The 72089-nt window shown below is 45.3% G+C and overlaps 1 protein-coding gene across 1 annotated transcript; it reads left to right on the forward strand.

Annotated features, from left to right (window-relative positions):
• The first annotated feature begins 33233 nt into the window (after positions 1–33233).
• GPR50 (G protein-coupled receptor 50) lies at positions 33234–36865 on the forward strand. The gene is made up of 2 exons (XM_075538497.1): positions 33234–33420; positions 35445–36865. The coding sequence occupies exons 1-2, from the start codon at positions 33234–33236 to the stop codon at positions 36863–36865; spliced, it is 1608 nt and encodes a 535-aa protein (XP_075394612.1).
• The last annotated feature ends 35224 nt before the right edge of the window (positions 36866–72089 follow it).

Below are 72089 nucleotides of genomic sequence, written 5' to 3' on the forward strand. Positions count from 1 at the left end.
GGCAAAGAGGGCATAGGGAAAAAGCTACGGTATACAAATATTCCTGGAGTGAGGACCAGGTAATATGGCAGGGACCAGACCAAATGCAGGGATACACATGGTAGACAACTAAAAAGGAGGTGGGGAAGGGAAAAAAAAAGAAAAGGGTAGCGGGGGCACAGGGCACTAACCCACCCAATGGGGGGGGGGTCTTGTTTGTGTCTCCACAAAGAAAGATGTACCAAACTTCATCTGGATGCTCTAAGATATGAATGCAACGTGCCAGCATGGAGTAGGGAACCAATGGAGAGGTCTGGGGGGCCGGCCCCAACCCCAACTACTGAGTGGACATTTGCCCCTCCCCTCAGAAGAATTTATTTCATAGGATGACACTAAATCTACAGCTACAGAAAAATGACATATCTGATTGGAGGACACGGGAGCAGATGAAGGGCAGGAGGAGAGAGTGGAGCCCATCATGGCCCACCAGGCCAGAATGTCAACGTTCCCAATTAGAACAGCAAGTCGACAGAGAGGACCACATGGCCAGCCCCACTATGAGACATGACGTTCCACACTGACCCATAGGCCTACAGGGGACAACACCAGAGACGCAGTGAGGGAATTGCGCCTGATCAGATCTTCCACACCGAGGCAACACATTATGGGGTGCAACAGAACAGCAAGGGAATGGAGCAGCGAAGTCCCCAGGGAATGCTGAAGGTGCCCTAACAGACTGGACTGGAAAACACTCCTAAAGGCCAATAAACAATCCTTGAATTAACTACAAGCTTTTCTTTCTTGTGTTTTGTTTAATTTTTGTCATTGTTTTGTTGTTGTTCTGTTGTATATTGTTGCTTGGTTGTGCTCTGTCTTGTTTTTATGCATGTTATTACATCCGCAGGTCTGTCTAAATAAGATAGGTTGGATGAACAATTGGAGGAGAAAACAACGGGACCGATAGTTTGGTGGGGAAATGGAGACAGGGAGGTGGGGGGAAAGGTAGTGGTGTTAATAAACCCAGGAACAAAGGAACAACACAGTGCAAATCGGTGTTGAGGAGGGTGTGGGAGGCCTGGTTGAGCATGATCAAGGGTAAGGTAACTAAGAGGAATTGCGGAAACCCTGGTGGGGACTGAGCATGATAGCGAGACAAGAGGGAAGTCAAAGGAAATAGAGGAAAGAGCTGGGAGGCAGAGGGCATTTATAGAGGTCTAGATAAAGACATGTACATATGCAAATATATTTACACATGAGGATGGGGAAATAGGTCTATGTGCATATATTTATCAGGTTAGTATTAAGGTAGCAGAGGGACAGTGGACCTCCACTCAAGTACTCCCTCAATACAAGAACATTGTTTTATTACATTGGCATTCTTTTTTTTTTTACATTTTTTACGGACTCATACAACTCTTATCACAATCCATACGTACATCAATTGTATAAAGCACATCTGTACATTCTTTGCCCTCATAATTTTCAAAGCATTTGCTCTCCATTTAAGCCCTTTGCATCAAGTCCTCTTTTTTCCCCTCCTTCCCCGCTTCCCCCTCCCTCATGAGTCCTTGATAATTTATAAATTATTATTTTGTTATATTTTGCTCTGTCTGGCATCTCCCTTAACCCCCTTTTCTGTTGTCCTTCCCACAGGGAGGAAGTCACATCTAGATCCTTATAATCGGTTCCCTCTTTCCAACCCACTCTCCCTCTACCCTCCCAGTATCCCCCCTCACACCCCTGGTCCTGAAGGTATCATCCACCCTGGATTCCCTGTGCCTCCAGCTCCTATCTGCACCAGTGTACATCCTCTGCTCTCTCCAGACTTGCAAGGTAGAATTCGGATCATGATAGTTGGAGGGGGGGCGCAGGAAGCATTTAGGAACTGGAGTAAAGCTGTATTCTTCATCGGTGCTACATTGCACCCTTACTGATTCATCTCCCCCTCTAGGCCCCTGTGCGAGGGGATCTCCAGTGGCCGACAAATGGGCTTTGGGTCTCCACTCTGCACTTCGCCCTTCATTCACTATGGTAAGATTTTTTTTCTGATGATGCCTTATACCTGATCCCTTTGACACCTCGTGATCACACAGGCTGGTGTGCTTTTTCCATGTGGGCTTTGTTGGTTCTGAGCTAGATGGCCACTTGTTTACCTTCAAGCCTTTAAGACCCCAGACACTATCTCTTTTGATAGCTGGCCCCATCAGCTTTCTTCGCCACATTTGCTTATGCACCCGTTTGTCCTAGGCGATCGTATTATGGAGGTGTGCACTCAATGGTATGATTTTTTTGTTCTTTGATGCTTGATAACTGATCCCTTCAGAACCACGTGATCACACAGGCTGGTGTGCTTCTTTCATGTGGGCTCTGTTGGTTCTGAGCTAGATGGCCGCTTGTTTATCTTCAAGCTTTTAAGACCCCAGACACTATCTCTTTTGATAGAGGGCACCATCAGCTTTCTTCACCATATTTGCTTATTCACCCACTTTGGCTTCCGCGGTTGTGTCGGGAGGGTGAGCATCATAGAATGCTAATTTAATAGAAGAAAGTATTCATGCATTGAGGGAGTGCTTGAGTAGAGGCGCAAGGTCCTTCCGCCACCATAATACTAAACCTATAAATATAGGCACATAGATCTGTTTCCCCATCCTCATAAAATATTTTCATATGTACATGTCTTTGTCTAGACCTCTATAAATGCCCTTTGCCTCCTAGCTCTTTCCTCTATTTCCCTTGACTTTCCTCCTGTCCCACTATCATGCTCCGTCCCCACCTGGGTTACAGCTATATCTCTTAGTTACCTCACCCTTGATCATTCCCTACCAGGCCTGCCACTCCCATCTCAGCACCAATTTAGATCCCTTGTTGTTCCCTTTTCCCTGCATTTGTTAACACTACTTCCTTACCCCCCACCTCCCCCTATTCCATGTCCCCCCGGAACTGTCAGTCCCGTTGTTTTTCCTCCAGATAGTTCATCCAACCTATCTTATTTAGACAGACCTGAAACAAAGCAACAGTATACAATGAAACAACAACAACAAACCACTGACAAAGAACAAAACAAACACATCAAGAAAGAAAAGCTTGTAGTTAGTTCAAGGATCATTTGTTGGCCTTTAGGAGCATTTTTCGGTCCAGTCTGTTGGGGCACCATGCCCTGGGCCCAAAATCCACACTCAGCATTCCCTGGGGACCTTGCCACTCCATTCCCTTGCTGTTCTGCTGCACTCCCCCAGTGCTTTGCCTCGGTGTTGTGGGATCAGTTCTGGCGCAATTCCCACACTGTGATTCCGGTGCTGTCCCCTTGCAGGGCCATGGGTCAGTGAGGGGTGTCATGTCTCATAATGGGGCCAGCCATGTTGTCCTCTCTGTGGACTGGCTGCTCTAATCAGGTACATCATCCTCATGGCCTGGTGGGTCAGGATCTGCTCCACTCTCTCCTCCTCCCCTTTCATCTGCTCCCGTGTGCTCCAATCAGATATGTCCCTCTCCTGGAGCTGCAGAATCAATGTCCTCCTTTGAAACAAATTCTTCTGGGGGTAGGCGCTACATTGGCATTCTATGATGCTCACCTTTCTGACACAACCGCTGAAGACAAAGTGGACGAACAACTAAATGTGGTGAAGAAAGCTGATGGTGCCAGGCTATCAAAAGAGATAGCGTATGGGGTCTTAAATGATTGAAGGTAAACAAGCTGCCATTTGGCTCAGAAGCAATAAAGCCCACATGGAACAAGCACACCACCCTGTGTGACCATGAGGTGCTGAAGGGTTCAGTTACTAGGCACCAAAGAACAAAAAATCATTACATTGCATGCTCATCTCCATGATGTAATCGCTGAAGACAAATGGGTGTATAAGCAAATATGGTGAAGAAACCTGACGGTGCCTGGCTATCAAGAGATATAGTGCCAAGGGTCTTAAAGGCTTAAAGGTAAACAAGCGGTCATCTAGCTCAGAAGTAACAAAGCCCACATGGAAGAAACACACCAGCCTGTGTGATCACAAGGTGTCAAGGGATCGGGTATCAAGCATCATCAGAACAAAAAATCTTACCATCGTGAATGAGCGGGGGAGTGCGGAATGGAGAGGCAACGCTCATTTGTAGGCCACTGGACATCCCCTTACAAAAGGGTCTTGGGGAGAAGACGAGACAGTCAGGGTGCGATGTAGCAATGATGAAAAATACAACTTTCCTTTAGTTCCTAAATGCTTCCTCCCCCCACCCCCCGCTTACCACTGTCATGATCCAAATTCTACCTTGCAAACCTGACTAGACCAGAGGATGTTCTCTGGTACAGATGGGAACTGGAAACACAGGGAATCCAGGGCGGATGATCCCCTCAGGACCAGTGGTGTAAGTGGCGATACTGGGAGGGCATAGGGTGGGTGAGTTGGAAAGGGGTAACCTATTTCAAGGATCTACCTGTAACCTCCTCCCTGGGGGACATACAACAGAAAAAGTAGGGGAAGGTAGACGTGGGACAGAGCAAGATGTGACAAAATAATAATTTATAAATTATCAAGGGTTCCTGAGGGAGAGGGAAGCGGGGGCAGAGGGGAAAAAATGGGAACCTGATGCCAGGAGCTTGGGTGGAGAACGAATGTTTTGAGAATGATGAGGGCAACGAATGTACAAATGTGCTTTACACAATTGATGCATGTATGGATTGTAATAAAAGTTTTATGAGTCCCTAATAGAATGATAAAAAATTATCCAACTTTGTGGAAAAAGAGAAAAATTTAAGAGTAGTAAGAGAAAAAAAAATGGCGGTCACATACTATGGTGCTCAGGTAAGAATATTTTCAGGCCTATCATCAGAAAAAATGAAGAGGAAAAGAGAGTTGAGTAATATCTTCTAAAGGCTTAAAGAAAAAAATGCCTGCCCAAGAATCCAATACCCAGCCCGACTATCAAGATAGATAGTGAGGTAAGAGTCTTCCAGGACAAGCGAAAACTTTAAAAATATGCCATAAGACACCCAACCCTGTGGAAAATCCTTGCAAACTAACTCTGGTCAGAAAACCAACATCCACCAAGCACAATAGGAGACTACCATATAGCCTAACTCCACCCAGACGCCAATGTGCTGATAACAATTACCAAGAAAAGATGGCCTCAGAGTGAAAAGAAGAATGTAGTTTCCTATACAAAGCACACTTATACGAATGGGGATAGAAAAACAACCAACACACAATGAATGAGATGACAGCAATGAATTCACTGATCATGATAATAATTGTGAATGTCAATGGCCTCAATTTATCCATTAAAAGACAAAGCCTAGAAGACTGGCTCAGAAAACGTGACCCATCAATCTGTTGCCTGCAAGACACATCTTAAGCTTGCAGACAAAAATAGACTATGAATAAAAGGCCAGTGAAAATATATCAGGCAAACAGCAATTAAAAAAGGCAGGCATTGCAATCCTAATTTTTAACAAAATTGACCTCAAGGTGCAAACCATAACAAGAGACAAGGAGGGTCACTATATAATACTCAAAGGATCCGTGAACCAGGAATCAGTGAGCATAACAGGAGGAGGGATGCATAGTGATAATCATGGATATAGGGGTTGATATGGGGATGAAGGGGTGGGAAGTGGGTGATTTCAGAAGTGGGAATGAATCTGGGAGGTGGGAGGGAGTATTAGAACTGACTGTGATTGCACAACTCATTTTAAAGGCGATTTGATCATGGGTGAGGGGAATGTACTAAAATTGATATGGTAATGATTGTACAATTCTTCTTGATATGATTGAATGATTAAACTATTGAATTGTATGCTATGGAAGTTAAGTGCCAATAAAAATGCTTTACCTCATTAATCATATTAGATTTGCATATGTTCAGTTGTATACTTAACATCATTTGGTTCATGAAAGTCAAGATAGATAAGTCATGAAAAACAGTAACAGGAATAATGAGTCCCTGAGGGTATGGGAAAGAGAAGGGGGAGGGGGGAAATGGGGAGCTGATACCATTGATGGCTGTATAACCCCCTCTATGGGATTCAACAACAGAATTGTATGTAAATGGATATATTGGATCGAGTAAGATATGGCAAAAAAAATTATACACAGAGAAAAGAATAAAGTTTGAGGTGGTGTGTGTTAGGGGAGGGAGGGGATAAAGGGGCAGCAATTATCAAGGAGTTTAAGAGCGACAAAGGTGTTTTGAAACTGACTATGGTAGCAAATGAAGGGGGAGGAAGAGAGAGTGGAGCACATCCTGTCCCACCAAGCCTTGAGCACTATATCCCTGCTTAGAGCAGCCAATGCACAGAGAGGACCATATGATTGATCCCACTAGGATACACGCCATCCCTCACTGACCCATAGCCCTATGGGGGACAACACTGGAGATACAATGAGGGATTGTGCCCATCTGACCCCACCCACCCAGGCAAAACACTAAGGACTTCCAACATAACAGCAAGGGGGGGCAGAGCAAGGAAGTTCCGAGGGAATACCAAAAATAGACTTTGGGGCTAGGACATGGCACCCCATCCGACTTGACCAGAAAACACTCCTAAAGGTCAACATTGGACCTTGAACTATTTACAGGCTTTTCTTTTTAATCATTGATTTTGTTGTTTTTCTGTTTTCTTTTGTTGCTTTGTATTGCTCTGTCTTGTTTTTGTGCATATTATTATCTCTGCAGGTTTATCTAGAAAACATAGACTGGATAAACAATCTGGAGGAGAAAAAACAGGACCAACCATTCCAGGGGGACATGGGAGAGGGTGAGGCAGGGGAAAGGGAGTGGGTGTTAACAAACCCAGGGAACAACAAGTGATCCAAAATAGATGGTGAGGAAGGTGTGGGAGGTCTGGTAGGGCTTGATCAAGAGCAATGTAACTGAGATGAATTACTGAAACCCAAATGAAGGCTGCACATAATAGTGGGACAAGAGACAATTAAAAGGAAATAGAAGAAAGAACTAGGAGGCAAAGAGCATCTATAGAGGTCTAAGTACAGGCATGTAAATATATTTATATACTGAAATTTATATATGATGGTGGGGAAATAGATCTATGTGCATATATTTATAGGTTTAGTATTAAGGTTGCAGATGGACATTGGGCCTCCACTCAAGTACACCCTCAATGCAAGAACACTTTGTTCTATTAAACTGGCATTCCATGATGTACACCTTCCTGGCACGATCACTTAAGACAAAGCGGGTGCATAAGCAAATGTGGTGAAGAAAGCTGATGGTTCCTGGCTATCAAAAGATAAAGTGTGTGGGGTCTTAAAGGCTTGAAGCAATAAAGCCCACATGGAAGAAGCACACTAGCCTGTGTGACTATGAGGTGTTGATGGGATCAGGTATCAGGCATCAAAGACCAAAAATACATATCATTGTGAATGAGGGGGAGTGTGGAGTGGAGACCCAAAACCCATTTGTAGGCAACTGGGCATCCCCTTATAGAAGGGTCGTGGAAAGGAAGTGAGCCAGCCAGGGTACAGTATAGCAATGATGAAACATACAACTTTCCTCTAGTTCTTTAATGCTTCCTCACCACCACAATCATGATGCCAATTCTACCATACAAATCCGGCTAGACCAGAGGATGTACACTGGTACAGATAAGAACTGGAAACACAGGGAATCCAGGACCAATAAATCCCTCAGGACAAATAATGAGAGTAGTGATACCAGGAGGGTAAGGGGAAGATGAGGCAGAAAGGGGGCATTGATCACAAGGATCTACACATAACTACCTCACTTGGGGGCGGACAACAGAAAAGTGGGTGAAGGGAGACATCAGTCAGTGTAAGACATGACAAAATAATAATAATTCATAAATTATCAAGGCTTCATGAGGGAGGGGTTGGGGAGGGAGGGGGAAAATGAGGAACTGATATCAAGGGGTCAAGTAGAAAGCAAATGTTTTAAGAATGATGATGGCAACAAATGTACAAAAGTGCTTGAGACAATGGATGGATTCATGGATTCTGATGAGAGTTGTATAAACTCTGAATAAAATGATTTTTAAAATGAAGGGGAAAAAATGAAACTGACTGTGGTAGCAATTTTACAAAACTGCTTGATGTGATTGAAATATGGAATATTATATCTGTAAGAGCTTCTAATGAATGATCAAAAATTAAAAATTTGAAAATAAAGAGGTATGCAGAAATGAGAAGAAGAATATCAAAATAGGCACAACTGGAATAAGAGGTAACATTAAGGTAAACAGAGAAAAGATTGGAGTTCTCAGGGATTTCATCTCGCTTGGATCTACAATCAAATCCCACTGAAGTTGCAAGAGATCAAATGGCGCATCATTGGATAAAACTGCTACCCAAGACCTCTTTAAAGTGTTCACAAGCAAGAACATTCCTTGAGGACAAAGGCGGGCCTGACTTCAGACATGGTATTTTCAATCGCCTCTCATACATGTGAAAGTTGTACATTGGCTAAAGGTCAAAGAAGAATTAATGCTAGTGAAGAACATTGAAAATGCCATTGATTGGCCAAAGGAGCAAACAAACAAATTTGTTGTGCAAGAAGTACAACCAGAATTCTACTTAGAGGTAAGGATGCTGAGACCCGTCTCAATTATTATGGCAGGAGAGGCTAGTACCGGGAAATGACATCATGCTTGGTCAAGGAGAGGGGCAGTGAAAATAGGAAGGCCCTCAATGATACGGCTGCAACCATGGGCTCAAGCATAGGAACAGTTGTATGGAGGTTGAAGGACCAGGCAGTGTTCCCCTCTGCTATTCACAGGGTGGCTACAAGTCAGAACCAAGTAGGTGAGGCCTAACAACCATAATTCTAAGACTGTCCACACAAGAGTTCAATGATTAATAAGAGTGGTGATAAAGGGCGGCACAAGGGGACAGGGGCAGGCAGCCACAGTAGCAGGAATTCAGTTTGGGCCAGATCTTTAAGGAATACTCTAAAAAGAAGCCCTCTTCCCTCTTTCACTAACCAGACCATCTCCCCTCCGCTGTCTGCCACAGAGGTCTCAGGTTGTGCTTTGTGATGTCTAAGACTCAGCTGGGCCTGCTCATCCTTCCTCCCTCTCCCTCCCCCTCCCCCACAGAGATGACTGGGTATGCTTTGTGATGTCTCTAGGACCCCAGGCCACCATTGCCTGGGCAGAACTTTGCTGACCAATCAGAACTGAGGGGTGTGGCCCTCATTGTCTGAGGGGTATCTATAGGGGCGTCAGGAGGCCTGGAGTAGACAACTGTGGACAGCTGTGGCACATGATGGCCAGGAGAGCTCAAGTTCTGCGTACACCTAGGGGACAAGAGACCTGTCCGTCCAAAGGAAGAAAGAGGACTCCCAAGTACAGAGGTGGTGGAAAGGTGAGCAGACCCTACCCAAGCTCCCCCTCTCCTTCTACCTTGATCCCTCCCCTCGGACGTCTTCCTTGTCCTTACCAGGCACTACCGAACCCCTCTCCCGCCCCCAGGCCAAACCTCTTCTCACAAAGCGCCCCTTCCCACCCACCCCCAGGATCCCCTTCCACTGAGCCAATGCCCTGTGCTCACTCTGCTGTCTTTCCCGGTGCAGAAGGCAGGGAGGAAGAGATCCCATATAAAGAATGTAAGAAGCAAAGCCCCTCCAAAGGCCTCGGCCCACCCTAGGATGCCTCAGCCATCTGGAGAGCCTCAGCTTTGCCAGAGTCTCCATGACACAGTTGACCTTGTTGGTTCAGGCAAGGGCAAGGAGATACCAGAAGAGGTCAACTCAAGCTAAACCCAGGGGTGCCCATTGCTTCCGAGGAAGAAGTCAACTTTCTGTCTAATGTGAAGACGTCAGAAGCTGACACCAACAGGGTCCCCATGGCTGAGGATTCCAATAAACAACGACTTGTGTGAAGGTGTGTGTGTGTGTGTGTGTGTGTGTGTGTGTGTGTTTTGATGGTGGGGAGGGAGGTGGTGGGGAGGGAGGCAGGGGAGGAGGCAGGGAGGGAGAGAGGAAGGGAAGAGAGTGGTGAGTGAAGAGGGAGGGATGGAGGGAGGGTGTGCAGGCGTTGGGGTGGCAACCTGCAAGTCCTCCGTGATCCAGACTCTGGAGATAAGGACTGGGAGAGGACTCAGCATGGAAGACAAAGGTCAAATACAGCAACCTCAGAAAGTGCACTCTGGGGAGTTCACTGTGACCTCAACAAGTCCAAGGAATTGCTACCGAAAATAACAGTTTTGGAGACTAATATTAGCAGTATTCTGATCATGGTAAGGCATCATAGTCACATGGCAGAGAGGAGCCCTGCAGGCACAGTGGTTGTGTACTCACATGCCAACCACAAGGGGAGCCGTGCAAACCCACTGGCAGCTCCACAGGAGGAAGATGTGGCCGTCTGCTTCCATCAAGGTCCCCAAGAGCCAGATCCATTGCCTTCAAGTCAATTCTGACTCACAGGACATTAGAGGACAGAGTGGCTTTTCTATGATTTTCTGAGGATATAAATTCGTATGGGAGTCACCTGCTGGCTTCTCCCCCAGAGCAGATGGAGGGTTTGAACCACTGACCTTGAGGTGAGAGGCCCAACACGGAACCCCCACGATGTGGCCAGGGTCCCCGCTCTAAAGATTCTAGTCTTGGAAGCTCTCTGGAACAGCGCTCAGTGTCTCTCCACCCTGCAGAGCTGGGGTTCGTTGGACCTGACGTGACAGAAGCAGCTGATTTCAGAACACGGGTTGGTTGTTGTTGTTTTTCCTTTTTTATTGGCATCTAATTTTCTGTTTTTATTGCCATGGAATTAACATCTCATACAATTCAATAGTTCAATCACCTTAAAAACAGTTGTACGATCATCAAGAAAACCAAATTTTTAGCATTTTCTTCTTTCCCCCCAAAGTCAGTTTCCTTTATTAAATGACACCTGAGAAGCAAGGGACCCCAGGCCACCAAGGGGAACAGAGGACACCCAAGTCCAGAAGCGTGATGGAAACCTGAGCTCACCCTACACAAGCCCCTCCTCTCCTTCCTGGCTGATGCCCCTGCCCCAAGACTTCTTCCTCGTCCTTGCCAGGTAAGAACCCCACCTCAGCCCACACTTCTTCTCATAAAGTGCCCCTTGCCACCCACCCAGGAACCCCTTCCCTTAACCTAGTGCCCACCTGTTGTGTTTCCAGGTGCAGAAGACAACCATGGGAGTGAGAAGAAAAGCTCCTCCAAAAACCTCTACCCGCCCAAGAAAGTCCAAGAAATTCAGGGGGCCCATCCTTTGGGGGCATTACCATAGTGTGTTAGTACCGATAGACTAGAGATACATAGAGTAATTGTACATTGAGAAATCATCCCAGCCCAGTCCAGATGAAGTCTGTGAGTCTGATATTAGCTCATATGTCCGATGCCAGACTATAAAGTCGTCTTCAGACTCACATGACACATGCAATGATGCCAACTGCAGGAAGATCACAGGGCAGTGGGTGGAAAGTCTTGTGGATCCAGTGGCTGTGGAAGCATCTCAGCGCTGGCGTGGGTCTCCACCTGGCTCTTCCGGTTCCAGGGCTCTGGCTCCTCCGGTTCCAGGGCTCTGGCTCCATCAGGGTAGCTCCATGTGGCTTGTCAGCTGGGAGACAAGTAGAGAGAGAGTGTGTGTATCTGGCCTCCAGGGAGCTATTTATCTCCATTTTGCCTCCAAATGTGGCCATCAGGCTGTGACCTGATTGACAGGCTAGCCGCTACCCCTTCACAAGTTGGCAGGAGTTTATGTAACTGCCACACATAGGTTTAATAATAAGAAAGTGGAGCTAAGTGAGGCATCATGTGAAAACCAAGATTGCTGGAAGCAGTTCATCGCTTCACATAATGCCCAGCAGCGTCAGAGTAAGGCAGGAACCTCAAAAATCTCTGCCTAATCTCCAGAGGCCTCAAGCTGACACCAACAGGGCCCCCCACTGGTGATGATTCCAATAAACAGCAGCTTGTATAAAGGAGAGCTGTTTGTGTGCTTGCCTTCTCTGATGGTGGGGAGGGAGTCAGAAAGGTGGGGGGGAAGGAAGGGAAGAAGTTGGCTTGTCAGCAGGGAAGGAGGGTTGGGGGCCAGACCAGCAGGTCCGCAGTGTTCCATACTCTGGGCATAAGAACTGAGAAAAGAATGGGTATGGAAGACATGTTTCATCGTCAGCTTCAACACAGGAACGAGGAGGAATGGGGATTGCTGTTTCTGCATGGAGTCTGGGAGGCAGACGGGAGCGGGTGTGGAGCGTTTGGGATACCAGTGCCATTTCTAAAATGGAAAAGGGTTTCCAAGTAATTGTGGCCAGGCCTCAAATTCCTTACAGATCTCTAGGGCCCCCATCCAATGCTGCATTCAACTAAAGGGCCTAGAAGGACCAGGACACATACTCCAGTAGAAGTCATCCCCCAAGGATGAGATGGCGGTGTCTGGAGGCCACAACCACTGGGCAGGACACTTTCCTGATGAGAAAGTTGGAGAACTAGGGGTTCTGGTGCCCTACCAAGGATGAGGCAATGGATGTGGCTGGCTCTCAGGCAGGCAACAGAGGAAGCATTGTCTACACAGAGTTGATACTTGAATAAAACCAAGTAAGAGCTAATGGGGGTTATTAATATCACCTCTGAACTTCTGTATTTTTATATAATTTCAGTGATTGAATATGGGAATGCTTTCCTTCGTATATATATGAAGGAGAGTATTTATACTTACCTTATAAATAGAATACATATGATGGATACATAGAGTAAACAATGTGAATATTTACTGAATATAATAGATACATATAGTATGTTCTCATTCATATATGTATATTTATTTATATACATGAAGGGAATTATTCGTTCATCCCTCCCTCCTACCCTTCCGGCTCCTCCTGCTCCTCCTGCCCAGGTCACCCTTAAATGTTCACAGGGCGAAAGTTCTAAAAGGTGTTGGTGGTTAGTGATGTCTGAAAAGAGATGCACAACCCACTACTGTCCAATCAATTCAAATCATAGTGATCGAGGATCACTGGTGCATAGGATTTCCTGGGGTGTTCATCTTTACCGAAGCCAACTGCCGCCACTTTCCCCTTCCGAGGTTCCAACTGTGGACCAGAAGCAACATCAAAGGGAACTTCAAATTTCCATGACTTTCATTTCTTTTCTCCATGAATGTGTCCCAGTCTCCATATAGATGGAAAACATTCAGAAGAGGATGTGTTTGGTCCTCATCCTGTCATCCATAATGACTTTGAGAAGGGTCGGGTGTGGGAGCTTGAGGTATACTGAGTGTAGACCTCCCTTTTGGCTTTCTAAGTCCAAGTGTTTGCACATTGTATTACACATTCTCTCATTTGTAAAACGTACACACCCACAAGTAAACTTCTCTCTGGTATTCTCTTCATTCAGTCAAGGTTCCCCTGACCTCTGCAATGGTATTTCTTGGTCCACATCCTCCTCTGAATCTGCCTACAACTTCTGGAATCTCTCTGTCAATGTCCTGCTACAACCATTGATGGGTGATCTTCAGCAACATTTTACTTGTTGGAGTATCCCCTTGTGTCTCCTTTCTTTGGAATTGGGTACAAACATGGGCCCTTTCCAGTCATTTGGCCAAGTAGCTGTCTTCCAAAGTCCCTGGCACAGACAACTGAGTACTTCCAGTGCTTCATCAGCTTGTTGAAGTCTTTCAGTCAGTGTCCCATCCATGCCTGGAGCCTTGTTTGTGGCGAAGGCTTTCTGTGCTGCTTGAACTTCTCCCAGAGCACCATTGGTTTTAGCTCATATGCTATCTGCCTCCTGAAGTGGTTGAGTGTCAACTAGTTCTTTTTGGGACAGTGACTTTGTGTATTCTTTCCATATTATTTTGATGCTTCCTTCATCTTTTAATATTTGCACATACAATCTGTCATCATTGCATGCTCATATGTTTTCTCGAGTTCTTTCAGTTTGATATATGCTGACCACGTCCTTCCCTTTTGACTTCCCAACTCTAAATGTGTGGACATTTCCTTATATTTGGCTTTATCTTCTCATTGAAACTTTTGTGCAACCCTTTGACTTCATTTTCTCATTTGCTTTATCTACTCTGGGGTTGAAAGAAGGTTCAGAGTCTCTTCTGACATCCACTTTGATCATTTCTTTCCTATCTTTTTAATGACTTTTTGCTTTCTTCATGAGTGATGTTCTTGATGACCACCCACAGCTCATCAGGTCTTCTGTCTTTAGTGTTCAATGGGTTAAATCTAATCTTGAGATGTTCTCAGATGGGATAGACACTAGGTCATATTTTTTCTCCTGGGGACTTGTTTTATTTTTCTTTAGCTTTAATGTGAACTTACATATGAGCTATTAATGGTCTGGTCCTTTGGTCTGCCTCTGACCTCATTTTAGCTGTTCATAATGAGCTTCTCCATCATGTCTTCCCACAGATGTAGTCGATTTGATTTCTGTGTATTCCATCTGGGGAAGTTCGTGTGTGTAGTTGCCTTTTGTTGTTGTTGTTGAGAAAAGGTATTTGCTTGCTGTGCAAAGGTTGGATTTGCAAAATTCTATCATGTGATCTCTAGCTTTGTTTCTGTCACCAAGCCCATGGCTGTTCCTTCCTCTTTGTTTCCAACTTTTGGATTCCAATCACCAATAATTACCAGTGCATTTTGATCAAGTGCTTGATCAATTTTGCAATGAAATCATTGGTAGAATTCTTCACTTTCTTCACCATTAGTTTTGTATTTGGTGCAAAAATTTAAATAATAGTTGTACTGATTGGTTTTCCTTGAAAATGGATAGATACAATCCTATCACAGGCAGCATTGTACTTCAGGATTGATATTGCAATGTCTTTTTTAGTAAAAAATGCTAAGCCATTAATCTTGATGGTATTGTTGCTGGTTATTAAATCATGTGGTTTTCTGATTCAAAATGGCCAAGCCCAGTCCATTTCAGCTCACCCAGGCCTAAGATATCAATCTTTACGTGTTTCATTTCATTTTTGGTGGCTTCCAATTTTCCTAGATTCACACTTCTTACAAGACTCACATCATCACAGTCGTCTCCAATCTGAGAAAGTAGCTCTTCCTCTGTCACATTTTGAGGGCCCTCTGACCCAAAGGGCCCCATCCTTCAGCACTTGCTCTGATAATGCTCTGCTTTTAGCAATTAGGAAGTTTTCTTCTTTGTTCTACTTTTTAATATTTTCTGACTTCTTTTTGGTTGAGTGTTTTAAAATCTATTTTACTCTATTAATTTTTGTTTCAATCGTTTTCCTCTTTAGGAAATGCAGAATGGGTCAATCTATAGAGGTAGTAACTGGATTGATGGTTCCTTCAGGGTATGGCAAGTGAAGTTGGAGGGGTATTAGGGAGTTAATTATGATAAGTACACAAACTAAGAAAATGTTCTAAAATTGGTTGTAGATTGAACTATTGAATCATAGGACATGTGAACTATTGTGAAAATGGTTAAAATGATATATCTGACAGCAATTATAAACAGGGCTCTTGTTCTCCCGTGTGTGTGTTTTGGTGACATTCCACACTATCAGGAAACTGTGTACATTCTCGCTCTGTCCAGTGTTCCCTTTCCCATCACCAAATAACAACCCCAAAATGTGTCTACTCTCTAGCGTATGCATCCCTCCCACACCTGATCCCCTGAGTGTCCAGCAACCACTAACGGACATTTGTGTCTGTACATTTACATGTTCCCACCATTTCATCAGTGGGATAACTCATTATTGTATGTGTGATTGACTCGGGTTTGTCCATGTGGTGAGATAGTTCAGGAACTCTTCTTTTTCTTTACTGCTGTTTCCAATATTTCTGCAACTCCGTCCTCATTTCTTTCCACCTTCCTCTTTCATAATCAGCCTGTGCCAAGAAAGTGGAGGTTCTTTTCTTGAGTGTCCCTAACTTGTTCAACTTTGCATCACGCACTCAGTGTCATGGAGTTAATGCTGACTTGTAGTGAACCCCAGTGAATTTCCGAGACCGTGGCTGTGACGGTGGCAGTAGAAAACCCAGTCTTTCTCCCGCGGAGCTGATGATGCTTAGGGATCGCTGTCCAAAGCGTTCTCTGAAGGGTTTCCTCTGCTTCCCAAGCTCTCCCACTTCTTCAACGTTGCCAAGACCACTTCGGTCGCTAGAGGGCACTCCCGTACCAGGAATGGTCCGCTTTCTCTCACCCTCAGTCTGTTCTCAATTCCTTGGATTTGTACTCCTCCCCAGGGGTATCAAGTGGACTGCTCTCCATCTCTGCAATTCAAGCATACCAGTTTCAAGGCCAAATCTCTCTCCACCCCCATCACTTTGCTCAGCACGACTCCCCCTGGCTGCCTCTTAGTCCTGATTCTTTCTCTCTTAGACAGTTGCCACTGGGGAAAAGGTCTGGGTTGCCAGGTGGTCAGTCCCTGTTGCAACCGCCTCTAAGGGCCATTATACAGATTCAAAATAAAAGAATTGGATCAGGGAACTGTTCGCTGTACTACAGCGCTTCCTGGGGGAGAAGAAATCCCTGCCCTGTGAGGATCTCAGCCTCTTTGTCTCTATTGAAGGGGACTGGTTATGACAAGCCCCACCTGTTAAGCAGGTGACATGGCACAGAGGGGAATAGTGGTCACTGGCTGCTCTGCGCAGGTCCCTCGGGTGGACTACTCCGGTCTTCCAGGAGGTGGTGCTCAGAATCACACCTCTAAATCTAGCCTGAGCCTGGAGACAGTAAACAGAGTTTTGGGCATTGGATTCTTGGCAGCTAGCAGGGACTCAAGAAACAGTTATTGAATAAGTGAATAGCCCAGGAAATGAATGGATGTCAGATTGAGAAAACTAGGCCTGGTATAACTTGAAAGGAATGCTTATATGTGCATCTCTTTAGTTGCACCCACACATTCAGCGTCCTTTTCAGTATGCCTGAAATGGAATCCTTTGTTTTTTAGAACATGATTTCCTTTTTTGTGTTTTTTTGGTTATTGTGTTAAATATGCATACCAAAAAAACACCCCAACACTTGACACTCCAACAATCATCACCTGTACTGTCGGTAGCATTACCTTCCTCGTGCTGTTCCCCCAAATTTCCACCACCCTTGAAAGCAAGGCTGTGGAGTAGCACAAATCAAAGCATCAGGCCCTGTAGCCAGAAGTGACTACTCCGGGCCCCAGAGTCAGGATGTGTGTCCTGGCGTTCTGGGTGATAGCCTGGGGTTGGAGCAATCCTGTGGGCCTGGCATGGTCAAGGTCCTGGTGAACCTCTTGGCCAAACATTGCGAGCAGTTGGTTCAGTGCAGGGATTTTCCCCTGTCACTGGGGCCGATCTAATGGTTTGAAGTGTGAATACGCAGCCTCACCGGTGAGTCAGGGACTCAGACGCTCTGCTTTGCTTTAACACTTCTTGCTCTCTAGCTAAGGAAATGCGAACATAAATGAACCCTCTGGATATAGGGATGGCTGCCTTTGGGGAACTGAGTGGGAAAGGGGGTGGGGCAAGTAGAGGATTTCAAACACCCCCAAATTATTTCCCGTGGGGCCCCTGCTCTGGTCTTTGTGGAGCAGGCAGGGAAGCACAGTCAAAACTATGAGCCAGTGCTGGTCTCAGAATGATCCCAGCGTGCAGGGAAGCGGCCACTCCTTCCTAGGCATCCCCCACCCCCCAGGCTTATTGGGCTGTTAGCCTCCTCTTTTCAGGGAACAAGAGAAGTCCGTTCCTCTGAGAGAGCTGAGTGGGGGAGGGGAGCCCCCAACCCATCCTGCTTAGGAAACATGGCACCTTGGGACAGGAAGAGCTGGAGAATCAATTATGGGAAATTGTATCCCATGACCGCTGTCAGCCCGGCCAGGAGAGTGCAGGAAAAGGATGGTGTTCACGCATTCAGTCCCAGCTCAGAGGCTCTGCACAGGTGAAGGGAGTTTGCTCTCTGGGTTCTCAGGTGCCGCCTAACAAGGATGTAAAAAACAACCCCCCCCTGTTTTCTCCTTTAATTCACCCAACTTTTTGTGTGCCTTGAAATTCCAAGAGAAAAGTTATTTAGCAATTTACATATGACAAGCAGTTATACACTTTCTACAACAATAAGTTTACCACTAGCTCTAGTATTTGAAAGCAGATGACTCAATGAAGTCAATTAGTATTTGCTTCCTTCTGACGCTGCCATTATCATCATTCTTAAAACTCCCTTCGTGCAAATTCACAGGTGCTGATAATCAATGGATTCGACACCTTTTTTGTGTGCATGTCATTATGCAAACTTTGCTTGGTCTCTCTCTCTCTTTCCTCCTCCTCCTCTTCCTCCCCCCCCTCTCCTCTTTCTCCCTCCTCCTCCCCTTCTCTCTCCTTCCCATCTCTAAGGTGGCGCGCACGCTTAAAACTGTGAACTCTGCCTCGTCCCTTAGGCAGGGATGGGGGTGGCTGTCAATGTCCTCTGATTTTGAGAAATGCAATGTCCTCCTGCATTTTGAGAAATGCAATGTCCTTCACCTTCAGCGTGATTTGAATTCCATACTTGCCAAACGAGCCAAGTGAACTGGGCTTTGGACAAGGGACAGCTCACTGCGGCACACGGGTGGGACGATTACAGTCTTGGGGGGGGGTGGTCCTCACTTTGCCTGGCCCTTTCACTAGAGCCATCCCACCTGTGAACCTTGCTGTGGGGAGGCCTGGACCCTGCATCGTGAGTGGTCACTCTTGCCTCCATGCTGGGGACAGACTGAGATGGGCGGGGGGGGGGGGGGAGCTTGCTGGATTTTCCCTCATGTTGTCAGCCTCCAGCCCAGGGCCTGGGGCAAGAGAGAGGCTCCCGCCATGTGTATGGAGCTGACGATAGAATGGACGCTTTTAGCAGTCATTTCCTCTCTTGGCAACTTGGCTTTCTCATTACGTAAGAAGAACCGGAAATTTTTTGAAGAGAGTGTCTTGATTCTAGGATTGTGTCATCTTTTTGTAAATGTGTTTATTCCTTCTTTTCTTGGTTTCTGCCGTCCTTCTTTTTAATAGCGGGAGAGAGGAATGGCCACTGCCAGTACACAAGTGAACACATAATGCGGACGCTCCAACGGCTGCCTCTGCCTTCCTAACAGCTGCCTCTGCCACTTTACAAAGGTCCTTTTGGTCCATTTTACCAAGGGTCATCTGGTGAGGCATTTTAATGATGACAAATGCCTAATGCGCTTGTTCCTGCTCTGTGTTCCTGCTGCTGGAACAGAGCACTTGAATCATAATAGTCGAGGTGCGCAGGAAGCTCTTCTCTATACGGTGGCCTGTGTCCTTTCTCTGCAAGCCGCTGTGTGTCCAGCTACCCGCCCCCGCTGCAAATGGTAGCATTTGTGCATCTGGGAATAGAATGTGCATCATTAGTTTAATACCAGGGGCAACGGGTCCCCAAAAGACATCTTGCTTCAAAGGTGTGCAGGTAATGTCCACCACAACAATTATGAAGAGGAGGCAAGGGTTCCAGCAGTGCCCGCAGAGCTCGCGCATCCCTACAGGACCACCATTTCTGCTCGTAAATGGCCACGAAACAGACTTATGCTCCAATAAAGGTAGGCATTTCATGAAAGAAAGGAAAAAACACTACTTTACCTACATCACAGCTATACAAAATTTATTGAAAACATCCCAATTACTAGGAACGCTGTTGCGGGGCAGGGCGGGTCAGAGATTCAGACCCAGCGGTCACTCCAACGAAGAAAGACAACGGTGTACGTAAGCAGAAAGATTGACCATCTTTGAGGGGCTAGAAAGGCCCTCCTATGAGTTGGAAGGACTCAAGGGCAGTGGGGAAGGGTGGCGCAGGGGCGGGGTGGGCAGACAATCCCACTCTCACCCTGCGGGCCGGGAGAAAAGGCTAGCACCACTAACGTGCCCTCCTGCCAATACTCTTGGACACAGAGTAGGGGATGAGTGCTGGATCTGCCTTGCTTTAAAGGATTAATCTGCATGCCTGCCAACTCACATCAGTTAAAGAGAAAAGTAAACTGCTCAAGTTTAGAGGTGAAGACTGAGGTGCTGGTCCCAGCTCAAACACTTATCAGCACAGTGACGTTAAGCTACCCAGGGCCTCGGAGAAGAAGGAGTGTCTAATTGCTAGAGATGTCCACTGCGGTGCTACTTGTAAGAGTGAGGAAATGGAAGCAATATAAATAAATAACCTTGTGGGCAGATATGATGGTATAACCCTATGAGAGACTATGACAAGTCCTCCCCCAAAGCAGGGAATCCTTGCTCGGTACCTGTCTCTGTTTCGGAGAGTCCTCTTCTGTTATTATAAGGACATCAAGCATCCCAGAGCAAGGCCCACGGTACCCCAGGAAGATCCCATGTTAACTAACAACATCTACAAAGACCCTATTTTCTACTAGGCCCAAATTCTGAGGTTCTAGGGGCAGGAAGAATGCATACCTTTTTTCGGAGGCAGAAAACTGTTCAACCCAATGCCATCACCTTGTAGCCTTGGGTAAATTCATGAACCTTCTGGAGCCTCAGTTTCCACATCTGTAAAGCAGAAGAGAACACATGACCTGTCTCAGAGGATTACCCATGATGATGAAGCCCTCAGTGTGGGCATTGGCAGACAAGGGGTTCTCAAACCATGGGCTCCCTTCCCTTCCCTTTGGCCTTACTCCATACACGCTGATAGAAATAAAGTGTTATGGTGAGTCTCCTTGCCTGGCTGATGTGAGGGATGGTCTTTGTGGGTATTTTCCCATGAAGATTCACCTGTACCAGAGACACACACTCAAAAAGCGGTCAAGAATTTGCTGTTTGATACCAGGGTCATGTCACCTCTAACCTGTTATACTGTCTCTTGGTTTCTCCTCGCTCATGAGGATCTGCTGAGCTGGGTCAACCTATCTGTTACAAGGGGCTACCAGATTCCCACTTAGGTCAATTTGCCTCTCTGCCTTGTCTCCCTCACTTCGTTGCCCATCTTCCTCCCTTTCCTCCCTGACTCTTCTTTTCATAAATCCTGGACATCTGGCCAGTCTCCCTCTTTTCTAACTTCCTCAAAAGCCACCTGCCACCTGGTCAAATCAAGTGGTGTTTCCTCAGCCCCCACTGCCCTCAGGATCTCTACATCCCCTGCTTCCGTGGGCCTCTCCTTTCGGGGAATGTTCCACCTTCAACTGCTCCCTGAGGAGTTCCAGCAGGACTCCGAGAAAGGACTGTGAGAAAGGAGAGTAACTGGCATGTCCGGAGAAAGTCCAGGCCCGGAAGCAGAGGAGACTAGAGGAAGTTTCAGGACAGGAGGCTGTGTGTTGTCCACAAGAATAACAGCGGTTCCATAGTACAATCAGCCGGCACAGGCCACATTCAGGTTGGAGTTTCCCCCTTAGTACAAGGTGTCAGCCAAGCAGGAGGCAGGTGTGTGTCCACTCTCTGACTTAGGGTGAGTTTGTCATAGCACGTCAGAGTCATAGACACAAGAAGAAATGCCCTTGGCACCAGCCCTGTGGTCCCTCCCCTGGGAGGCCTTAGGGAGGGGCGTGGTTGGAGGAGGGACAGAGCAATGCTCCTTACAATGAACTTGATTTGTTTAAATATGAATTAATTAATCAATAGGGTGAATATATCGGAGGGGTCTAGGGGAGGAGACGAGTCAGTCAAGGTGTGATGTAGCACCGATGAAAAATAGAACTTTCCTCTAGTTGCTAAATGCTCCCCCCCCACCTCCACTATCATGATCTGAATTCTCCCTTGCAAGTCTGGCTAGACCAGAGGATGTACACGGGTACAGATGGGAACTGGAAACACAGGGAATCCAGGGCGGATGATCCCTTCAGGACCAGTGGTGTGAGTGGCGATACTGGAAGGGTAGAGTGGCTTGGAAAGAGGGAACCGATTACAAGGATCTACATGTAACCTTCTCCCTGGGGTATGGACAACAGAAAAGTGGGTGAAGGGAGACATCGGCCAGAGCAAGATATGACAAAATAATAATTTATAAATTATCAAGGGCTCATGAGGGAGAGCGGAGAGAGGAGGGAGGGTAAAAATGAGGAGCTGATGCCAAGGGCTTAAGTGGAGAGCATATGTTTTGAGAATGACGAGGGCAATGAATGTACAGATGTGCTTTACACAATTGATGTATGTATGGACTGTGATAAGAGTTGTATGAGCCCCTAATAAAATGATTATAAAAAGAAATCAAATGAGGAAATAAATATTGCCTTTGGATCATAAAAAAAATCAAATGAAAACAAAAAGATGAATATATCAGTTCTATAGTCACTGGTATGGATTAAATTGTGTGTCCCCACCCCACAAAGGTATGCTGTGTCTCTGTGAATGCGACCTTGTTTAGAACCAGGGTCTTTAAAGATACTATACATTAAAAATGACATGAGGTCAGACTGGAATAATCTGTCTTTTAAAAATCATTTTATTGGGGGCTCATACAACTCTTATCACTATCCATCCATTCATCCATTGTGTCAAGCACATTTGTACATTCGTTGCCCTCATCATTCTAAAACTATTTGCTTTCCACTTAAGCCCCTGGGAGCAGCTCCTCATTTTCCCCCTCCTTCCCCGCTCCCCCCGGAATAGTCTAAGTCTTAATCCAATATGAGCGGTGACTTTACAGAAGGAGCAGAAAAGAGTTAGTCATGTAAAGGAGGCAGAGATTGGGCTGAGGCCTCTGCAACCCAATGATTGCGGGCGAAGGAGCCACCAGACACGATGGAGAGTACAAACAACCAAAAAAGTCTTCCCTGAGGGCTTTCGAAGAACAAAAGCATGATCCTGCCCACATCTTTGGTCTCCTGAACTAGGTGGCAACATCATTGCTGCTGTTTTAAGCCATCTGATCTGTGGTTCTTTGTTACAGCAGCCACAGGGAACTGAGAGAATAGTGCCAGCCACATTGCCAGTCTTCAGTAGCCGCACGTGGTCGCCACAGCGGACGGTGCAGCTGGAGAACATTTCCAACATCCTGAAAGGTCTGTTGCTCAATGCAGGGCTAGAAATATAGTTTAAAAATTTTTAGGGGTCTTCAAACTTTTTAAACAGGGGGCCAGTTCACTGTCCCTCAGACCCGTTGGAGGGCCAGACTATAATTTAAAACAAAAACAAAAACTATGAACAAATTCCTATGCACACTGCACATATCTTATTTTGAAGTAAAAAAAAATGGGGCAAAAACACCCGGAGGGCCAGAAAAATGTCCTCGGCGGGCCACATGTGGCCCATGGGCCGTAGTTTGAGGATGCCTGGTTTAAGTCATCCTGAGGATGCTACAACGATGTCATCTCTCCTTCTGAGAAATACCAGTCACAGTAAGATGCCCAGCTCCCCCATGTCAGTGTAAACGGAACGTTATTTTCCAAAACAAATGTGTCACATAAGAGAATTGAGGTAGTGAAAAAATGCCAACAAGTCGGGGAATTGCAGACACCCAACCACGAAATTAAAAGAATTAGGATAAAATCCACCTTCCTCGCACTGGCTTTCCTTCTACCGTCTAAGTTTCATGGTCATTTGAGTTTGGAACTCATAGACTAGACGACCCGACCAAAGAAAAGAGCTTATAATTCTTATGGAGTCCTGAAGATACAGAACTCATTTGCTGGAGATTGAGTGTGTTCTTTAAATGTTACTGATTTCGCTATTGTGGAGAATAGACACAGCAGCACATACAGCGGCTCAACGGTCTCTACACGTACTTTTTAGTGCACTGCTGACATTCTTCATGTTTTGCAACCATTTTCACTCCTCCTTTACAAGTCACTCTTCTCCCTTTTTGATATAAACCCCTAAGGTTTCTGGGGTTGGATTTTACAGCTGCTCTTCTATCTCACTAGCTTCCAGGAGGGGACAGAGGCTGGGATTCTCTTTCTAGCTCCTCCCCTCCCTTTTAAACATTGCTCCAGGGAAGGTTGCTAAATAGTTCTACCTCACCCACAGTCCCACATAGAATAGGGTCTGGGGACAGAAGCACTGGGTCACGCAATGTCCCCAGCTAACTGCCCGCAGGTCTGCATTCCTCTGGGGACGTTGTCTTCTCCTGAAAGCTACATGGGCTTTTGTTGCCGAGAATCCATGTGCTCCTACTGTTTCCATTCCTGAGAAGGTTTTCAAAAGGAAGAGCTTGTTCAGTAAATAATAAATGAATAAGAGATTGTGACCATTTGGAGCTGGAAGTTCTTTCCGACCTCTTGAACTGAAGTCCAGAGAGTGGAAGTGCTTTGTTCCGACTGGTAGATTCGGAACTATAGATCTGCTCCTGTGAGTCTGAGAGGCGAGTGGGATCCAAGAGAGACTGTTGTCATGTAAGCAGAGAGAAGAGGGAGTTTCAAGGATCCCATATAGTGGGCAGGTCACGAGAGAGGACAACAGGAAAGGCTTCCTTGAATAGAGCCCCTGGGAGATTCTTGTGGGGTGAGCTGTCTTTAAGCGTAGGGGTGGGGGCAGGCAAAATCCAGGTTACATTGGGCTGAAGAATAACCTCTCAAACTCAAACTCGCTGCCATCGAGTCAATGCTGACTCATAGTGCTCCCCCTCCTGGTGGGGTTCCGAGACTGTCCCTGTGGACAGGAGTAGAAAGCCCCGTCTTTCTCCCACGGAGCTGCTAGTGGTTTTGAATAGCCAACTATGTGGACCTCAGTCCAGTGCGTCACCACCACACCACCAGGGCTCTTTGAAGAATAAAAGGGACATCCATTCAAAAATGATGCCTTGAGCATCATTGTTTTTCTTCAAACCCTTTTAAGACCTCACTCAAAATAATAAAGTGGAAAAATATAAGTAAATACTGGCAAATAAAATATGAGATAATGACTGTCTCTAGGAAACAAGGCAAGTGGAAGAGTGGTAGATGATAAAATAAGGTAAACGAACCTGCCTCCTGGGAAAATGAAAGACTAGCTGCTGTTAAGGAGGTGTCAGTTTTGCGAATGTACCTGAAAGATCTTGAAGCTAGAAGATAGGTTGGAGAGACAGAACAGTGTAACTCATCCATCACAGAATGCAGATTGCTTAGCAAGCAGGCATCTATTTCTGTGAAAGAAATGAATAAGGCTAGCCAAAACCTTGATACCAACTCTACCAAGGAGATTATAGGAAAGGTAGAGCAGAGGACAGTCTTACTCGTGAATAGAAATGCAAAGACCTAACGAGAAGAGCAGTGTATAGAATTCAGCACTATATTAAAAAGATGACCAACTCTGGGTGTAGTCACAGAAATAGAAAACCAAAGAGTGCGATTCACCACAGTTAAGAAACTAATGGAAATCGTATATCATGTCAATAAATGTAGATGAAACATTTCATAAAATTCAATATGCACTTATGATTAAAAACTCACATATACACACACAGGTGGCAAACTTAGAGTTGAAAGGAATTTCCTTAAATGGATAGTGGATCTATGTAAGCAAAGTTGCATCTAACATCACTTCTAATGGTGAAAGATGAAAAGATTTTTATTTGAGCTCAAGGTAAAGATGACTGCTCTCATAATTTCTATTTAATATTGTATTTGAAGTCCCAAACAGCATAGTGAGGGAGGAAGAGCAGAGCTCTTCTTATCCGCAATGATATTTGTGAAACAACAAAGAAGCAAAAGATAGAACCAGAATTAGCCAGAGTTTAGCAAGTCTTTGATGACTTACAATAGCATCAAAATGTATGAAAAATCTTGAAATAAAAGTATCAATAAACCTGAAAGATCTCTTATTGAAAGACATTGAACGAAAACAAACAAACCAAAAAAAACCCTTCAAAACAAAAAGCAAAGCAACCCCACTGGCCCAAGTCAATTCCAACAAGCGACCTAAAGAAGTGGAGCACTAGCTTTTTCTGTGCAGGTCAATGGACGGAAAAAGCATTGTACAGATGCCAGTGCTCCCTAAATACATCATTTTTTAAAGATTTATCTTGCAATAAAAATCAACCGCAGATTTTTTTGTGTTGTTTTGTGTTGGTGTTTGTTTGTAGCACTTGGGCTGCTAACCACAAGGCCAGCAGTGAGAAACCACCACCTCCACAAAGGGAGAGAGAGTTACAGTCTCCGCAACTCGTAGGAATAGTTCTACCCTGCCTTCATAGTGTTACTGTGAGTCGGAATTCACTCAATGTGTGTGTATGTGCATGTTTATAATTTGAGAAAATTATTATAGAATGCATATGAGATGATTATAAAATTAAATTAAAAGTAATATGAGAATGCATACATAAAAATGAAAGTGATTCCTACTTCACACTGCACCTAAAAATCAAGCCCAAATAGATGACAGATGTCATTTGAAAGGGAAGGAGAATATCTTTATGGCCTCAGGGTAAGAAAGAATATCTTAGAACAAAGTCCTCAGAACCTTAACTACATTTACCCAAGAGTAGCTGTTGGTTAGCCATCCTGGAAGGAGCAGTCTAATTTTGGAAACAAGTGAACCAGCCCTACATACTCCCATTATCAGTTAGATATTCAAAGACAAACTTCCAAGTTGGTTCCAAGTGGGACACTCATGCGTCCATATGGGAGCCGTGAACCTTGGCTTGCAAGAGGAGGATGGGAGTCAGCCAAGCTGGCCTTTTGGTTAGACTCTTGAGGCCCAGCAGTGTGACCATTCCTCACTGGAGGGGTTTGGTGCAAAGAAAACTGGGTGGAACTAAGAGTGCCTCCAGGACCAGCACGAGGCCTGGGATGAAGCCTAGAATCTGCTAAGTAGGCCCCAGGAAAAGGATTCAACTAGCCAATGGCATCCTACAGCAAACCCACCTATGACACTGAACACAGGTCCTGCTCATTGATCCCTACACACCCCCACCCCACCCCCAAGGATGGGAGTCTATGAGTTAGGCGAAGGCGAGGAAGAATCACTGTTTCTTTATCTGTGAAGTGGATCTAAGAAGGCCCATCTCACTGGGTTGCTTCCAGGAAGAAATGAGAAGGAACCAATGCTCCTTTGGAAGCTCTGAGGGGAGGGGAGGGGAGGGGAGGGGAGGGGAAGGGAGCTCAGCTGTGTCTTCTGGTGCCAGGAGCCCACCTTCTGCAACCTTGCAGAGCTTGATGGGAAGGGAGGAGAAAGGGGATATGGTGATCATGTCAAACTCCTTTCCATTTGAGTTACTTGAGTTTTCCCGAAAAGCCCAAGAATTCCAAGTGAAAGAAAAGTGACAAAAATGTTTTTGTGTGTGTTTCAGGATAATTACTGTGGCATCAGGAGAAGAATCAGATGGTGACATGAACATTGGACAAGTCAAGAAGATTCTAATCAGAAAGTGGCACCTAACTCCTGAAACACCTGTTGAGGAGATGACAGAAACCCCAAGTCTTTGGAGTTCTGGTGCTTCCAGCTAATTGTGAGCAGCACCTCCCCCCACACCACACCCCACCTCCCAGGCTTCTTGAGGTCACCCATCCTGTCAGGTGTCCCTCAGATCAGGCTTGGCAGGATGGGGAGTTCCAGGAGTGTTCTGAATGGGGACTCAGTGGGGGCTGCATATTGCTGGAACACAGTCTCTCACAGCAGCCTGACTCCCTTGGATTTCAGAAAGCTGGGGTTGGCCTTCCCCCAGAAAAGTACCTGTGATAGGAGGTCTTGGGGGACTTTGTTCCACAGCCCCTGGTTTGTCCACTCTCACACAATATGACAATGGTTTCTATGAGTGATGGCCTTGTTAGGATGTCTAGTTGTAGTTCACCATTGTGTCCTTGTCATATCCCAGAAAAGCCCCTCTCCTACTAGGACCTCCCATGCTCCTCTGTAGCCCAGGGCCCTCCCACTTAGCTTGAGCAGGTGAGTTCTGCAAATATTCAGAGGTCTCTCTCTCTCTCTCTTTCTCTCTCACTCCCTCTGCTTCTCTCACTCTGTCTCTGTCTCTTTCTGTCTGTCTCTCTCTGTTTCCTTTTCACTCTGTTTCTCTCTGTGTGTGTTTCTCTCACTCAGTCTCTCTGTCTCTCCCTCTCCCTCTCTCTGTTTCTCTCTATCTCTGTATCTCTGTCTGTCTCTGTTTCTGTCTCTGTTTCTCTCACTCTCTGTCTTTCTGTTTCTCTGTGTGTCTCTCTGTTTCTCGCTCTGCCTCTCTGTCTCTCTCTCTCTGTTTCTCTCTGCCTCTCTCTCTGTTTCTGTATGTGTCTCTCTCTGTTTCTCTCTCTCTCTCTCTCTCTCTCTCTCTCTCTCTCTCTCTCTCTCTCTCTCTCTCTCTCTCTCTTCCTCCCTCCCTCCCTCCCTCCCTCCCTCTCTCTTTCGCTCCCTCTCCGTTTCTCTCTCTGTTTCTCTCTCTCTGTTTCTCTCTCTCTCTGTTTCTCTCTCTCTCTGTTTCTCTCTCTCTCTCTCTCTCTCTCTCTCTCTCTCTCTCTCTCTCTCTCTCTCTCTCTCTCTCTCTCTCTCTCTCTCTCTCTCGTGCGTGGGTACACACGCAGGAGAGGTTATCCTGATCATCCAGGCAGCAAACATCACAGTCTGTAAGAGTAGAGTATGTATGTGATTTGAGTGATTAGCCTAAAGTTCACACGGAAAAGAAAGGGGGGTGGCAAGAATATTCAAGACATTGTGTTTCTCAAAGCTGCTTCCCTGGGCCACTCAACCCCCAGTTTCCAGGGCCACTCAGGAAAGCATCCAGACCCTGGCTTCCAGAGATCCGACTTCTAGGGTGCATACCTAGAACAGCGCACAGCCCCCCAGGTCCTCGGGAGGGCTGTGACAGGCAGGCATGTGAAGAACCAGTACCCTGAGGACCAGGGAGCCAGTTGGGGCTAGTTAGCTCACTGATGTGACCCCTTGTTGTCTGTGTGACTTTGTTAAAATGATGTCACCGCCTCCCGGCCTCAGTTTTGTCACCTGTAAAGTGTGCCTAGCTCATGAGGTTACTGTCAGGCTTCAATGCAACTCGATAAACCAAGCACTCACGTAGTGCTGTGCCTGGCATCTGGAAAATACAGCAGACTCATGCTAGCTATTATCAGCTGCCCTTGAACCAGCCTAGGAGTAATAGGACCAGTCTGAGCCCTGAGGAGACTCATAGCCTACCTTATATTGTAAGGTGGGCTGAAATCAAGCTCCCAGTGCAGCAGAAACGGGGGGGGGGGGGGTTGATGAAAAAAGGGACAGTCTTTAAGTGCATGGTGACTGTGCTTGACTAGATTGGGACGCTAGGAGGAGTGGATATTGTTCATTAAGCTCTAATTAGCAGGTAAATTGTTCAAGAGGAAGAGAGACCAAGTGTTACTTCAGTTAATTAATGTCCTTCTTCTCTCCCTGTAACCCTTTGATTTGAACCACCTAACCTCCAGTCTTGATTGGGACTTAGATCTTGGGAACTCTGGCTGCTCATTATTTTGGTGAGCCCCTGATTGCGCTAAAGGAAATGGATGTAGCCCACTCTCTCTAATGGCTGAGGCACAGGAGAGATAAAGTGGTTTTAGCCATGATGAATTAAGCCCAGAGGATTTAGGGAGGGCAGTCATTATCTTTGTTCATTTAACAAATGTAAATAGCATCTCCCAGCTGGTGAAGAGAATATGACCACATTTAGTCTTCTAGGAAGAAGAACAAGAAGAGGGGGGAAAAAAATCACCGCTCCCGCCTCCAACTGCTGCTGTCTCCTGGAAGCATCAAGCCCGTTTCCTGCCTGCCAGAATCCTGCCTACATCCCTGCTCAGGTCCCTGGAGTTCTGGCCCCTGCCTTGCCCACACTGAATCCTGAGCTCATGAACTTTGACTCTGTCTAGCCTCCAGGTCAACCACCCCTAAGCCGGGATTCTGAGTCAAGTCAAAAAAGTGGATTTTTTTCCAGCTTGTGGAATAGATACCGTCTGCCAGTGAAACACCGTAGGGGGCAAGTCCCCCTGTGAGACTTTTCATATGACACACTTGCAGGTGGTCAGGGAAATGGCTAGGAATTCAAGCCCGCAGTCTCTGTGGTCCCAGGGAGCCCCTACCCAGTGTGTCGCTAGATTGTTAGAAACCTAAGGAAACAGTGACAGCAGCTGGGAGTTGCTGAATGCCTCCTCGGTTTGTACTTGTTCTAAATCCTTACATTTGTGATCTCATTTAACTGTTTCATCAGCACTCTGAGGGCTTCCAGAGACACAGAGAGGCTGGTGACACAAAAGCCAACAAAATCTAACCCTGTTGCTGCTGTGAGTCCTGTGTGTGGGGAGAACAGCTGTCTCCAGAGGTACTTTATGTGACTGACTTTTGGGAAGTAGACCACCAGGCCTTTCTTTTGAGGTACTCCTGGGTGGACTTGAATCTGCAGCCTGTTCCACCCCGTGTAACATTCCCACTGGTTGGTCGCTATCCCGCCACACCCCCACCCACCCCTGCGCCTGCCCTCAGTCTCCTATTGACTTTCCAGAATTCCCTGAAATCCTCTGGGATGGATACTCTCAGGGAATGGCCTGGGTCTCTGCTCTTCGCATTCTCTATCTTAATAGGTTTTAGTCCCCGCCCCCCTACCCCCAACCCCCGCCCCCAATAGAGTGTTTCTCTCCCATCCCGTTATTAGTGTTTCTGAGAGAGTCTTTTAGGAAGAGACTTAATGTAAAGAAGAGTCTTCTCAGCTGACATAAACCATTCCCACTGCAGGCTCTGGACAAGCAAATTCCAAATTCCCCCTCTCCCATTGTCCCAAGGTCCTTGAATTTCTGCACCTGTGGCTTCAAAGAACCCCACTCCCTGGGGAACGGGAGAGTGGGGAGGGAGGGGGAGGGGGAAAAAAGGGAAACCGAGTTGATTCCAGGAACCCAAGTGGAAGGTGAATTTTGAGAATGACGAGTGCAACGAATGTATAAGGGTGCTTTGCTCAATTGATGTATGTAAAGATTGTGATAAGAGTTGTATGAGCCCCAATAAAAAGATTTATTAATTTAAAAAAAGAATTCCACTCCCGCCCCCCACAAGCCAAGATCTGCTTTCCTGGAGTCCGCGGTGGAATCTGTTTTCGGGGTTTGTTTTCTTAATATTGGGGCTTGAATTCCGTCAGACGAATTAATAAAAATTTTAAAATAGAGTAGACGCAGAATCCCTCCCGCCCCTTTGGATGATTAGAATAGTTGGGTCTGCATCGCACATTTAGAAATCCGAAGCTCCAGGAGGTCAGTGACGGAGCAGGGGCAGGAGGTGGGGGGACAACTCCCCCTTCCCTCGGGTCACCTCCTGGGAGCCAGTTGGACCCAAGCTACTAAGGAATCCGACACCCCCCTCGCCTGTGTTCGGTTCCGGAAGCCCAGCGCCCTCTCCCCCTAGGAGCCCAGCACTCCGTAGGCTCTCAGCCCCTGTAACACGCTCCCTCTTTGCAGCTCCTGGCAGGCTAGTTTGCGGAGAGAGTCCAGCCCCTCATGTGACCGGACTACTTGTTTTCTTTGCTTCCTTCAATTGTTAACGAAGTATTGGTAGTTCCCGTGTTTTTCTTCACTCAGAACCGCTCCTGGCTATAATGGAAAGAATTCAAACCCTTGGGCAGGCAGCGCGCACCGCCTTGCGCCGAGCTTCCGAACGCTCCGCGGTGCACCCCGGCTTGTAGCTGCAGGCTCTTTGCCGGGTTCGCAGTGGCACAGGGCTGCCAGCAGAGCTGGCTGGTGGCGCGCGCAACAGGTGCCTTCTGGCTGACTGCCTCCGGGATCGCTGGAGCAGGACGCTTACAGCCTGGCTTCACGGGGTCCCTGGAGGAACAAGGGGAAAGTTTGGGGGCGAGTGGAGAGAGGTAGTTCAGCACCTTTCCTTCTAAAGAGGGGACACGGTCCTCCTCAGCGTGTCTCGGCGGCAGAAAATGGGCGCCAGCTGGAGATCCAGTAGCATTAGCCTGCCTGTTTTAGGTTTCTGAATGGCTTCCAGTGGGAAACAGCCTCCCCCCCCCCCCCCCGCCCAGCCCTAAGCCCCAAGCCCCAGGTTTGTCCCCTGCTGCGGCAGGACTGCAGCTACACACAGAGGATGCAGCTCCCGGCGAAGCCAGTCCGCGTCCCGGGGCACACGTTTCTAAGGGTTTGCACAGATTTTCTGAGTCTTTCGCCAGGAAAGTCGTTAACTTTTAATGGCGGACCAAAAAATCCACTGCTGCGCCTAGGTGACTGAGGACGCGAGGGGCCCCATCATCTCGGATGCCCCTGGCCCTTGCGATCTGGGAGCTTGCACGCACCGCTGAAGACCGTGACGCTTGCTAGCTCGCTCTAGCAGGGAGATCCCTGGTGTGAAGTCTCAGCTCGCTCGGGATGTCCAGGGTTGGGGTTGGGGAGAGGGTGCACCAGGGAGTAGTGGGGGGGGGGGTGTCGCTGGGCTGCCGCCAGCACCTAGGTGTTCCGCCCTCCCAGGCGGCGCCATTCTACAGAGAGCTTGGGGTCCCAGGGAGGGAGCAGCATCACAGACTCTCGCCTGGCTTCAGGCAAAGGATTTTTGGTTTTTACCTGTTTGACACTTTCCCCCAAACAGCACCTGAGCTCTAGAAATGAGAGTGCCACGGAGCCGGGGCAAGGGATAGTCGCCCTAAAGTTGTGGAGCCAACTGCTGCATCACTTCTTCCCAGGGAGCTGACAGGCTCCAGGTTACCAGCGCGGAGCGCTGGGGCTAGCTTGTCTTGGGGAGAGCAAGCCCCAGTAGGAAAGAGCGCACTGCCCGCTGCAGCTGCCAAAGCTCTGGGAGTAAATGAGTTCCCAGCAGGGGACTGGAGTAAGGATCAGTCCCCTGGAAACTGGGAATTTGGGATTGAGAAAGGAGTTGTCCACTGCTCCGTGCGGGGTGGGGGGGGGGGACCGACACAGTGTCCAGCAAGCCATCTGGGATGGGAAGAACCTCTCAGGGGGATTGTAGGGACATGAAGCTGACAGTGGAGGGGCTGTTGGCTACCGCCCTTCTTCTAAGGGTTGTGGCTGGCTTGAGCTGGTGCTGGACCCCCTAGAGGGGCCACACACCTCAGCTATGTGGCAGTCTACAGAGCTTTGCTACAGTTTTGCTTTGGAGGCGGGCTGGAGAAAAAAACTTGGTAGAAATGGGAGCTCTACTGGCGGCGCGGCTGCTGTGTGTGTATGGAGTGGTGCACTTCAGGCTTGTTATGACGCATGGGACCTGGGAAGTAGTGGAGGGGGGAGTGACTGTGGGAGGAAGGACATACAAGGCAGTCGGAAGCAAGACAACAGCTCGATGCGGATTTGTCAGCCAAGAGCTACGTGGGGGAAAGCAGGGGGGTGGTCAGGGACTCTGATTGGTTGGAGGGCGGGGTTTGGGGTGGGGCTAGCTGCCTCTCTAGGCTTTAAAAGCTCATCGGAATGAGTGGGAGGCAGTCATTCCCCCTCTGACTCTCGAAGCAGGAGGCACGCTTTCCCAGAGCTCCTGGTGACCGAGCAGGTGGTTTCCAACCGAAGCGGCTATTGCTTGCCGGCAACGCTGGAGGCAGTAACGGGCTCCGGGGACGCCATGGAACCCACCCTGGCGGTTCCCACCCCATATGGCTGTATTGGCTGCAAACCGCCTCAGCCGGCCTACCCACCGGCTCTGGTCACCTTTATGTTCTCTGTGATGGTCATCGCCATCGTCGTAGATCTGATTGGGAATTCCATGGTCATCTTGGCTGTATCAAAGAGCAAGAAGCTCCGAAATCCTGGTAAGCTACCCTCCCTTCCCCTTCCCTGGTGTGCAGTCACTTTTAACAAGGAGGACGTTCGTTTGGGGGGGGTCCTACATAAAAAACCCATAGGTAATACTCCCACATAGACCACCCCTTCCTCTAAATTCCTTGATAACCTTTGGGGGTTATGGGGGATGTTGTTATGCTGGGATCCCTTTACCTTAAAGGCAGAGAAAGCGCAGAAAATTAGCTTTGAGCGTCCCAAGTCCCCATAGACAAAGCGCCACTTCCCGGAGGTGCGCAGCAGCCCCTGGAGCTGTGCCCTATCGGGTACCTGCTGCGGAGGGAGCCGGCGCCGGCACCGGCACCGCAGTGGACAGCGTAGCCGCTGCCGCGGGGCACAGCGCGCCCAACGGGATCCTGAGCCCCGCCAGACTCCTCACCGGTGGTCGCGCCAAGGCGCGCCGATCGGACTCGGAGAGAGCAGCGCACCAGCAAGCCATCCCGAAAGTTAAGTGGGCTGCGGCGCTTCCTGGAGCTTAGAGCCGGAGCCACCGGTCTTCCCGCGGCGACCCGGGCTGGGGATGGGCGCCACAGCTCCGGTGCGGGCGAGCACTGAGCCTGTCCGCCTGTCCCTGGGCGCCCGGCTGAGAGGAGTGCGCGGCGGCGGCCCCAGCGGAGACCCCGAGGTCCGTAAGCGGGGCGCGGAGGGCGCAGGGACTGCGGGAGAGAAGGCGGTAGCCGCGGAGGAGGAAGGCAAGAAGCGGCTAGGGAATCTCCGGGGCTCTCGCAGTCGCAGTCGGCGGCCGGAGGGCGCGGGGTGCAGACTCCGGGGCGCAGGGCGCCTGAAGGACTGCGGGGACCCCACTTGGAAATTGGGTAAGGGGAGGGAAGGGGATCCAGGGAGCAGCCGGGCTGGCCGGGGGACGCGGGAGTGGCGGCAGCGGCGGCGGCAGCCAAAGTCTCCCTCTGCTAAGGCGGGGAGTCCCCAAAAGGCACAGGTTTCCAAAGGCGCCGCCGCGGCGCGATCCTTTCCGTTAGGTGCTGACCGCTGCCCTGGAGACAGCCTAGCGCTGGGACCTCCGCTGCCGCCGCCACGGGCAAGCGCGCGTTAGGCTTGGCGTTCCTCCTTCTCTTGGCTTCCCTTCTCTAATGGAAATGAAGAGGCTGATGTCCTGGTCCGGACTCTTCTAAAGCTTGGCGCGCGCTCTTGCCCCGTTCTCTTCTCGGAATGGGCGACTTGGAAAGAAAACCGCGAAAGCGCATTTGGGCTGCCAGTGCCTTTGCCGCGCCGGCGGGCGGAGTGGCTCCCTGGTCGCGGGACACAGAGCTCTTTCTCGGCGTGTGAGGGTGCCTGAGTGGTGCTCCTTAACACGGAGGGCTTGCCAATGAAAGCTGGCTGAGCGTCTTGCATGTCGCCTCTTTTCTCTCCCCATTGCGCAGGGCTTTAAAGCGCCCCTGCCGCCGCCCGGCGAAGCAGGGCGCGGGTGGTACAGATCCTCCCCACACCCTACCTTCCCGGTTTGGCACTCGGGGCCCCGGGGAAAGTGGGGACCGGGGGCAGCTGGTCCTTGTGCGGGAGACTGGAGTGTGAAGCAGAAGCTGTTGTGATCCCTCTGGTCTTTCTTTCCCACCCAAAGCACTTTGTTTCTTAGCATTTTTCTTTGGATTCAGACCCCGGGGGACGCCCCCTCCTCCCAACTTTGGACTCTGAGGTTAAGGCGGCTCCTAAATGTGTTTGGCGACTGGCGCCATTAGGGGTGCACAGCAGTAGACAGGAGAGGGGAGAAGGCTGTACTTTTTTTCTCTCCTTTAGGTCCGGTTTCCCCAGTCTGCCTCCTTACATTTCTGTGCGCTTTTCACCTGGGACATACTTGCAAATAAACATAAAACCCCACTGTGTGTCTTGAAAAGCACTGGAGGATTCAGAAGTGTCCGGAATCCAGCAGGTCCCTTCCTGTTTAACTCTCTAGATGCTCCTATTAACCATTTCTTCTTCTTTCTCTCTCTCCCCCTTCTCTTGCCTCTCGCCCCCCCCCCTTCCTACGCATGTTTTTCAGGCAACATCTTCGTGGTCAGCCTCTCTGTGGCCGACATGCTGGTGGCGATCTACCCCTATCCGCTGATGCTGCACGCCATGGCTGTTGGGGGCTGGGACCTGAGCCAGCTCCAGTGTCAGATAATTGGGTTCATGACCCAGCTGAGCGTGGTCGGTTCCATCTTCAACATCATGGCCATCGCCATTAACCGCTACTGCTACATCTGCCACAGCCTCCAGTACGAACGCCTCTTCAGCATTCGTAACACTTGCATCTACCTGGTGGTCACGTGGCTCATGACCATCCTGGCGGTCCTGCCCAGCATGTATGTTGGCACCATAAAGTACGACCCTCGTACCTACACCTGCGTCTTCAGCTACATGGCCAGCCCTGTCTTCGCGGGGACCATCGTCGGCGTCCACTTCGTGCTCCCGCTGCTCATCGTGGGATTCTGCTACATGCGGATCTGGGCCAAAGTGCTGGCAGCCCGGGCAGCGGCCGGGCAGAACCCTGACAACCAGTTGGCTGAGGTGCACAATTTCCTAACTATGTTTGTCATCTTCCTCCTCTTTGCAGTGTGCTGGTGCCCTGTCAACGTGCTCACTGTGCTGGTGGCAGTCAGCCCGAAGGAGGTGGTAGACAAGATCCCCGACTGGCTGTATCTTGCTGCCTACTTCATAGCCAACATCAACAGCTGCCTCAACGCTGTGATCTATGGGCTCCTCAATGAGAATTTCCGAAGAGAATACTGGATCATCTTCCATGCAATTCGGCACCCTGTCCTCTTCCTCTCTGGCCTCATCACTGACATCCGCGAAGCGAGGGAAGCCCGTGCCCTGGCCCATGCCCGTGCCCTTGCCCGAGACCAAGCCCGTGAGCAAGCCCTCCCCTGCCCTGCTGTGGAGGGAGCACCAGTGAGTGTCCGCAATGTCCCACTTCCTGGTGCCGTGGCATCTGGCCAGGCTGACCGTGCCTCTGGCTACCCCAGGCTGGTCTCTAGTCACCCCAAGTCTGCCTTGGGTCACTCCAAGTCCACGCTGGGCCCCAAGTCTGTCACAGGCCATGTCAAGTCAGCCACCGTTTACCCTAAACCTCCCTCTGTCCACTTCAAGGCTGACTCTGTCCACTATAAGCCTGCCCCCAGCCACCCCAAGCCTGTCATTGGCCACCACTTCCCTGCTGGTAGCCACTCTAAGCGTGTCTTTAGCCCTGCCACCAGCCCCTCTAAGCCTATAGTGGTGGCTGAGTACCCTGAGATCACCACCCCCTGCCACCATGACAGCCCTGGCTACCTGGAGTCTGACATCTCTGAGCCTAGCTCCAGCTCCAGCACTGGGTCCCCGGGGCCCGCTGCCAGCCAGCCCAAGCCTGTCCTCGCAGCTGGCCTTCCTGAGATTGTGGTTTTTGATGTAGAAGGTGATTCTGATGAAGTGGCTGTGTGAGACACTGTCTTGTGGGTGGTCAAGCAGAGGCCCACACTAGAGGCTATCTTGCACATAGGGTCCCAAGTGAGCTCTCTTTACTGCCCTCCACCCCCAGACATGCGCAAATGAGGAGTGGGCTCCAGCCACCTTCAGGCATACTTTTCCCTCCATCATGTACTCCACACAAGTGCGGGTGTATGATTGTAGATACTGCCATTCAGCCCACTGCAGCTCCCCTCCAACTTTAGACTACAGCACCCCCTTTTCCCTACACCAGCTCCCCCTCCCTCCACCCCTTTTTGCTTTCTGCTCCCACTCCGCAGGGGTGGGAGCAGTGCATGCGCACTGGTCAAGGTGTGTCGTGAAGGCTTCCCTACAGTGACTATCACTGCACAGCTTCATGGTTCTCAGTGTGTGTGACTCTATATTGTCCTTATAACGGCAGTCAGAAAGGCGGTTGTGATCAAGGGCAAGTACCAGTTTCTTTTCTAAACTTCAGCGACAAAACAGACCCCACATCTGAAGCTTAAAATCTGTAAACTCTTCGTAACATCCAAGTTTAGGCAACAGGAGAGCTGAGGTTGCGCCAAAGGATTTCTCTTCTGTGAAAAATCTCAACACTGGCGCTGATTTTTCTAGTCCAGCATGCGGTCACCCAGCCCGGAAAGACGCAGCCAATCGTCCAGTCCCCTAGTTTCTTCTCCTAAGCGCCCAAGTCAAGGTTGCTGGGATCAATCCCAGGCATATTTTGAATATTCTAATTCCTGACTACTCATTACCTCAGATTTTTAAAAACAACCATACACTGTTTTTACACAATCCGTTTTTATATTTTTGGTTTTCATTGGGAAGGAACGTTGAGGTAACAACTGGCAGACAGGGCACTGCTGTGGAGGCTGTAAAATGAGTGTTTCACCAAATGCCTTTCCCTTTCTGCCTGTCCGGTACCAGCTTGCCACAGAGCGAGCTCCCTTTGAGAAGCAGGGAAGAGTGGGGTGGAGCATGCTTGGCTGAACTGGGGTGTTTGTTGGCCAGTTGTTGCATCAGTACACTTGACATCCCAGGAACTGGTGTTTCTTTTGAAGTCAAAGAAGAAACTGCTGTTTAATAAAAATTACAATTCTTGATTCAAATTGACACTTTAAGCTGAGTTTACTCTCCAAAAGCCTGTAAGGATGAGTAAAAATGGATTATACTGCCTTAATTTTATTCTGTATTTGTGATTGAAATTAAATAAATAAAGTTTTTGTGGCTTTCATGTAGTTTTTATTGAAAAATTGGCTATGCCACCAGGTGACTTGGGGTGATGGGGTATTAGTGCGTGTGGTGCTGGAGAGCCTGGGCTTGGTGTATCAGAAGACTTAGGACCAAGCTACAACCCTGCCTCCTTTACTTGCGGAAGTGTGGGGGAGGGGCAGCGGGGAGGGGCTGCTGACCTCTGTTCTTACTAGTGATCTGCCTGCAAAGGCTTCTGGGTCAGGGGCATCAAAAGTGGGAAGGCACTGGGGCAGGAACCAGCAGGACTAGGGTGGGGTGAGGTGGGGATTTCCTTTTTCAGCTGAGACATGGGTGGCAAGATCCCAGTCTCTGGACAAGACTCCTGACCTCAGACACACATTTGCAAAGATGACCTAGTGACCAGGATGGACTCAAAAACAACCACGGAGTCCTAAACAAACCTACTGCAGGGTTTCAAGTTGGGTCAAAAACGTGCTTTTTTACTCAAGGCACACCAACACACAGCGTTGTGCACTGGTTCCAGCCAGGAGTTGCTAGAGACCCACCAGCCTCACCTGGACCTCTCTTACCAGAGTGGACTGCTCCCCTGTAGGAAATCCTGGCCAAGTTTACCCATAAAGGGGCCCAGAGGTCTGAGAGTTGATGGGAGGAGCTCAGAGAGCTGTGGGTTCTTTATTACACCTCTGCTCCCCCTTTGCTCCATCTCCCCAAGTCTCCGCAAGGCAGTCTCCTTCACCTCTCACGTTGCAGTCTCCTGGTTGCCAGATGCCCTCTCCCAGAGCAGGTACTAAAAAACACTCATCGCATCCATGGGACTCACAGTTGCCCTATAGAACAGAGTAGAACTGCCCCTGAGTGTTTCCGAGAAGGCAACTCTTTAAAGCAAAAAGCACCATTCCCGCCCTGCTCCCCACCGCCACCTCCCCCTGCAGAAAGGCTGGCGATGCCACCAGGGCTCCTTGAGGACAAGCACAGTACCTCCGAATTCAATCTCAGCCTGGAAGCGCTACTCCCCACCCCAAACCCGCCTGCCCCCTCTGGACCCCCCCTCCCCCCCCCAGCCGAGAAACATCTGAGCAGAGATTTGATTTGCCACGCCCACTTGGGGCGACTCTGCTACTGAAGCTCCGCTCAGGCAAAGGCAATGTTTGGGACTTTGCTTCCGTGAGAACCTGCGTGGGCTTAGCCCACGGCTCCACAATTAGGGCAAAAACTATCCAAACAACTTAAAAGTACAGTTCCCCCAGTGTCTGATCTTTTTTCCTCTGTAAACTGCAGTCTACAGCATATGCATGGGGAAAAGGAATGCAAAGATCACGGCATCTCCCCAGGAACTCTGAAGCCCCCTCCCACCGTCAAGTGACATCCTGGTAATTCCTTTATATGCCTATGTTGACAGCTGTCCCATTGCCCCCCTCCTCCCACTGACAGAGACTCCCATGGTTAACAGAGTGAAACCACTCCACAGGATTTTCTGGGCTGGAATCTTTAGGGGGGCAGGCACGGATATCGGGTGGCAGCAGTGGTTAAAGTCATTCCTGCTTACAGAAAGGTCAGCCATTTGAATCTACCAGCCACAGAGTAAGAGAAAAGTGGCAATATGTCTCTGTAAAGGTTGAATCCTTCAGAAACTCCATGGGGGCAATGCTACCCTGTCCTACAGGATCCTTGGGAGTCAGAGTCCACTAGACAGCAGTTGTGTGTGTGTGTGTGTTTATGTTTTAATGTTCATGGATGCAGACCACCAGTTCTTCCTTTCCAAGAGCAAAGGGGTTCAAAACCACAAACCTTTCAGTTAACAAACAGCGTGTGTCACCAAAGCAGTCACTGTGACCACAAAATAGGTCCCCCCAGCTCTTCAGAAGACTCTTCTTGGGCCCTTCTAGTCCACATTTCATTCCAAGTCCAAGGTAGCTCTATCCATCTTCCACTATCCATCAATCCTGCCTGTTCTAGAATTTCCCGTCAATGGAAGCATGCCGCAGCTATCCTTTAGTGTCTGGCTTGTTTTACTCAATATTATGTCTCTGAGATTCATCTATGTTTTCATATCTATTAGTACTGGGCTGTTTTGCATTTTTATATTTCTGCAGGAATATAGTACAATTTGTGGATTGATTTTTTATGGTACTCAGCATGTTAATAAACACACGTGTGCGTGTATTTTAGCAAAAATTTCTCTCAGTCTGTGATTTGCCTTTTCACTCTTTTAATTCTATCTTTTGATGAGCAAAAATTCTTAATATTATGAAGTCCAATTTATCCATATTTTCCTTTATAAGTGTATGCATATGTGTTAATCTTTTATTGTGAATCAGGTAAAGGCTTACAGAAAAGGTCATAGTGTTACATCCAACAATTCATACACATTTGCTTTCAACTTGTCTATTGTAACCCCCTCACTTGTTCTACTTCCTCCTTGTGTTTCCCATTTCTGTTTCTAACCCTCTGTTCCTGAGTAAATGCTACACTTTTAATCTTCAATGGCTAATTATTCTAATATGGGTGAATTCCATTCCAGAACTGAAGGAGGACGAAGGGGATTCTAGTGGTGTCTTAGAACAGCTAAAAACAGACAAAGAACAGACAATGGAGAAGGAATGGAGCCATTGAAAACCTTAGGCTTAGCTTTGAAATATTGTCAAATACTGAAGGCCCCATGAATGGAAACAGGACATTCTCAGATGTAGTTTCAGGGGATGGGCCCATCAGGCAGTATGACTGAGTGGAGTTGACCAATGCCACTTGTGTCTGGCAAAGGCTGTGGGAGTGGGGCCCTCAGGATCTTTGTTAGCTGATGGAGAATGATGCAAGGTAAGGAGCATCAGCTGCAAACATCTGCTAATGAATGGAACTTTGAATGTGCAAAGTATGAACCTAGGAAAATTGGAAGTGGTAAAAAATGAAATAGAATTCATTGAAGATTGATAACCTAGGCATTAGTGAGCTGAAATAGACTGGTATTGGCAATTTTGAATCAGAAAAACTTATAATTTATTATGCCAGGAATAACACAATCAAGAGGAATGACATGACATTCATCATTCATTATCAAAAAGGACATAGAAATTTCCTTCAATTGTGAAGTATGATGATGTCCGTGATAGGATACGATCTATCCACCTTCAAGGAAATCCAATCAATGCAACTGAAATTCAGATGCTTACACCAACCACAAAAGCTGGTGCTGAAGAAATTGAAGAATTCTACCAAGGATATTACTCAGAAATTGATCAAACATGCAATCAAAATGCACTGATAATTATTGGTGATTGGAATGCAAAAGTTGGAAACAGGAGGAAGGAACAGTAGTGAGAAAATACGGACATGGTGATAGAAACAAAGCTGGAGCTTGTATAAAACAAAAATAATCATTTAATCTTAGCAAATACTCTTTCCCAAGAAAACAAAAGGAAACTATACACAGGGACTTCTCCAGATGGAATACACAGAAATCAAATTGACCACATTTGTGGGAAGAGATCAGGGAGATTCGAAATATCAGCAGCTAAAATTAGGCCAGGGGATGACTGTGTAATATAGCATCAATTGCTCATATGTAACTTCAGGATAAAGCTGAGGAAAATTAAAACAAGTCAACCCGAGCCAAAATATGACCACTAGTCTATCCCACCTGAATTTTGAGAACATCTCAAGAGCAGATTTGATGTATTGAACATTAATGACAGAAGACCTGATGAGCTATGGAAAGACATCAAGAGCACCATTCATGAGGAAAGCCAAAGGTCATTGAAAGGAGAGGAAAGAAAGAAAACTTCAAAGTGTATGTCAGAAGAGACTCTAAAACTTGCTCTGAATGGTGGAATAGATAAAGGAAATGGAAGAAATGGTGAAGTCAAAGAGCTGAACAGAAAATTTCAAAGGGCAGCTCAAGAAGACAAAGGCAAATATTATAATGAGTGTGTAAAGACCTAGAATTAAAAATCCAAAAGGGAAGAACATTCCCAGCATATCTTAAAATCAAGGAAAAATTCAAGACTTGAATTGTAATTTGTAAGGATTCCATAGGCAAAATATTGAATGATACAGGATGCATCAAGATGGAAAGAATACGCAGAGTCACTGGACCAAAAAGAACTAGTTGACGTTCCTCCATTTCAGGAGCAAGAACCAATATTGCAAAAGAAAGTTGTTCAAGCTGCACTGAAAAAATTAGTCAAAAACAAGGCTCCAGGAATAGCGAGAGTGCCAATTGAAATGTTTCAATGAACTAACGAAAGCACTCACTCCTCCATACCAGGAATTGTGAAAGACAACTGATTCAAAGAGGTCTATTTTGTATCTGTGTTAGTCTGAGTTGACTAGAGAAACAAATCATGAAGCTGGAGGGTGGATGCTTGTTTGACCTCTGCCTCATGGTAGTTTTTCTTCTTTGGCGAGCCAGAGGGCAGATACGGCCATGCAGTTTAATGGGGTGTTTTCTGGAAAGAATATGGGAAGTTAAAGTTTTGATCATTTTCTTTGGTTATTGTATTTAGTTATTCCTGTTTGAATTGGTGAAAATGAATGCGATTAATGTATATTTTGAGCTCAGGAGGTGAAATCTCCATTTGAATTTCTCAGAAACCATGCTGTTTAGTGAAAATGGCTGACAAAGGTCAAAATGGCTGACAGAAAGCATGGCCCTGGCTTGAAGCAGTCAGAGGCCTAGGACAATGTTTTGTATCGATGGTATAGTTTCCATAAGGATAAAGATAATTTAGGTAAGGATAGAATTTGACTGTTTTAGGAATTGGGTTTAGGATTTGGTTCTCCTTTGCTTATACTAATTTCTTCTGCTTATTGTTATTAATATAATGAATGACAAAAATTATTATTGGGAAGCATGAAAATAGCTTGTAAGTCCACGTGTCTTCAGGAATTAAAATTGGATTGTTAAATGGGCTTAGGACAAGCCTGCAAAGAAGGCTCTGAAAAGATAAGCCCCATCCAGTGTTGTAAGTGCTCAGGACAATCCAAGGTGAACAGACTTGCTTAGGGAGCTCTTGACAGATTGAAGAAAAAACCAGAACTTTGGCTTTTTGAATTTTGAACTAGTGGTTTGTACCTGAAGCTGGAAGAAATTTGGAGCCCTGAAGAAACTCCTCTTTAGGGCTGAACCTTAAAGGGAGTCTGTGGGCAGGCTGAGATGCTTGTTAGGTGACCACCTGGATCCACTTGTTGAGTGGAAGTGGGAGAAATGCAGCAATAAAGAAATTAGTTGAGTCTGGACACTGACACCCATGGACCTGGTTCATAGGGACTGGAGGAGAAGACGAGAGCAGGTTGACTGGTCTGAAGTTCATTACCTACCACAAGGTGGCTAGGGTTGTTGAGAATTTGTGACAGTGCCCATGGTCTAAAGGCAAGATGACCAATGAGCACCCTGGTGAGGCTAAGTGAGGCAGCCCACATTGAGGTGACCAGAACCTGATCAGACAGAGAGAAGATTTTTGAGCCTGTGAACTGGTGCATATTGTTGCTGAATTTATGGATGGCCTATCCTGATTTGACTTTACTTATAGATGCGGACTTCACAAGATTCCAACTGGAATGAAGATTCTTCACATCAAAGAATATGATTGTCTCTTCAGAGCACTTGGTTAATGTACATGGGCTGTATAGCAATTGGTTACCAAAATGGGGTGGATAAAGGCATGAAGTGGCTGGCTTACAAACTTTCATAGGTGGGGGAATATATTCATAGGCTTATGGTATAGGTGTTTGCTTAAAGCGCAATTGTTAGGCATAGAATATTGTGTTGTTCACTTATAGAATATTATGTTTAAATGAGGTTTTGGCACACATTGAATTGCATGCCTTTTAGTTGTATCCTGTTAGGTACAGATATGATTTTATTATTTTGTTTAAAAATTATATATAACTAAAGTGTTGTGTAAGTGTGTTAAAGACAAGTGGTGGTCTGTGGTAGTTACATAATCTGGTGTCAACTTGCGAAGTGGGTGGGGTTTAGCCTGTAAATCAGGTTGCAGCTTGACCTCATTTGGAGGCACCACAGAGTTAAATAGCTCACTGCAAGCCAGATACACACAGACTCTCTGCTTTGTCTTATTGCTGACAAGCCACATGGAGCTACACTAATGCAACCAGAGCCCTAGAACTGGAGGAACCATGTGGAGACCCACACCAGCGCTGACATATTTCCACCAGCATTGAATCCACAAGACTTTCCACTGACTGGCCTGTGATCTTCCTGCATTCAGCATCATTGCATGGCTATGTGAGTCAAAAGCAGAATTTACAGACTAGTTATTGGCATATGGGGTAATATTGAATTTATGGACTTGATCTGGACTGGACTGGGATGTTTTCTTAATCTACAATTGCTATTTGATATAAAGTTCTCTCTTACACATATATGAGTGCCTATGAATTTGTTTCTCTAGTCAATCCGGACTAATACATTATAATGAATGTTGTGGTACCTTGGGAGTGTAGTAATGAATGGCGCCTCCAACTTTGTTTCTCTAGTACTCAACTCTTGGTACTATAATGTGTTAGTCCATAGCGACCCCATGTACAATAGAGAGAAACATTGCCCGGCCCTGCAACATACTCACAATTGTTCCTATGCTTGAGCCCACTGGTGAAGCCAGAGTGTCATATAATCCAGTTTCTCTGATAATTTGCTCCACATTCAATCTGTATGTGGAGCAAATACTTAGAGAAACTGGGTTATATGAATAAGAACGTGCCATCAGTATTGGAGGAAGGCTTATTAACAACTTGAAATATGCAGATGCCACAACCTTGCTTGCTGAACTCAGGCAGGATTTGAAGTACTTGATGCAGATCAAGTGTGGCAGCCATCAGTATGGATTATAACTCAATGCAAAGAAGACCCAAATCCTCAAATCCTCACAATTGCACCAATAAATAACATAATGATAAATGGAGAAATGATTCAAGCTGTCAAGGATTTTGTCTTGCTGGCATCCACAATCAATGGTAATGAAAGCAGTAGTCAAAAGTTTTAAAGACACATTACATTGGGTAAATCTGTTGCCCAAAGCCTATTTAGAGGGTTGAAAAGCAAGGGAGTTACTTTGAGGCCTAAGATGTGGCTGACTCAAGCCATGGCATTTTCCATTGCCTCATATGCATATGAAAGTTGAAAACTGAAGCAAAGATGCGCGTGAACTAGAGAGCTGCTGAAGAATATTGAAAATACCATGGACTGCCAAAAGAATAACCAAACTATATTGGGAAAAGTGTGGCCACAATGCTTCTTAGATCATTTCTCAGTCTTTTGGCTAAGATCATCTGAATGCTTCTTGGAGGTGGAAACGGGGAGACTCTGCCTCACGTGTTTGGGGCACGCGGTCAGGAGAGATGGGTCCCTGGAAAAGGACATCATATTTGGTAAAGCAGGAGGACAGTGGGAAAGGGGAAGACCTGCAACAAGACGGATGGACACAGTGCTGCGGCGTCCACGGGCGTGCACAGAAGGACCACAGGACCGGGCGGTGCTTGCTTCTGTTGTGCATCCCTGATGGGGTCGCTGTGAGTCAGAAGCTGCCCCACAGCGACACCAGTGCCCACTCCATCAGAGCAGGCTCCCCCCTCCCCCCCGTGAAGTGGGGCAAGCACTGCCCCGCCCAGTGGCCGCTGAGGGAGGGCGCCCCCTGGTGGGAACCGGAAGTAACACCCAGACTTCCGGGCGGCCAGTCAGCTTCCCTCAGCCTGTGAGGCAGTTCCGAAGGCAGCAGCCACAGGTGTCCTCGCTCCCTCAGGCGTCAGTCAGGGTTAGCGGTGGGGGGGCGGACCCCCTAATCTCTGAACAGAAAGCGACCCCAGTGACTCTGAGAAGACTCCGTAATGGCTCCCGGATAGCGGTGGCCTCTCCTTTCATCCACAGGCCTGAGGGGGCCGGGCCGGGTGATGGTCTGAAGGGGGGTGTGTGTGACCGGAAGGACCAGAGGGGAGGGGCCAGGCTTTTCTAGGGGTGAAGGGTGACTTGCGCTCTGTGTCCCTTTATGGGGGGACACAGGAGGGGCAGGTAGGCGTGTGGAGGGGCAGCCATCGTATCCCCAGCCCCCCTGTGGGACGGTGACTTTTGTCAGACAGGGAGGGCGCGGGGCGGCTACTCAGGAGGGCAGATGTAGAGTAAGTTACCGCCTGTCCTTGGGTGTCGTCACCTTCCTTGATGTAATGTTCATAGCCCAAATCTGGTCCTTGTTACACCTCTGCAGGTGTCCCAGCTTCAAAGGGACCCGCCCGAGCTTCTGGGGAAGATGAAGAGAAGAGAGCAGCCCACAGCGCTGTCCCTGCAGCCTGAGGAGGGCCAGCCGCAGGATGAGAGACCTTCGTCGTCGTCGTTGTTGTCGTCGTTGTTGTCGTCATGGTCATCGTCATCTGCAGCGGCATCCTCTCAGGGAATTGACGCCCTCCTGATGCCCCCTGGGAACCGTCAGCTGGCCATCACGATGACCCCCAGGAGCCAGTCTGGCTTGACTCCTGTGGCCACTCCACAGGTCGTCAGGGCTCCTGTGGCCACTCCAGCAAGGGCCCATGTGGTCAGGCGGATGAACCCCCAGGCTGCAGCCCCCCAGGGGAACCTGGGTCCCGGGCCTGCCCTGCACATCAGGGCCCCTGCCTCCTACCCACTGTTCATCCACCCAGGGTCTTCCCTTGAGGGGCCTCCCCCACCTGGGCCCTCCCCGACCCCGGTGGGTTTCCTTGGGCCGTTGGTGGCCCTGTCAGCTATGCCTCCCACTGTCCTCCTCCCTGGGGTTGGCCTGCTGCCATACTGGTCCTTCGGGGTCCCCATGCCCACCATGCCTGCCGCTTCCATGCTGGTGTTTCATCATGCGCCCATGACATGTGGCTGCTGCTACAGCGACACCTACTTCCCAGGCATTCCACCACCTATGTTCATGGCCTTGGGGTGCCCTGTCCTCAGGGGCCACGGCAGCTGAGTCCATTCTTTCCTGGAAGATGTTGTAGTTCAATAAAAGCACAGAAGGACGAGCCACTATCTGAGTGATGTTCCTTGTTCATGTCACTCGTCTGTCTTTGACTTGAATAGTCCTCTGAGGTTTTCAGTGCTTGTGCGGCAGCAGGAACCTCACAACCCCACCACGGCCCTACCCACGCTGACACTGGTCCCTCGGATGAGCTCATGTAGCTTATGGGTCTGAGGAGCCCCCAGAGTGTGCTCACACACTCACCGAAAGAGCTCTCTGGGCCCCCCTTAGATAGCTGAAGGTGCTGGAATCGGTGTGAGCTAAGACACCGCCCACTTTGTTCCCCAGGCCCATTCCAGGTGCTGTAGCTAATTCGGGGAACACTCTCTTCATTGGAGGGAGGAGGACAGGGCACTCTCAAGTGATGACAGGCCTGACATAAGCCTTCCTGTCCCACTCAGGGACACAGGTGTGGTGGCAGGTGGCTTTGTGGGAGGGCTGCAGGTTTTCTGTGGGGAGGGGTCCTCAGGGTCTCCTCCCAAGCTTGACTTTTGCCTTTCATACAAGTTGCTGGATGTTAGAGACTTTTCTTCTTCTCTCTGAGCCATCAAGGAAAAGGATGGGCAGCTCCACTCCAGAGACACTTTCTGGACCAGGCCTCTCTTCCTCTCGGCAGAGCAACTGGAGGGGGCCCCCATCTCATTGACCTCGGGGGTCTCAGGGAGGTTAGGATCTGGGACTTTAGGGGCATGAATTTATCAGAAGAGGGAGGAGTCCCCTGCATTGCGAAGACTCAAGGTGAGGCCCTAGAAAAGCTCGGAATTATTCAAGGACTTTCCACCCACTGACGTGTGATCTTGCACTCAGAGTCATTGATGTATGAAGAGGAATTTACAGACGGCTATCGGACATAAGGGCAAATATTGGACTTACAGATTTGAACTGGACTGGGCTCGGATGTTTTCTTAATATACAATTATTTTTTGTATAAGCTTTTTCTTATACAAATATGAATGTCTCTGGATTTATTTCTCTGTTCTACCTGAATTAACAGAGCAATAATAATAATAATAATAATAATAATAATAATAATAAAATTCAACAAGTATAACAAAGTAAAACAGTTTCAGTATTTGGCCTACTGGGGTTCACAATATTTTGAGCAGCTTCTTCTTCTGAATCGGGGAGTTGAGTCCTTCTTTGTTGGCTGTTCTTAGTCTGGAAGTTCCACTGAAATGTGTTCACTTTGGGTAACCCTGCTGGCATTTGAAATACCAGTGACAGCTTCCAGCATTACAGCATCACAAAAACCACCACAGTACAACAAACTGACAAGTGGTGGACCAGGAACATACAAACTCAATAACATATGCACCCAGTGGAAGACCCTCTCGTGCTTTGAAGGTACCTAATGAATGGTGGCCCAAGACTACCACAGATGCACGGTTTTAGTGCCCCCCTTGTTTTCTTAGAGAAGTCCTGGTGGTGTAGTGGTTACTCATTGGGCTGTGATTCTCATGGTCACCTGTTGGAAACCACTAGCACCTCTGTGGGAGAAAGATCGGGTTTTTCTACTCCTGTAAGCAGTTACAGATTCTGACACCTACAGGGGGTCACTAAGAGCCAGCATGGACTAATTGGCAGTGAGTTTGATTTATTTGATTTTTTATGAAGAACCCTGGTGGAGTAGTGGTTACATGTTGGGCTGTGTGTGATCCACAAGACCAGCAGTTTGAAACCACAAGTCACTCCACTGGAGAAAGACCAGGTTTTCTACTCCTATACAGTTACAGTCTCAGAAACACACAGAGGTAGTTCTACCCTGTCCTATAGGGTCACTATGAGTTGTTTTGTTTTTTCTTTCTTATGACATGGTGTTTTAGTCTGGATAGACTAGAGAAACAAATTCATAGATACTCATATGTGTATAGGGAAGGGCTTTATATACAAGAGCAATCAAATATTGAGAAAACATTCAAGCCCTGTCCAGATCAAGTCCATATGTCTGATATTAGCCCATATGTCTGATAGCAATCTATAAAGTCCTCTTCAGATTCACGAACCACATGCAGGAAGATCACAGTCCAGTGGGTGGAAAGTCTTGTGGATCCAGTGGTATAGTAAGCATCTCAGCGCTGTGGTCCCCACGTGGCTTCTCCAGCTCCCAGGGCTCTGGCTGCATCAGGGTAGCTTAATGTGGCTTCTTATAAGAAATGGCTTGCAGAGAGTAAGCAGAGAGAGAGGGTGTCTCCCGCCTACAAGGAGGAATACCAGAGTTCCCAGCATCCTCAGGAGAAGGCCATCCCCACACAAAGGCCTCATTGGCTATGACCTGATTGATAGGCCAGACCACACCCCTTTCTTTCCTCTCAAATTAACAACAGCTTATATAACTACCACATATGTGTTAGTTTGGAAGACATGGTTCTGCCTTTGTGAATGAGTGTTATTGAAAGTGTTGCCCTATCACCAACTCTAGTTCTTTGTCTAAATAATGTCCAGTCACTTAAGAGTTTGGTTGTACAATAAAATCTCTTAAATTGTATCAGTCAGAATCAGCATTGTCCCACTAAATATGACAGACAAATGTGTGGCTTCAAATGTGTAGTTTCAATATTCTCAATGCAGTCCTAGACAACACTTTTTAAAGAATACATCCATCCTGTGGAGACCACTGGGGAAGCCAATTAGTTCAGTCTAATTTGCATATCAATCCATCCCTAGAATGAAGTCAGTATTTCTTTCTGTTGTGCATAAGGTTGCTGTGGTCTGAACAGACTTGAAGGCACCTAACAGTAACATTCCATTGATAAGCAATCCACAACAGGAAGAAATAAGAGAAATGAGAGTGAGAGAGAGAATAACCAAAGAAATGCTGAATGAAAAATTCTATGACAATGGAGAAGAAAATTGTCCTTAACTTGATATGTTTTCCCCACCTTTTTGTCTTTAGTATGTTTCTGTCTTTGTGTCTAAGGTGTGTTTCTTGTAAGAAGAGGGTACCCCCATAAAACCAGAAAAAAGCTCTGTTAGTATGTAATTCTGCCCTCTTCTCCATGCTAGGTGAGCATTGAGCAACTTACTCTAAGTTAATGCACCCACGTTTTTCTCTAGTCACGGAATTTTTTCATAAAGGCAGTTTTGCTCAGACTTTGGATTTTGTGATGGCTGATTTAAGAGAACAGCGTAAGATTGTGAAATTTTGTTTCCTCGTCCAGAAAAATGCTGCAGAAACTGTTGCAATGTTGAACTCCACTTACAAGGACAGTGCTATGAGAAAAACTCAAGTGTCTGAGTGGTTTTCTGGTTTCAGAAAAAGGTGAAATGTCGATTGATGACCAACCTCATTCTGGATATCCATCAGCTCCCTTAATGACGAAAATGTCGACACAATTAGTGCACTTGTGTTGAAAGACTGATGACAGACTATTGAAGAGATAGGAAAGTTATCTGGACTATATTGGAACTTGGTTCATTGCATTGTAATGGAAAATCTGGAAATGAGAAGGGTCGCTGAGATATTTGTACCTTGGGTTCTGACTAACCAGGAAAAAGAGTGTGGAGTGGAAACATGCCCTGTTTGTTTGAAAGAATAGCTCCAAAGCGACCCAGGCTATTTTCCCAAGTTCATTACTGTGATGAGACATGGTGCTATTCTTATGACCCCGAAAGCAAACATTAATACAGCCAGTGGAAGACGCCATCATCACATTGCCCTCAAAATGCTGGTGAAGTGAAATCAAAGATCAAGATGATGCTCATTTGTTTTGTTTTGTTTTGGAAATTTTGATGTGAGGGGGATATTGTAGGAGACAAAATTTCACAGCCGCACACTGTTCTCTTAAATCAGCCATCACAAAAAACAAACAAACGAAAACAACAACAAAAACGATGTTTGAGCGAAATAGCTTTTACAAAAAATTCACTGTTATCAGAGAGAACCTTCCCAGGTGATACCACTGAGTGCACTAACACTGAATGAATTAGTGGGAAAAGTGCGTATAAGGAAAACTACACTCCACCCAACAAAATTTCAGGGTTTTTTTTTGGGGGGGGTACCCCCTCATATGTCTCTCTATGGTTCACCTTAGAGAAAACCATGCCATTTTATGTTAGATAACATTATCAAACATCTTCCTGGGACATCACTTCCATTGACCTCAAGTCAATTCTGTCTTATTGCGACCTTTTAAATCATGGTGGAATGGCCCCTGTAAGTTCCTGAGCTTGTAAATGAATGATTTCTGTTATTTAATTGCTTTAGCTAATAACTGTAGAATAACATAGAATTGTAGCAAAGATTTCGGGCATCTTTTCAATTAATGGGAGCATTTATGGTTTAAAGAAATGTTAGCATTGGCTAACTGTGGGAGCCTGTGAAACCATTGTGCCCAACTGTAGGCTTAATGGGAGGGACTGAGCAGCAGCCGCTCCACAGATCAGCTCCAGCGTTTTCTGCAATTAGAGGCTTGTAGAGTGTTCTCAAAGTAGTTACCTACTTTGGTAACTGGTGATTGTAGGGAGGCAGGGTCAATATGGAACTAAGTTAGGAATCATGGAATCTAACATCCGAGAAGTTGCATTTTCAAAACTAGATTCTTCCTAGACCTCAAATCACAGGCAAGTACAATCAGCTGAGGGGCTAAGTGTGATAAGAACTTACCTAAGTAGCGTCAGTGGGAGGTGGGGGAGGTGGGGGGGGGGGGAAGCTGGACTCCAGAGAAGTTTTGAAGGGAAATATGGACCTTAATCTTGAAGAGTGATGATGGAGTGGTGATGATGGAGTGGGACGAGTAGTGAGGTGCCCAGCATCTCTGACAGTGATATGCTCAGAATTTAATAGAACAAGATAAGGATTTGGGCTACAGTAATTTACAAAGGTGGGTCTCCATCTTTAGAGGGTACCTGTAGTTCTTTAAAAGATTCTTAGAGATAATACTTTCTTGTGGTGGGGGGCAGGGAGTGAAAGAAATGGTCCTATAAAGACTTAAGAATGAGAGAATAAGTTAAGTGTTCTTCCAATTTCTGCCTTCTTCCCCATTAGACAGGCTCAGATTGAACTAGTAAAATCTCACTACCAAAGACAAATAAGTCCCTGGATTGAAAAATGGGCAGCATCCATTGTCCTATTACGGGACAACATTTTATGGTCACAGTGTTATTTAAACAATTTAAAATGGAGTATTTGATCAATTGCATTTCAGCCGTAAAATCTAATTCATATCTTTGGCTCATCAAATAAGGCAATTGTAAAAGTCCTAGCCAACCGTTTTAGAAAGCTTTTATGTTGTGATAGACTGAAATTGATAAGCTCTACTGAATTATTATATCTTTTAGGATTCGCCAACCTTCTTTCAGACTCAATTATCTTTAAACATGGTAAGCTTTTTTCTGTTTATGAAGTATTTTAGAGTTTCTTTTTTGGACTTCTAATTTGGCACTAAGCATATAGGGTCATAAATTTTTAGAGTTGGAATGTAGTTTAAAAGTCACACAATTGAACTTAAGCCTCAGTGCGGGGATTTCTTCTATAATGTCTCTTGCAGATATCTACCTAGCTTCCGATTGAGCCCTCCTAGTGACAGGGAATTAATTCTTACTGAAGGTGACTCTACAGTTGAATACCTAGAAAATTTTTCGGAGAAGGCAGACAACAAGAAGTCTGAATAGGGGAAATAAAAAAGAACAGCAACAGGAGTAGAAGGAAAGTGGGGGGGGGGGGGCGAGAGAGTAGTAGTATCTTGCAAAGAAAGGCTAAAAAGAGTTTCAAGAAGCAAGGGATGGTTGACTTGCCTAAACATTGCTGTCAGGTCCAATAAAATGAGAACAGTTTCAGGCAGGAGAGTGGAGATGGTACCTAGAGTTATAATTGACTGAAGTGTGGATAAGAAACCATTTCCCCCCAAGAATGTTGATTGAGAATGGAAGTAAAGGTGATAATAGGTAGAGCAAGATACAGGATTCAAAGAAGGGGTCATCTTCTTCTTTTAGTTGGAGAGTATTAAGTCAGTGAACATGTTTGTATGCAAGGAAAATACAGCCAGAGAAGAAAAAAAGACTCTAGCTTACACAACGGAGGTCTCAGAGAAGTGCTTGGAAGGGAATACACCCAGTGATAGCATTCGATGGTGCAGCTGTAAGGATAATAAAGAATTAACTAATTCCAGTGTGAATGTTTTGGTGACAGAGTGAGGCAATGAAGACAGGGATGTAAGGGAGCAAAGACTACTATTGACAAGAACTTATTGATGAGTTGAGCCTAACTCCACCACTTCTCAGTCACTTCATGTTTGCGACCTCAAGTTATTCATCTCTGAATTGAGAGAATAATGCCTACTGATGAGGTTGTTGTAATTTCAAATGTGTTGGCATATGTAGACCACATCATATGCTATAGAGCACACCAAGTGTTCTATAGCAACAGCAACAATTGTTCAGATTTCCTTCTGTTTCCTGAAAGCAAGGGACAAGGCCATGAGTAAGTACTTGGCACTTTAGCTAGTGTTAGTACAAATCAGACATGATCTCTAGTCAGAGTTTCTCTTCTCATAAATCATACTTCTCCGTTTTCACAACATAGGTGTGGTAGTTATATAATCTGTTGCCAATTTAAGAGGATTAAGAGTGAAGGGGTGGAGTTTAGCCTGTCAATCAGGTTGCAGGTGATGACCTAATTTGGAGGCCCTAATGAGATAAGTAACTCGTTGGAGGCAGGACACATGCTTACTCCCTGGGAGACATTGCAGATGACAAAACACATGTAGCTATGCTAGTGCCCTGAGCTGGAGGAGCCACGTGGAGACCCCTGCCAGCACTGAGATGCTTATAATGCCACTGGATCCACAAGACTTCCCATCCACTGGCCTGTGATCTTGAATTCGGCATCATTGCATGTGTTTTGTGAGACTGAAGAGGACTTTATAGATTGGTATCAGACATATGGGCTAATATCAGACTTATGGATTTGATCTGGACTGGGCTGGGATATTTTCTCAATATTCAATTACTCTTTATATAAAGCTCTTTGTTATTCACAAATGAGTGTCTAGGAATTTGTTCCTCTAGTCTATCCAGACTAATGCTATAAGTGATGAATGAAGGCCAAGGTTAGACAAAATACACCCTAGCTTGAGGAGGGAGGGCATGGAAAGACTGACTAAGAAGTTACGAATTGATCATGAGGGTACTAGCAAGCACTGAACACTTTTGAGCAGAAAAATGACAATAGAAATGTAATATTATAGCCAGTCCCCAATTGGCAGATATCTAGAATTCTAATATTTCATTATTTTAAAAAATCATTTTATTAGGGGCTCATACAACTCTTATCACAATCCATACATACATCAATTGTGTAAAGCACATCTATACATTCGTTGCCATCATCATTCTCAAAACATTTGCTCTCCACTTAAGGCCCTGGCATTAGCTCCTCATTTTCCCCCTCCCTCCCCCCTCCCTCATGAACACTAGATAATTTATTAATTATTGTTTTGTCATATATTGCACTGTCTGACATCTCCCTTCACCCACTTTTCTGTTGTCCGTCCCCCAGGGAGGAGGTCACATGTAGATCCTTGTAATCGGTTCCCTCTTTCCAACCCGCCCTCCTTCTACCCTCACAGTATCACTACTCACACCACTGGTCCTGCAGGGATCATTCGCCCTGGATTCCCTGTGTTTCCAGTTCCTATCTACCAGTCCACATCTTCTGGTCTAGCCAGATTTGTAAGGTAGAATTGGGATCATGATAGTGAGGGAGGAGGACGCATTTAGGAACTAGAGGAAAGTTGTATGTTTCATCGTTGCTACACTGCACTCTGACTGACTCGTCTGCTCTCCGCAACCCTTAAGAGGATGTCCAATTGTCTACAGATGGGCTTTGGGTCTCCACTCTGCACTCCCCATCATTCACAATGATATGATTTTTTATTCTTATGATGCCTGATACCTGATCCCTTTGGCACCTCCTGATCACACAGGCTGTTGTGCTTCATCCATATGGGCTTTGTTGCTTCTGAGCTAGATGGCCGCTTGTTTACCTTCAAGCCTTTAAGACCCAAGACACTATGCCTTTTGATAGCTGGGCACCATCAGCTTTCTTCACCACATTTGCTTATGCACCCGCTTTGTCTTCAGTGATTGTGTCAAGGAAGGTGAGTATCATGGAATGCTGGGTTATTAGAACAAAGTGTTCTTGCATTGAGGGAGTACTTGAGTGGAGGCCCAATGTCTGTCCATCTGCTACCTTAATACTGAATCTATACATATATGCACATAGATCTATTTCTACATCCTCATATATAAATATATTTACAAATGTACATGTCTTTATTTAGACCTGTATAAATGCCCCTTTCCTCCTACCTCTTTCCTCTATTTCTTTTTATTTTCCTTTTGTCCCAGTATCATGTTTAGCCTTCATTAGAGTTTCAGTAATTCCTCTTGCTTACATTACCCTTGGTCATACTCTACCAGGCCTCCTACACCCTCCTCAGCACCAATTTGTATCACTTGTTTTTCCCTTGTCCCTGGGTTTGTTAACACCACTACCTTTCCCCCCACCTCCCCATCTCCCATGTCCCCCCAGAACTTTCAGTTCCATTGTTTTCTCCTGCAGATTGTTCATCCAGCCTATCTTATTTAGGCAGACCTGTGGAGATAATAACATGCACAAAAACAAGACAGAGCAAAACCAAGCAACAAAACAAGACAACAACAAGCCAATGACAACAAAATAAAACACAACAACAAGAAAGAAAAGCTTGTAGTTAGTTCAAGGACTGTTTATTGGCCTTTAGGAGTATTTTCCAGTCGAGTCTGTTGGGGCACCAAGCCCCAAAGTCTATTTTTGGTATTCCCTGGGGACTTCATTGCTCTGCTCCCTTGCTGTTCTGTTCTATACCCTTAGTGTTTTGCCTCGGTGTGGTGGGGTCAGATTAGGCAGAATTCCCTCACTGTGTCTCCCATACTGGGTCAGTGAGGGATGTCCTGTCTCATAGTGGGGCCGGCCATATGTTCTTCTCTGTGGATTGCCTGCTTTGAGCGGGAATCTCGTCATCAAGGTGTGGTGGGCCAGGATGCGCTCCACTCTCTCTTCCTCCCCTTCATTTGCTCCCATGTGCTCTGATCAGACATGTCCCTCTCCCGGAGTTGCAGATTCAGTGTTGTCTTCTGAAATAAATTCTTCTGGGGGAAGGGGCAGTCTAATATTTCACTATTATCAGTGATGCAATTGAATTTTAAAAAGTAGACCACCCTGATATGAGAGGCAGAGAGGAAAGGCTCATGCAAAAGGGCATGGTGATGTAGGCATCTTTGCCTCAGAAGTCGGGCTTTTGGAACCCATCCACTCAAGAGCAACTTGGTCTAGGGAGTTTCATTCTGTCTCTGAGTCTGCTTCCAGATGTGTTGACACTCATGTTGCAGCTGCAGTTTGACGAGACCTTATCCTTTGCTTGGGCAATATGTAACACTTTCCTTCTCTTTTAAAAATTAATTCCTTTTGTTTTGAATCTATCTATTATTCCAAGAACGAAAGAAAAAATAAAACATCTTCCTTTAATATCCTTTCTTGCTCTCATTCTTTCATTCTACCTCTCCGTTCCCAATGCTTCCTCCTATAGGAGTGAGTAATCAGTTGACAAGTGTTTATTTTCATGTACTGAGATACAGAATCTGAATTGATAAGACTTGTTAGGTGCTGCCAAGTAGGCTTCCATTCATAATAACCATATACAAAACAGCAGGAAACACTGCCAATCCTGCTGCACCCTCCCAGTTGTTCTTAGGTTTGAGATCATCATTGCAACCACTAAGTCAATCGGTTTTGTGGATCATCTTCTACTTTCCTAAGCATGATGTCCTTCAGAGACATATCCAAAGTACTCAAGTACTCATCCTAACTTCTAAGGAAACTTCTGGTTGTACTTCTTCCAATATAGATTTGTCTGGTGTCCTGGGTAGTCCGTGGTACTTTCAATATTTTTCACCAACACTAAAATTCAATGATTATCGATTTATATTTTTGTGCATGTTCCATCAATTTCAGACTTTAGTGGCTTTAGTGGTTGGTAGGTAAATTTGAATAACAGTTGTATCACTGGATTGTCCTTGTAGGCACAGATCATATCTTATTGAAGACAGCATAGAACTTCCAGATGTTGCTGTTGTCGTTGGGAGCTGTCAAGTCTGACCCACAGCAACCTTGCATACACCAGAATCCAACATCATCATCCTCACAATGGTCCTTATGGCTGAGCCTATTGTTGTAGACACTGTGCGAACACATTTTGTGAAGGCCTTATTCTTTTTTGCTACCCCATCTACTTTACGAGGTATGATGTTTGTCTCTCTTGACCACCTGTCCAAAGCACATGAGGTGAAGTCTCACCATCCTTATCTCTAAGGAGCATCTGACTGCACTTCTTCCAGTAGAGATTTGTTTACTCTTTTGACAGTCCATGGGACCTTCAACATACTTTGCTAACACTGTAATTCACTTGCATCAATTTTCTCCATTCTCTTATTCGATGTACAACTTTTACATGCATACGAGCCAATTGAAAATACCATGGTTTAGGTCAGGCTCATCTTAGTCCTCAAAGTAACTAATATCCTTGCTTTTCAACACTTGAAAAAAATTTTGTGAAGCCGATTTCCCAAATGCAATGTGTCCTTTTATCTCTTGACTGCAGCTTCCATGAGCATTGATTGTGGCCCCATGCAAGACAAATCCTTGACAACTTCAAACTTTTCTGCGTTTATCATGAGGAGACCTTTTGGTCTAGTGGTGAGGATTTTAATTTTCTTTTCATTGGACTGTAATCCTTGATCTCCCTTGACAAGTGCTTCACCTCCTCCTCGTTTTCAGCTAACAAGTTTGTGTCATTCATACATCGAATGAAGTTTAATAATAAACCTTCCTCCAATTCTGATGCCACATTCTTCTTCATATAAGCCACCGTCTCTGATTATTTGCTTAGCATAAAGATTGAATACGTATAGTGAAAGGATATAACCCTAACATACACCTTTCCTGATTTTAAACCATATATATATATATATATATATGTTCTGTTTTCACAATTGCCTCTTGATCCATGTACAAGTTCAACACGAACACAATGAACTGTTCTGCAATCCCCATTCACCTCAAGGCTATCCATAGTTGGTTATGTTCCACTTAGTCGAATGCCTTTGCATAGTCAACAAATCACAAGTAGACTCTTTCTGGTATTCTCTGCTTTCAGCCAAGATCCAGGTGATGTCAGCAGAGTTCTCACTTGTTCCACTTACTCTTCTGAATCTGGCTGGGACCACTTGCAGTTTCTTGTTCATGTTTTGTTGCAACTGTTATTGAATGATTGCCAGCAAAATTTTACTTGAATGTCAATGATATTGTTCTATAATTTGTGCATTCTGTTGAGTCACCTTTCTTGGTAATGGGTACAAATATGGATCTCTTCTAGTCAGTTGGAGTAGATGAGTGAGTGCTTCCAGTGCTTCATCAACTTGTTGAAAACATTTCAGGTAAGATTCTATCAATTCTTTGAGGTTTGCTTTTGGTTAATACTTTCAGTGCAGCTTGAACTTCTTCCTTCAGTATTAGTGGTTCTTATACTACCTCCTGAAGTGGTGGAATATCGACTAGCTCTTTTTGATACAGTGACTCTGTATTGTTACATTTTCTTTTAAAAAGTAGTTTTCTTGTTATAAAATTCACATATCATATACTTCCATATTTAGTTGCTTGTAAAAAGAGTTGTATATGCAGCATAGCAGTCTGGTGTTCCCTGTCCCTCCCACATTCATTGTTGGCTCCCCAATTTCCCTCACTCTCCCCACTTCCCACCTCCAATAATCCATTGTATCAATTATTGTCACTATATATCCACACCTTCTGTACTTCATAAATGGTAACACCTAACAGAAACAATAAAAAGCAAAAACTAAATTAAACAGAAAGAAGAAAAATATAAAAAAATAAAGAGTAAGAAAGAAAAGACCATTAGCAATATTTTAAAAGCCAGAGAAGAAATTTCTGTCATGGAACAAGCAAGAAATATTTAAGCTTAGAGCAAATTCAAGTTGGAGGGAGATCAAGAGGGAAGTCAACTGACAAGTATTGATCATATTATACCATGATTCAATTCTCCATAATCAAGTTTGCATACAATAATCTCTGCCTGACAGTAAAGCTGTTCCAGTCCCTCGCCTGTGGCCCAAGGGGATTTTCCAGAGGCTTAATCTGACTAGATACTCTGCAGATGGATTTTGGGCTTCCACTGTCCTCCACAGTCTTATATAAATTGAGTGTTCACAATTTAAGTTTTGATTCTTTCTCCTTCATTATATTTGAATTTTGTTATCATCATTCTTTCCATCTTCTTTAATGCTTTCTGCATCATTCAATATTTGGCCCAGAACTTACCACCATTGAGTTGATGCTGACTCACAGAAACCCTCTAGGACCGGGCAGAACTGCCCATGTAAGTTTCTAAGACTGTAACTCTTTATGGGAGTATAAAGTCTGTCTTTCTCCCATGGCTGTTGGTTCCATACTGCCGACCTTGGAGTTAGCAGCCCACTACACCACCAGGGCTCCATTTAGAATCTTTCAATATTGCAACTCAAGACTTAATATTTTTTCTTGAGTTCTTTCAGTTTACTATATGTTGAGCATGTCCTTCGTTTTTTGGTTTTCTAACTCTAGGGATCTGTACATTTTGTTATAATATTTGACTTTGTCTGCTCAGCTTCCTTGACATTTACTGTTCATCTCTTTTACTTAATCAGTTCTTCCATGTGTCTTAGCTACTCTATGATTAGAAGCAAGTTTCAGAATCTCTTCTGACATCCATCTTGATCGTTTCTTTCTTTCTAATGATTTTTTGCTTTCTTGTGTGTGACGTTCTTGATGTCATTCCACAGCTTATCATTACTCTTCATGTAGGAAATCTGTTCTTGAGATGTTTGAAAATTCAGGTGGAATAAACTCAAGGTCATAATTTTTCTGTGGTCTTCTTGTCTTAATTTTCTTCAGATTCACCCTGAACTTTCATCTGAGCAATTGATGGTCTTTTCCACAGTCAGCCTCTGTCCTGGGTTTAGCTGCTGATATTGAGCTTCTCCATTGGGTCTTCACACAGATGCAGTCAATTTCATTTGTGTGTAATTCCATCAGAGGAAATCCACGTGTATAGTTGCCATTTGCGTTGTTGAAAAATTATATCTGTGATGAAGTAGTTGGTCTTGCAAAAGAACTTCACGATAGATTTTGACTTTCTTTTCAGTGATAAATTTAACATAATTTTTCTTCCATTTTTCATTTTTAGAATAGTAAACCATATGATTGTGTGGTGAAAAATGGGCAGCATCAGTCCATTTCAGCTCATTAATGCCTGGGATATTGATGTTTATGGGTTCCATTTCATTTTTTCCCTGATTATTTATTTATTTTCAACCATTTTATTGGTAAGTAATTTACGTAACATATAATTCAATGGTTCTATCATGCAACCATATACAATCACCCCCACATCAGTTTGTTTTCAATCATTTTATTGGGGGCTCATACAATTCTTATCACAATCTGTATATACATCCATGTATCAAGCATATTTGTACATATGTTGCCATCATCATTCTCAAGGCATTTGCTTTCTACTTGAGCCCTTGTTAGCAGCTTCTCATTTAAAAAAAAATCATTTTATTAGGGGCTCATACAACTCCTATCACAATCCATACACACATCAATTGTGTAAAGCACATTTGTACATTCGTCGCCCTCATCATTCGCAAAACTTTTGCTCTCCACCTAAGCCCCTGGCATCAGGTCCTCATTTTTTCCCCTCCCTCCCCACTCCCCCACTCCCTCATGAACCCTTGATAACTTATAAATTATTATTTTGTCATATCTTGCTCTATCCCACATCTACCTTCCCCCACTTTTCTGTTGTATGTCCCCCAGGGAGGCGGTTACAGGTAGATCCTTGAAATAGGTTCCCCCTTTTCAACCCACCCTCCCTATGGCATCCCAGTATCACCACTCACACCACTGGTCCTGAAGGGATAATCTGCCCTGGATCCCCTGTGTTTCCAGTTCCTATCTGTACCAGTGTACATCCTCTGGTCTAGTCAGACTTAAAAGGTAGGATTTGGATCATGGAAGTGGAGGGGCAGGGGGAGGAAGCATTTAGGAACTACAGGAAAGTTGTATTTTTCATTGTTGCTACATCGCATCCTGATTGTCTCATCTTCTCCCCACGACCCTTCTGTAAGGGAATGTCCAGTGGCCTACAAATGGGCTTTGGGTTTACACACTGCACTCCCCTGCTCATTCACTGTGGTAAGATTTTTTGTTGTGATGACACCTGATTCCTGATCCCTTGACACCTTGTGATCACACAGGCTGGTGTGCTTCTTCCATGTGGATGTTGTTGCTTCTGAGCTAGATGACCGCTTGTTTACCTTCAAGCCTTTAAGACCCCAGTGCTATATCTTTTGATAGCCGGGCAGCATCAGGTTTCTTCACCACATTTGCTTAAGCACCCATTTGTCTTCATGGGTCATATCAGGGAGGTGAACACAAAATGATATGGCTTTTTTTTTTTTGTTCTTTGATACCTGATAACTGATCCCTTCAGCACCTCGTGGTCACGCAGGCTGGTGTGCTTCATCCATGTGGGCTTTATTGCTTCTGAGCCAGATGGCCTTTAAGACGCCAGATGCTATCTCTTTTGATAGCCGGCACCATCAGCTTTCTTCAACCCCCACATCAATTTTAGATCACACCCTCCCCCCTCATGGTCAAATCACTTCTAAGATGAGTTATGCAATCATAATCTGTTCTATTGATCCTTCACCCTCCCTGTGGGAGTTACATAACCTGGTGTCAAATTGGAACTTAAGAGGATTAAGATTAAATGGGTTGGAGTCTAGTCTGTCAATTGGGTCATAGGCAATGAGGCCTCTGTATAAGCATGGCCGTCTCCTGAGAGTTCTGGGAACTCTTGGTGTGCCTCTTCCATGTGGGCTTTGTTGCTTCTGAGCTAGATGGCTGCTTGTTTACCTGCAGTCCTTTAAGACCCCAGACACTATATTTTTTGATAGATGAGCCCCATCAGCTTTCTTCACTTCATTTGCTTATGCACCTGCTTTGTCTTCAGCAATAGTGTTGGGAAGGTGATCATCAAGGAATGCCCATTTAATAGAACAAAGTGTTCTTGCATTGAATAAGTACTTGAGTGGAGGTCCAATGTCCATCTGCTGCCTTAATACTAAACCTATAAATATATGCACATAGATCTATTTCCCCACCATCCTATATAAATATATTTACATATGTACATGCCTGTATTTAGATCTCTATAAATGCCCTTTGTCTCCTAGTTCGTTCCTCTATTTTCTTTTCCTTTCCTCTTGTCCCACAATCATCCTCAGCTTTCATTTGGGTTTCAGTAATTTCTCTCAGTTTTATTGCCCTTGCTGAATCCCTACCACACCTCTCACACCGTCCTTGAGTTCCATTTCATTTTTTGACAAGTTGTAATTTTCTTAGCTTCATATGCTTTTCATTAGTCTTCACAACCTTGAGATCAGAAAACCTAAATGGTTAGAAGGATCATATTAGAAGGTCCTGGATAGAGTACAAGAAAAAAGTATAGCAAAATTAAACATAATAAAAATTCCTAGACTTAAACTGGTTATTACCAGATTAGTCTCATAGATACTGATGATATGGTCCCTTGAGATATGGTCCTTGGTCACCTTTCAGGTCCAAAAATGAACTCAATTTTATGGTTCAATTTTCAATCAAAGGAGAAACAGATCTGTAACAGGAACAGAAACCACAGGGAGATACACATATCTTAGTATAATAAATAATTTGATGTAAAAAACTAAGTACTTGCCCAAGAATAAACTTCAGAAGGGATATGTAAAACTCAGGCATGAAAAGAGGAAACACAGGGAAGAAGTGGGATAGGTGATGCTGCATTGTGAAGGTCACAATCAATGACATGAAACAAAATGTACATGAATTATTGAAAGTCATACTGATTTGCTCTGTAAACCATCACTCAATGCACAATAAAGAATGGGAGGGAAAAAACACTTAAAAAAGGAAATAGTTGAATTTGTGTATAACTGCTGTGATATTTTCAACAACGAAATACAGAATATTTAGATAGATGGGGAAATGGACTTTAAATCAAACTTTTTACCTAAAATACACATTTAAAACTATAAATAATCTTCTAACAGTGCTTTTTATTCCACAAATGTTGATAAGCTGTTTTTACATGAAATTACTTCGTGATATTTTCTTATAGTTCTTTGATCTGTGTGTTATTTAGCAATATGGTGGCATAGTATGTTACTCATTGAGCTGCTACTCATGTGCTCTAGGTACTCTATGCTTAAGAGCAGGTTTCAGAGCCTGTTCTGACATCCACTTTTATCTTTTCTTTCTTTTTTGTGTCAAAACAATTTTATTGAGACCTAACACAGATACCATCTTCTCACAGTTCAATCACATGAGTCCATTTTGTACAACTCCTACCATAATCAGTTTCAAAACGTTCTCTTCATTCTTCAACTTCTTGATATCAGCTCCCTTCTACCCACTTCTCTCATTGCCCCCACCACCAACCAGGAACCCATAGTCTACTTGTTGTCTCTATAGATTCATCAGTCCTTGGTTTTTCGGTATATTAAACCTCTTTGTTTCCAACTTTTACACTCCAGTTGGCAATAATTATCAATGCATCTTGATTGCATATTTAATCAATTTCTGACTGACATACGTAAAATTCTTCAATTTCTACATCACTAGCTTTTGTGGTTGGTGTATAAGTTTGAGTAATAGTTGTATTGACTGGATTTCCTTAATGGGGGATAGAAATAATTCTATCACAGATGGCCTTATACTTCATGATTGATTTCACAAAGTTGATTTTGACAATGACTTCTAAGCCATTTCTCTCAATTGTGTTAGTTCCAGCACGTGATTTTCTTATTCAAAATGGCCAATACCAGTCCATTTCAGTTAACTAATGCCTAGGAGATTAATCTTTATGAATTCTATTTCGTTTTTTACCACTTCCATTTTTCCTAGACTCATTCTATCTAGAGTCCAAATTCTGATCATTATCAGATTTTTGCAGTGGTTTCTCCTTTCCCCACCAGCAAATGAAGACCCCCAAATCTCCACTTTCAAAGGTTGTACCTCACTCATGTTCATGCGGTCGACTCTTTGTTGAGAATGCTGGTCATCCCCAGTTATATTAGAGTGCCTTCCGATCAGAGGGGCCCATCCTCTGGCACTATCTCTGATAATGTTCTGCTTACTTTCATTAGGTCTTCGATGTCTGGCATATTTAGGTTCTATCCATAAGGCTTTCAGTGGCTGCTTCCTCCAAAGTGGGGAGTCGAGTCTGTCTTCATTGTCTATTCATAATCTGGAAGCTCTGCAAAACCTGTTCACTTTGGGTCATCCTGCTGTCATTTGAAATACCAGTGAGACAGATTCCAGCATCACATTAGCCATAGAAGCCACCATAGTATGACAAACTGACAGACAAGTGTTAGGCTATATAGCCAAAGTAATCAAAACAGACTGATCCTTGTAGAATGATAAAGATGAAGACCAGTGTATTATAATTAAGAACTCAGAAATACAACCGTTGTGTATTCAGAGACCTGAAACATCACCTGAGTTGGAAGTGAGTGACAAGTGGGAGTCCACCGAACAGCAGTTTTTTCATAGTCCTAACAAGAACCCTCACGATCGTTCCTATGTGTTTCCAAGCCTGTAACTCTTTATGGAAGTAGAAAGCCTCATCTTTCTCCTTCCCATCTGTCCAATGCTGATGTTAGGAGACTAACCCGCTGCTGTCAAGTGTATGCTGATGCATCCGGATCCCATTGGACAGAGGAGAGCGGCTCCATAGGGTTTATGAGGCTGTAACTCTTCATGACAGTATCAACCCACGGTGCCCCCAGGACTCCTTTTGTTATAGTGTTGTTCTAACCCATAGCCACCTTAGGCACAACAGAGTGAAACACCACCTGGCCCACAAGGAGGCAGAGTGACACAGCGGCTACAACACTGGGCTCAAGCATAGAAGCAACTGGGAGGGCTCTTTTAAGGATTATGAAAAAACTGCTGTTTGGTGGCGCCCCACTCCTCACTCACTCACTTCCAAGTCAGAGTGACATTCGATTTCCATCTCTATGGGAGTGGCAGCCGCAACTTTCTCATGCGGAGTAGTGTGCTTCAGCTGCTTACACCAGGTTGTTGCGCCTATTGCTGATGTAGCCAGGGGTTCTTGGTCTCACAAACTGAAGAATGAACTCATAGACCACAAATGGCAAGCAGAAAGCAAAGTTTATTTAGAAAATTGGGGGATGTGTGGAGAACACCACATGCAGCAGGTGGGGATTTGAGTAAGTTGCTGCTAAAATGGCTCTGTCTAGGAGTTTTATCAGATGTGGGGGACTTGGTTTGTTTATGTCTCCAGGTTATGAATGGACCGATCAGATGGGTCTTTCACAGGTATGAACAAAGAAGTAAGCATTCAAAAGCATCCTGGGTTTGTTGACTTTGGTGTTTGAAAGCAGCTTAGGGGTCCAGTGCCTGCTGGTTTAAGATTTAAATGATCATACTGTGTTGAAACCATCTCTGCAGACATCTTGCTGTTCCCTGGTCTCTTCCCTGTGCTCTGGCTGCAGGCTCTCTCCTCTCTTGTGGTCCTGCTACAAAGCTGCATTTATAGGAACATGTGCCTTACAAAAAGAGGGGAGAGGTTTCTCTTGCTCTGACAGGTGTATTAGGAGCTTAAACTTTGAGTGCTAGATTTGCAGAAGGCTGTGGTTTTACAGTGGTAGTTAGAAATCCCCTTTGAGTCTCCACATAGATTCAGTCTCCACTGAGTTCTTTGTGACCATTGACCTTTCCCCCTCATGAACTTGCCTGGGTGTACCCTGGATGAAAATTGGGGTACTAGAGGTACAATGTCACGAGGCCTGCCCTGACTAAGGTGATTGGAGGGTCCTGAACTAACCTTGTAAACTTTTTGAATCTTCCATAGTGTATGCACCCAAACTGTGGTCCCTTTCCCATTCTGTAGCCTGCAACTGTGAGACTCCATCTTCGAGCAACCCTGCTTTTGTGACAATTTCCTTTGTTCTCCATGTCCCATTTAAGTGGCCATAGGGCTGTGAATCCTTGAACACCATTATGACCTCATGTGGATGGCCTCCCTCATTCAGATGCTTTATGCTAGTCTTTGTCCTTGACTTTGTTCTGTTTAAGACTTAATACATCAGGCTTTTTGAGTTATATTTGAATCTGGAGTTTCTTCATTCAGTTCTCAGGAATTGCTTCCATTTCAGAGACCTGTATATGTAGACGGTTCAAGACAAAGTTCAACTAGTGTTGTCAAATGTGGAAGAACTGCAGTTTAGCCTGAGAAGGAAGCTACTAGGGGAAAAGTAACAAATATCCTTAAAGATCTGAAAGATTTATAGTGGCACAAACTGAGCCAGTACTGAGGGTGTGATTCCGTGAGCTTAGGGGTTCTTCCAGTTCTCACCATCTGCGAATTCACAATCATTGCAAGGTGCTGCTTTTGTCTTATGGAAGTATGCACTCCCTAACATCGTAGCACTCTGCACAGTGCCTTAGTAGAGCAGTGGTTCGTTGAATGTGTGTTGAATTGAACATTAGACAATCCCATGTCTTTTATAGTCCAGTTTAACTTGGCAATAAAATTACTACTCAATTTTTCAACTTTGGAAACAAAAATCTTTTATTAAGCAATAAAATATTTATGTGAATTAGGACTAACCTTTGGGAGGTCATTAAACATTCCCCATTAATAATTGCCTCTAAGTAATTGTGCTCATTTGCTGGGGACTGGGAGCATTGAGGGGTTTTCTCTCCCAGTATTCAGACTTTTAATGAAGGTGAGGACATAAAGGACCAGGGGGACTTGGATGCCTCCCTTTGCTCTTCAGTTTGTGACTAGGGAACAAGGCAGACTGCATTCCATGGCTGGATTGATATGCAAATTAGTCCCAACTAATTGGCTTCCTCAGTGGTCTCCAGAGGGCGGATGTATTCTTTATAAAGTGCTGTCTAGGGCTGCATTGAGAACATTAGAACTCCTTAATTGAATATCAATGCATCTTTATACACCAATGATGGAGAGCCTGGGAAGCATGCTGTCGATTTGGCAGATTGCGAAGAGGAGGGGTCTGATGTGATTTGGTGGGAAGCGAAATTTTCTCTGGGTATTGCCAACCCCAGTTTAGAATTCTTTGATGTGAAATCCTTGAAGACCCTACAGGTGCCTTATTGAACCTGCCATGTAGTGAGTGTTAGACAGGAGCATGTATGCGAGTTGATGTCCAGGGATTACCAACTGTCCTTTCCCCAACACAGTAAAACTCAATAGTGGTTGTGGGGAAGTTTCGCTCAAGCAATTAGTCAACAAACGAGGTGCATTGGGTAAATCTGCTGCACAAGACCTCTTTGGAGCATTGAAAAGCAAGGATGTGACTTTGAGGACTGAGGTGGACCCAAGTAAGACAGAATCCACGACAACTTCAGCCTCTTCTCTGTTTGTGTTACCTACTGGTCCCGTTGATGAGGATTTTGGTTTTCTTTACATGCAGTTATAACCCATACTGAAACCTGCAATCCTTGATTGTCCTCAGAAAATGCTTCAAGTCCCCCTCACTTTCCATAAGCAACTTGTGTAATCCTGATGCCACATTCTTCATATAATCTACTTTCTCTGATTAGTTGCTTAGTAGTAATACAAAACACAAGTTTATTTTTATTTTTTTAAGATCTTTTGTTCCCTACCAAGTGGGTAGCCACTCTGTAAAGGCACATTTCCTAGTGTTGCTGCCGGGCAAGGGCACTATGTAGCTCAAAGCAATGCCCTTGCTATAGCGTCCACTCTGCGCCATAGGGACCCTGCATAGGGGCTCCAAGATTGAAAACGTTACAGGAGCAGGACAGCCTCATCTTCCTCCCTGGAATCAGTTGGTGAGTTTGAAAAGGCAGTCTTGACATGAACAGCCCAGTGCTACCTGGGCTCTTCACTATGTAGCTAGTGTCCTCCAGTGGCTCATAGATTTTGATCCGGGAGCTATCCTTCTGGTCACATGTCCTAAATGATTTCAGAAATATTTTAAATGATTTATGCATGCAGGAATTATTCACCAGCGCTCCAAATTCATTCACCATGACCTAAGCAGCCACTAATCGTCATTTAGTACATATATGAGTCATGTATATTATTAATTATGCAAATGCCCTATAAATTCTATATAAGAAAGAAGCAGTGCTTCAAAGGATGATTGTTGAGCAAGTCAATAGAGTGGCCGTGGTTGCATGACAAGAAGGATGTGATCAATACCACTGAATTGCACATTTTAGAAACGATTGAATTAGTGTACATTTTGCTGTGTATATTCTCAACAACAATAATAACTGAATAAATAAAATAAAAAAGAAGATTGTGATGATGTGGAGAAATGTTTTGTTTATATTATAGAAAGTGAAAAGGCAGGATTCAAAATAGGAGTCAAGATGAACTCTTTCCTTAGGGCAGTTTTACCTTTTAAACACAAGACAAAACTCTCTCCAGGGACTCTTCCACCTCCTGAGATTTGGAACTTTTCACCACAATTATCTGCAAACCCATTCCCCTTCACTCGTCTCTCTCTCTTTTCTAAAGCACTGCAATCTGGATGCTACCCCTGAACTTTCATCAATGTCACAGAGTCTCTAGCAAAATCTCTGTGAGTAGAACTGATACAGTACAGGTCTACATCTTACCTGTTCCAAGGGATCAGAGTAAGCACTGTAACGTTTTGATGTATAGTCCATGGCTATAAAGTACATATATAAAGTATATATAAATGAGTAGTATCTACTAAAATGACATTTCATTCCCTACAACTCACTCTACAAAACATGACAATATAGGTTTCAACCTTGTTTTTAATACTAAGGGAAAAAAAGAGCCAAGGACAATGTGCATCATTAGTTAAAGGAGCCCTGGTGGCCTAGCAGGTTCCTTGTGAGCAGTTCCTCTCCACCGATGAAGCTTTCAGCTTCCTAAGTGTTCCTAACCAACAAACCTAACTTCCCTGCCATCGAGTAGATTCTGACTCATAGCAACCCAGTGGGTTTCTGTGTCTGTAGCTCTTTAGAGGTGTAGAAAGCCCTATCTCTCTGGAGCAGCTGGTGGTTTTGAATTACAGATCTTGAAGTTAGCAGCCCAATCAATGTGTAACCACTGCAGTGTCAGGGCTTCTCAGACACTCAGAGGAAGTTTTATTTTGTCCTATAGGGACCAACTCGATGCCTGTGGGTTTGGTTTTGAGTTTTATCAATAGGAAATGTAATGTATTTGCTGTTTGAGCTGAATTTGCAGTTCCAGTTGAATTTCCATTATCTGCTTGCTTTGCTCTCTTTCTCTCTCAGATCATTCTGTTTAAATTTTAGATTGCACTTAGATCACATCTATTCCTAGAGACATCTAAACATCTAATTATGGTAAGAGAGTAGGATTATTCTGATTGGATTAAAAATATTACAACAAGTTTAACCTCATTTTAGTTTAGAGTTGTTATTTGAACCTCAAGCCTAAGGCTGCTAGGGAAAATATATTTTATGAAATAATAATTTCAATTTTAATTTGATGATAGCCACAATTAGTCAATGTAGGAAATAATAGTTTTAACTTCAATGTGATAATGATACCAATTAGTTAATGATTAATTCCAGTTAATTAATAATCCAAACTTTTCCAGTGATTTGATATACCAACTAGACCAATGAATATGTCTCTGTTTGATTGATCAAATTGCCTGTTTTGATTCTGGTATCATGAGATTTTAATTACGGAAGTTTTGCAATTGATTTTGATATCTAGGGCACAGTCCTCTCTTAATGTTATTTTTCAAAAATATCTTAACTATAAATACATTTAATCTTCCAGAAACAATTTGGAATCCATTTGTACAATTCAAAAAAGGATTATTGATATTTTGATTAGAATCACATTTCATATTAATTTGACATCTTGCTGATATTTATGCCTTTCTCTCCAGGGACCAGGCGAATACTCCCGTCACTTAGTTTTTGTGTGCTCTTCAATAAGAATTTGGATTTCTCTCTGGAATCTCTTTTAGATTTTCCATTCCAGCCTCTGCACTGAGAGAGATGCAGAGAGAGGGAGGAAGGGAGAAAATAATACCACTTTGTGCCGAAAAATCAAGGAACTGTAGTAATCCAACAAAGTGATGGAGAAGTAATAAGGGTAAAGAGTGGGGGCATCTTTCCCCAGGGTCCCTCTTCTGCTCACTGAACTGTCATGGGGAGGGAGAACATGGAGACGGCGCTTAGTTAATATACAGTTGTGCTGCCTAGGTCTGTTACTAAAATCACAGAACTCCTGGGTGGCTATGAAAGTGATTAGGACACTCTTAAAGGTAACCAGACCCTCCATTTCTCAGTGAAACTCATGGTCTGATAACTGAGGGTTATTCAGAGATGGTTGCTCTAAGTCAGAGTTAATTTGGAGAATGCATCAATGCGGCATCTACTCCACAGAATACCCAGTGAAGAGCTTAGAAGCTAGAGTCACAGCCTTGCCCCCAAACACTAAATCACCAAGAGACTTGGGACACATCATGAAATCTCTCTGGCCTTCACCTCTCCCAAATGTTAAATCAGTGGTGTCATTAGGGTTACCATCACCCAGGTCCTCAGACTAGAACACACAGAATCCTTAGTAATGATTCATATCACTTTCAGTCATGTCTAACAGATACAGTTGAAAATGGCTTAAATGTAATAGTTCTTGTACAAATACTAAGAAAGCTGTTTTCTAAAATCTCTCTACGTTGGATAAAGACATTATTCATTACATTATTATTGTTGTTGTTGGGTGCTGTCAAGTGAGTTCTGACCCATAGCAAACTTCTGTACAACAGAAGGAAATGCTGTCTGTTCAGACACTAGCTGTACAAATTGTTCATGTGTGGAGTCCATGGCTGCAGCCAGTGTGTCAAATCCTACGCATCCAGGGCCTTCCTCCTTTTCGTTGCCCCTCCACTTCCCCAAGCTTGCTGTTCTTCTCTGGGGACTAGTCTCACCTGAGAAAATTCCCACTGTATGTGAGAAGAAGCCTCTCCATCCTTGCATCTAAGGAGCATTCTGGCTGTACTTCTTCCAAGACAGATTTGTTTGTTCACTCGGAAGTTCATGATATAATATTCTCTGTCAGCACCATAATTCAAAAGCATTGATTCTTCTTCACTCTTTCTTATTCCTCTGAATTCCCATTTTTCTCAAGGCAAAATTTTACTTGCATGTGATATCAATGACATTTCTCTATAATTTGAGCATTGTAGTATTAGGTCCCCTTTCTTTGGAATGGATACAAATATGGATCTCTTCCAGTCAGCTGGCCAAGTAGCTGTCTTATAAATTTCCTATCATAGATGAGTGAGTGCTCCCAGCGCGTCATCAGCTTGTTGAAACTTTCCAGTTGGTGTCCCATCAGTTCCTGCACCTTGTTTTTGCTAATACTTGCAGTGTAGCTTGAAGTTCTCCTTTTAGTACCTTTGGTTCTTGATCATATGCTACCTCTTTAAATAGTTGACTGTTGCCTAGTTATTTTTGGAAAAGTGACTGTATGTTCTTTCTATCTTCTTTTTTCCCCCCTCTGGAGAGCATTTTTTTAATTCAGCTCTTGAATACACCCATGCTGTGTGTGTTAACAATCTTATCTGAGGAGACAACCTATAAAACTTCTTAGAACCTGCCCTTGAAAGCAAGTGACTCCACCCAGGACCTGACATGACTGCTTGATAGAGGAGTTGGTTTTGCCAGTTTCAGGAATAATACATCAGGAGGAAACCATTACAATTTTAGTGTGTTTTAAACAACAACAACAAAATCGAAACACCACACAGACTTCCTCTAAGGCAGCAGTTCTCAACCTGTGGGTTGCAACCCCTTTGGGGGTTGAACAACCGTTTCACAG

Source organism: Tenrec ecaudatus, chromosome X, assembly GCF_050624435.1.
Source record: "Tenrec ecaudatus isolate mTenEca1 chromosome X, mTenEca1.hap1, whole genome shotgun sequence".
In the NCBI taxonomy this organism is placed as follows: domain Eukaryota; kingdom Metazoa; phylum Chordata; class Mammalia; order Afrosoricida; family Tenrecidae; genus Tenrec; species Tenrec ecaudatus.

Excerpts from the sequence above, each read along its gene's own strand:
- GPR50 (XM_075538497.1), top strand. The coding sequence starts at position 33,234 with ATGGAACCCACCCTGGCGGTTCCCACCCCATATGGCTGTATTGGCTGC. Across the intron at positions 33,421-35,444 it reads CAAGAAGCTCCGAAATCCTG|GCAACATCTTCGTGGTCAGC; the intron begins GTAAGCTACCCT and ends CATGTTTTTCAG.